The sequence below is a fragment of the Cylas formicarius genome, unplaced genomic scaffold, assembly GCF_029955315.1.
Source record: "Cylas formicarius isolate icCylForm1 unplaced genomic scaffold, icCylForm1.1 PGA_scaffold_3__17_contigs__length_32017465, whole genome shotgun sequence".
Classification (NCBI taxonomy): Eukaryota; Metazoa; Arthropoda; class Insecta; order Coleoptera; family Brentidae; genus Cylas; species Cylas formicarius.
Window position 1 is genome coordinate 11,320,343 of NW_026844326.1, and position 72,089 is coordinate 11,392,431.

The window sequence follows — 72,089 nt, forward strand, 5'->3', positions numbered from 1 at the left end:
GCCAATTGCTATATTTTCTCAATCCTTCTTTTTGGAATGGAGTGGTGGACAACGTATACAGATGTATACAGAGTTTCTTAGACAGAGAGAGTAACAAATTCAGAGATGAGATGGATAAAACAACACACCTAGTGGAGACTGTAAGGACAAGGAAACTTGGTACGACTGTACATTAATAGAATTATTCCAAGCAGCCGAGTCCAAAGTGAAAATCACCAATAGGACTAAACGGAACTACGGAATTATTACATTTGAGAAGTCACCTCGAAATCCCATTTTGTCCTGAAAAATCGGCCCTAAAATCGATTGAAAGTTTTATATTTCGTGTCACCCAAGTTGTACCGTCTATCGTGGGGAACGTTTTATGTGGGAGGCTGAAAATTTGAAGAGACTGCACATGAAGAAGAAAGCAGACACTGAGTCAGCCACGGTGTTTGATTTTTTGTTGTTGTTGTTTTCTTGAACTTGCTTTTCCGGAGCTTGATGCTATCATGTCTTCTTGAAATTAACACGTGCATAATAATTTTTATTACTTATTCTTATTAAAACAAAAGCATTTTCTGAGTTTGGATCGAAAAGGCAATAACTCAAATTATAATTAACAGATAATAAAATAAGCATCACAGAAAATTATTTTAAATATTTAAAATCACAATTTTAACATGTCATAGATTTAGAACAAAGAGGCCATCATTATAAATTGTAAAGAAAGTTCTTTTTCTCTGTTAACGCTATCCTTAAACTAGAAAGTCTTGTTTTTGTATAAAATACAATATTTTTATTGGAATTAAATTTGCCCCTACTTTGAATTAATAGTATCAGTCTTACTGAAAATAAAACGAATATTTTTTTTTCAATCACATTGCCTTTGCCTTTACTTAGTCCATGTATGATATGTATATATATATATATATATATATATATATATATATATATATATATATATATATATATATATATATATATATATATATATATATACTACATTGCTTGTTTGCTTATCAAAAGCTTGGAGACACCGAAGATGCAAACGGCGGTCGCAACCTAACAACACAACAGAGAAGGAGCACGCAGACGGTGATGGCGGCTTTATCCCTTTGCTCTATTGGCTGATAAAAGTCATATGATAGCAGACTTTCTTTTTCGTTTAAAATTTTAAAGAAATCTGTTAAAGGTAACAACCCATTGAAGTACTGTTAAAACCAACCAACCAAACCCAATCCATCAAACCAACCAAACCTCTTTTTTTTTTTAAATATATTAAGGATATCTTTTAGAGCCAACAACCGATCACCCTTAAAATATATACGTTCAAGTTTGATTTATGTAGTCATCTAATTATTAACATTTAACAATGCCTTATCATCGAAATGCCATATTTCGGAGGAGTTTTTCGTATAACGCCGTAAAATATTATAATTCATTGCCTAATAACCTGGTAAATTTAAATTATAATACGTTTAAAATTTAATGTAATAAAGAATTACTGCTTCTACAGAATTTGCTGTAGATATTTTTTCTGTTTTTTTTTAAGTTTTCTCATGCATTTGTTATAACCATGCTTTAAAAATTCGTAGGATGTCATCATCAATTTCTTTTTATAATTTTTTTGTGTACTATTGTGCCACGCACTGGTTCAGAAGAGTAGCTAAGTCTGCGCCAATCGACGGTACTATTAATTGGTCTTTGTATTGTATGTTTGTTGTGCTATTATCTGAAATAAAAGTCGTCCTTTTGTAATAGTAGTATTCCGCTTAAAACAAATACACAATACATTAAACTACATTAAACATAGAAAAAAAGAAAATCGTTGATATTTTAAAGTGACTAAAAGAATAATTTACAAATAAAATGAATTTAAATCGGTTTAGTTTGTAAACAAAGCATAACCCATAACAATATTTGTACTATAATCATGTACCAGATAAACACATATGATGGTATCAAAACAAAACTAAAAAACCAGTAGAACCATTGCCATTATTTCGTTTTATTTATACTACCATTCTATAAATATAAGTATGCGTATAATTAACCTAGCAGCATAATAATTAGTGATGAAAAGAACACAACTTGTGCCACCGAGGCGGTGAAAAAAAACTTTAAAGACTCAATTTTTAACCCGAGTGTGACAAAAACCCACTTTTCGATTGTCGAAAGCGCCAAATTTAAATCGAGGAAGAAAATTTTCCTGTGCTATTTTAAAAAAACATACAATACAAATAATAAACGAATTCGATAGTTGCGCACTGTGAAAATTCTTATGCCTGCAAATTACCATCTAGCTTTCTATGAGCTAATCAGAATAATTAACGCAATTAGAATAAAACGCCTAATAACTTCCTTGTTAGTTTAACGAGATATAATTAGACGCTATTTGATTATAATATTTTAAGTTAGATGATGACATTTGCGTAGGAAACAATATGAATATAGAAAAACCTTTTGGATCAGGAATTTGTTCTGCTTGATTGCTCTTGTCGTTACGTGTAAATTTAATTATGTTTATTTCTCGAGAAACGGAATTATGAGGCCACACGAAATAATGGCGATGGTTCTATTGGTTTGTTAATTTTGGTTTGCTACAGGGTATTACAGCCCACCACAGCTACAGCACTACTGAGCATAATAGACGATATTCTTAATGCAAGCGAAAAGCGACTCATTAGAGTTCTTATATTGCTCGACTACACAATGACTTTAACTACGAGTATATCGGTTTTTCTTATCAGGCTATAGACACGATATCAATTTATCTTAAGAATAGAAGCTGAAGCTGTAAATAAACCTTCAATTTTTTACTTAAAATTTTCCATCCGCTTCTTTGTCATGTTCTTGCACATAGGAAATTGAATGTACATTTATAGGTGGCCAAATATTGGTTACCCTGTACATTTTATCCCAAAGTTGTAATATAACTCTTTGAAGTGGCCGGTATGATTAACTTTTTTTTGAATAACTTTTAATAAGCCAATCTTCAAATAATGAATTAAATATGATGGTAAAATTTGATAGTTTTTATAGTTTAGGTAATAAATCAACCAGTAAAATACAGTTTGACTAAGACAACACGAAAATGCGTGACAGTAACAACATTTTTATTTGTGATTGTAATACGTTATTAAATGCGTTTTAATTAAAGCTAAATATCTGTTATTCAACTGAAGAAAAAGTAACCATAATTAAGCAGTGTCTGAAATGTTTTCAGTTTAATTTCCTGTAAAAATTATACCTTGGATTTCAAACATTAAACTAATTATTTCCCAATTCGAGTCCAAAGGCACCGTAATAAGCAACTGCAAATGTTCAGCTGAAAATGTCGATAATAAAGCAGAAGAAAGGGACAATAGACATTTTAATATTTTCCCTTTAGCTACGTAAAGCACTAAGAGCTCCGAGAAATTGATTAACAAAGAAGAGTAGCATCTTGTTTTGAAATGATGCAATAATGATAGGGATTTAAAAAAAATATTTCATTTGCTAATGAATGTACATTCACACTCAACAACAAACCAAATGTTCAAAACTGTTTTGTTTTGTTCAAACTCCAAGCCCATATCCTCAAAAAATTAATGTTACGTTGAAAATTTGCGGACAGAATCCTATTTGGACTTATTACAAAATCAAATTGAACCCTGTACTACAGAAGTTGTTTGCGAAGATCAGGCGATCTGGTACCAGTTGGATGGTTGTTCCGTCCACAATTCCCTTGTGGTTAGGGAATTTGAGAAATACTTTTAAAGGAAATATTATTGGCCCAAGGTACCGAATCCATTGGCCACCCATGTCACCTGACCTCTCGCCGAACGACTTCTTTTTGTGGTATCACTTTAAAAGTGTTATTCATAAAAATTGAACTGAGATGGCTTTTACGTGATGAAAATCCATTTATCAAAATAAATAAGAACTAAAAGTTCAGATTTTCACGAAATTATATATTTTGACATGACAATTGTTTCGACAACACCGTGTCTTTTGATAATAATTCATAGTACAAGTAAAATTAGTAAAAAGTAAAATTACTAAATATATTTTTTGATACAATCGCTATTTATTTGTTCGTTCCCAATATCAATCAATGCGCTGTTATAAAAGATTTACTTTGTATAAATATTCACATTTCTCATAACTAATTGTTATCCTCCTTTATAAAAAATATAATTTTGGTGTCTAGTGATAATTTTTTTTGATCAACAGTGTCTATTATTATTATTATTATTCCACCAGCTCACACCAAAAGGCTCAAATTTCGCGCCAGTCAACTACTGTGACAACCTGAGAATGACGTAGTTAACTAAACGATCGTTTTCCGTAGCTCAACGCGCAAAAGACGAAGAAGAACTGGAATTCGCTCTTCTGTGCAAATTCTCGTTAAAGTCACTATAGTTGCGTTCAATAAAAATAAGTTAGCAAAATTCTGAGTGACGCCTTAGTTACGACTAAAAGTAGCCACAGTAACGTTACTTGCTGCCATGGTCAATCAGCCAAGTAAAGTGAAAATGGAGACGAGCAGGGAAACACCGCCATCCGAGACCATTGCTGTAAGCATATGTGCGCATGCCCAGATTGATACCGATCGAGAAACATTTGCTTAGATGCTCATTGTACTTATTTTTTCTTTGCAATCAAAAGTTTGTGAGGAAATTTGTTTGATTAGACGACTAAACCTTAGTTGGCGATGTTATTTGCTACTTCTGTCAAAATAATGAATCGGTGACTTAGCGATTTTGTTAAAAATAAAAACCTCCTGGTGAGTCATTTCCTTTTGTAATTTGCATTGGCGAACTAATGGCGTTGAATTTCTGAAATTGTTCCAAAGATGAAGTAAAACGAAAATTCAGCTTATTCCAAATTTGAAAATACTTCGCCATTTTTTATTCTGTGACTAGTAAAAAGGACCGGAACGCATAAATATCTCCAAAACTGCCGAAGCAGTAACGATAAAATCCAATGCCAAGGATTTTTGAATATGCATACACACGTCATAATTTTGTTATTTTAAATGGAAAGCCCAATTTATTTTTATTGCAACGAATTGCGCATGTCCAATGATTTCAAAATTTTGGTGGTATTAATTACTGAGATACGGCAACAGCGCTCTTTCAGTAAAAAGTATTGGAAAGCTTAAATATCTCCAAAACTACCAAAATTGGAACGATAAAATTCAATACCTGGGGTTTTCTAAACATGTATAATTTAAGAAAGTTAACAGCAATGTTGTTGTTGCACGTCAAAAATTTGTTATTTTATATGGAATACCCTATTTAATTTTGTTGCAGTAAAATATGTATGTCGAATTTAGTAAAGCGTCATAATATCAAATTTTTTTTGCTATTATGTACTGAGCTACCTTAAATATCTCCAAAACTGCCAAATCTGGAACGGAGCAGTGTTGTCAGAAAAAGTGTAAATAAAATTTGTTACCTATCTTCTATTCTGCAAAAATAAAAAAATATTAGGAGCACGATTTTATCGTATTAATGCTCACTTTATTTGCTATCCCTGGGTTGTTGCAGAAATTTCTAAAATTGTTTAATTTCTATTATAGAATGCGGCGCACCAATCTTTCAAACTTCATTGAATTGAATCCAGTTAGTGGTTAAAATTTACATGCATAGTTAAAAGTCTAAATATCTTAAAACCAACATCAAAAATACAAGATTTCCCAAACGTAGGAAAAATTTGGAAAATAAGTCGCTTGATAGACCTTTATAATGGTATATATCAAGTATATAGGTAGTGAAACGAACTTTCATTTCTATTGATTTGCACATTTGTAGCAGTTCAACAAAACAATTACTTTCCTATAAACACGGATACCTGTCTATATTACCTATCGTCTTATGATATTAATTCAATGAATTCAATTCGATTTAAGACATTTTAATCCATCTATCTCGATGAGAATATTATCATTAATTATGTCATTAGTGCAGAAAATTTAATTTGAAAAGTTGGGGTTGACTTCATTTAGCGCCAAGCGCGATGAGAGAGGGGCGTGAACTGACTCTTGGGTACATTTTGATTGGGTAATTTTAATTCCCCCAAAGCAGGTGATTAATATCAATTTGGGATAGAATAATTCCGATTTCAACGAAATTTTACATCGCGGCTATCAACATTGAAACTGCCTAAAAGCTAAATTAAATTACTGGAAATTTACAATTTCTCGATTAGCTTTTACGGGCAATAGGATTTTTTAACTAATTTGACTAATCAATTTATGGTGGACTGCGAGAACTTCATTAAATAAAAGCATGAGTTCATTTCTACGTAATGCGAAAAAGAAAGCGCTACAGGCGTAAGTACCACGAGTGTTTTTTTTTAACTTGTCCGCATAAAAAAGGTATACCCAGGTGGGATGGCAAATAATAGACTCCTGTTGCCGGGAAGATAAGAGAAGACGGTTGCTCTGTCACGTTTCTCATTAACGTTATTTTTAATTCTTTTTGTTTTAAGGTCCCCTCAAACCCAAAGCCGAGGAGGTCTTAATTGGGTTTTCGAGATGTTCTTGAAATATGAAAAAAACCGCATACCGAGCGGATTGTTAAGATAGACGTTGGCGAGATTTTTTTTAGTCCATATTTACTTTAGGATACTTTCCGACAAAAGGAATAAAATTCGTTACCAGTTAAGTCATTTGAGGCGTTGCAGAACTAAATATCTAAATCACTTTGCAGTGGTGATGCCAAAATTTATCACTATGACATTTCATCTAGAGCAAGTGTGGGCAAACTTTGCCATGTTGTGGACCAAACTTTAATGTGCAAATATGTTCGCGGACCACGTCTAAAATAGTGTTTTAAAGTAGTTTTGATAATTTTTAACGATAGATATCAAACACGAAGTAATACGACATTGTTATTATAATACAATTTATTAAAATGACAAAATGAAATGAAAAAAATGGGTACATTATAATTAAATTGTAAAATTAAATAGCGACACCGAAATCAATGAGATACTTGAGCTTTGAATTTGGGAAACTAATTCATCGATGTTTTGATTAATTCCACTGATACAAAGATGTAATAATATATTATCACAAACTTTTTAACTCACTCGTTCATTAAACACTCGCTACGCTCGTGCCAAATAAGCTAGTGACTCAAATGCCGTTTACCGCACTTGTTGCATACTATACTTTTTCTACGAGCTTAGTTTTTGTGTGCATTTTTGCAAAACAACACGAACACATTCACTGAAAGACTCGAATCCGTGGAACAAGAAACTCACTTGGTAAAGTGACGCTTCCCGCACGCTAGATAGGTGTGTAATTAGGTATTTTACAGAAGGGAGTAAAAATGGAATTTTCTGAATTATCGTCAGTTAACCTTGTTCGATTGTTGATTTATTAACTATGATTAATCATTGAAAACAACGTTCGCATTTATAAGTACTGTCAACTGCAACAGCCATTTTGTTGCTTCCATTATCATGTAAAGCACAAATACAGACTGGCGTAGATACAAAGGCACTTTACACATGTCAAAAATAAACGTAAATAATATAATTTCACTGTTATTTTTCTGTTGCTTCCATTATCATGTAAAGCACAAATACAGACTGGCGTAGATACAAAGGCACTTTACACATGTCAAAAATAAACGTAAATAATATAATTTCACTGTTATTTTTCTGTTGCTTCCATTATCATGTAAAGCACAAATACAGACTGGCGTAGATACAAAGGCACTTTACACATGTCAAAAATAAACGTAAATAATATAATTTCACTGTTATTTTTCTGTTGCTTCCATTATCATGTAAAGCACAAATACAGACTGGCGTAGATACAAAGGCACTTTACACATGTCAAAAATAAACAATAAATAATATAATTTCACTGTTATTTTTCTGTTGCTTCCATTATCATGTAAAGCACAAATACAGACTGGCGTAGATACAAAGGCACTTTACACATGTCAAAAATAAACGTAAATAATATAATTTCACTGTTACATGTCCCCGTATCGATTGAAAAGCAGCGGTATGACGTCACGACCCACTGGTTTAGTGTCGTTTAAAAGGAATAGCCGGGTGTCACAACTTGATAATTTATTGCAATTTAAATATTGGGTTAAGAGTTTTGATATGTATTATTAGAAGGTGCATCATCTGGGTATACCAATTCATTTGGACCATGGCAATCCAAAATTTGAACTTCGTAAAAAATGTCCTCCTTTTAGCTACTGTAAAACAAGCAATTCCTCTGTAACAGTGAACTCTTTATCAAAACAATAAATATAGCCAATTAAGCTGTTTCGCACAAATCAATGCTCTCGTACAATGGTGCTGAAAATGATTCAAAACCAGCGATACGGTCAGTCAACCTTGTTTATATATCATTATGATTATCGTTATCAGCCATCAGTGTTATATGTCCTACAAATTAATTTTTCTTTTCAGGAAACAAAACACTGGAAACTTCTAGCATACCCTCCTTGATAAATTTTCCTTCGGCAATGTAGCATAGATTTTTCTTATTTTTAATTTATTTTATTTTTATTTTATCCATTCTTGTTTTTGCTATGTCAGGGCTCCCTATTACACCAACTATGAGCAAGTTACATCGGGTATGGTCTGTTCATAGATATAAGAAAGTGACCATTTGCTTTTGAATGGGATTATCCAAGGGTGGTCATTAACATACAATGCAACAAGATTATTACCTAAGTTTCTGAATTTAAATTCAGGTAAAATTGTGGTCCTTAATACAAAATAATTTTATACCTACCTGTGTTTAAAATTCTTTGGTTGGGTATACTACTTAGTTTAAGTTTATGTAGAAAACACTATTCTATTGAGACTAAGGAAATTATAAACAATGTTTATTTGACTCTCATTGAACGTGGTGCCAGCAAGCAAGCATCTTTAGAAGAAACGGCCACATGGACGAAAATTCCAACATCAACTGTATGTAAAATTGTGAATAATCCCATTCCAGCGAGGAAAAGAACCGATGCTGACATTTTCTCGAGTGTAGATGAAAGTGAACAAGATGTAATACGACGTAAAATTTACAAGTTATACGAGGAACAAAGCGTTCCTACATTAGATATCTTAATTAGGAGGCTTGAAAAAGATGAAACCGTTGTTAAATGTCTCAGAACTACCTTATGGAAGTGTATTCAACAATGGGTTTTAGATTTAAAAACATTGACAAAAGGCAAGTTTTAATGGAATCTTTTAGAATTCGGAAATGGCGACTGGAATATCTAGAAAAAATTAGGATTTACAGAGAACAACAAAGGCCAATTATTTACTTGGATGAAACCTGGTTCGACACTTATGATACCCCGGAAAAGAGTTGGGTTGACTCAACTGATAAGTGTAAAACAAACGCGCCATCAAAAAGAGGTAGAAGAATAACTATTTTGATGGATGGTTGGATTCCAAATGGACTTTCTCCGTCTGAGAAAAATATTAAAGATTCTTCTCTGGATTACCATGAAGACACCACCGCTGATTTATTTGAAAATTGGTTTAAAAACAAACTAGTTCCAAACATTCCTCTTAATAGCGTAATTGTAATGGACAATGCAAGTTATCACAGTAGACAGTTGACTAAAACCCCATCCTCATGTGACACAAAAGCAACAATCCAAAACTACATGTATAATAACGACATTTATTTTCACGAAGATTGTACCAAAAAACAATTAATTGAGGTTCTACAAAGCTTGAACCTACAAAAGGAACACGTCTGTGATAATTATGCAAAAATCTAGGGCATACCTTACCACTGTATATTTAATCCCATTGAACATGTTTGGCACCAACCGAAATCTGCCATTCGTCGTAACAATGTTTTTTCACGTGTTAACTCCAATGTCCTCAAACTTGTAGAAACCGAAGTTTTTATCATCCCTCCACAAAGTTGGGCCAATTCTGTTAAACATATAGAAAAAACAGAACAATCGTATATCCATATTGCAAATAATATAGAACAAATAATAATTAGAACAGGCGATGACAGCGATAGTGATACTGATATATTATGTGAATAATTTTAAGTAATTTAAGTAGGTAATAAAAGTAATTTGTAATTTTATTTTAGATTTAAACATAAATATATACATAAATAAATAAATATTGTTTAGTATTTTTCCCAACAAAACCCCAAATAATTAAATTCTAAGCAAAGTACGGACCTGTCCGGCCATATTTCATTCTTACAGCTTGCCCGGGTCTTTTCTTAATTCGTATCAGTTAGTTTACTTTCTTATATCTATGAACAGACTTTAGTACACTACAGTGGTAATATTTATCTGTTTTTCATACCTGCCCCACTTAACCTGACAATTGACATACTTTTTGGAATACTTACTTAACCAACACTTTCATTTAACTCTGAGCGTCCTTCAACAAAAACAGCCTTTTAACAGTAAAAGAAATTCCGAAAAAGCAAAAACTTATAAGGAAATGAAAGCAAGTAAAATTATTCAAAAATACAGAAAACGCTGCCATGGATATTAACACGAAGTTAAGGGATAATTTAACATCCTCGTAGACATCGATAGAAACAGGCAGAAAAACTAAGAAGGTTGCAACTTCATGGCAAAATAATACGCTCACATGGTTCTCACTTGTTTCTCAAAATGTGAGTAGTTTGAGATTATCTCCGTGTTCATTTTAGAGTACTTATAAACAAAAGATTGTTTTCTCAATTGTGAAGTTGAGAATCGGGCACCAGAGCCAAAGTGACTTACAGAGGACTTTGGTAGTTTAGCAAATGAAAATCTCCGATAACTTAAATTTAGCAGTTGGCGTTAGAGGGTCTTCCATAAATGCTGGCGGAAACGGTGGAAATGTTGATACATGTGGTTGTTCAGCAAGACTTTATTTTAATGATACACGCTAAGTCCCATATCTTAGACAGACAATTGATTTATTTTATTTTATTTAAGAATTTTATTTAAGAATCTCACTTTTTTAATTGCTAAGTAAATAAAATTATAAAAATTAAAATTAATTAAATTAAATTAAATTATGAATGTGAAAAAAAAGATTTTAACGATTTTGTAATTTTTTTGTAAATATTAGCGCACTATTAAAGTAGATCTGATTCTATAATGAAATTGATCCCAAGGCTTTCAATTGGTGAAACCGATAGATATACAGTAATAGAAAAAAAAAGTATTGAAACTTTACAAAAAAAAAAAACGCTGGAAATTTGTACAGAAACTTTTATTATTCTATGGATAACTTTTTGACAAAGAAATGATCGCGTGGTATTTTCTTGTCATAGAATTTTTGAACTCTGATTCAAAGATACTAAGCTATACTATTTTATTTTATTTTATTAGATTTTTGTAAAGTTAAAATAATTGAGAACACAAAGAATCGTCCTGTCTAACTAACTATAAGCATCAATATTATAAATATTATTAAAAGTTTTCATAGCTTTTTCCATCACTGTATGCGTTTTCAACAGGAAACGTCCCTTTTGACATAAAATTCAAAATATGGCACCAACGGTAAGACTTAGAAATACGAAAGTTGTTACTTGTTCACAAAAATGCAAGGATCCTGTACCTAATATAACTATATAATATTCTAATGGTATAAGACATGATATGGAGATGAGATTTAATACGTACTCAAAATCAAATAGAAGAGAATCGATGTGTATCTAACAAGAAAGTTTTTCTGAGATAACGCCGTTAGACGGCTACAAATCTTCCTCTCTTCGGATCCAATCTCTATCCGCCATGCCAATGAAAATAGACATAAATCAAAATTAGCCTTGATAGCGGAATCGGCCAATATGATACGTCTAAATTAATACAGTCCTCGGATCTCCGGCGAGCTTATTTCACGAATTTCTCATTTTAATCCCGATAATAAAATTTGATCTGCATAATCCTGACAGGCCTGGATAAATTTCCTCCGGGAGTCCTTGACGTTTCCCTATCAACTTGGCCATCCACCTGCTTCTTTGGGGAGGGATACGAAAAAATGTTTTGCATATGCGTGTGCCGCACATTATCGGGTATTATATATACAGGTTGTTTCAAGACAAATGCGAACAACTTATATTATGTTGTACAAACGTTGTTGGTTTTTATTATATGTTTTAATTCGAAACTTTTGTCTAATGCAATTTTTTCTAACGAAACAAAAAAAATATAAGGCCTTTCTTACCGATTTATTTGACAAGGTAGTTTGGGTATTTATTATATCGCATTTCTATAATTTTTATAAAAATTGTATTTTTCTTTTACCTTGGGTATCTTGCTTATTTGTTGTGCTTTTATTTGACTTACACATTTAAAAAAAAATGCTTTCAAAAAAACATTTATTTATAGTTTACGCTTTAACAGATTAATTCGTTTCAGAAATATTTATTAATAAATTATTTTTAAAACGTAATTGTTTACAAGATAATTGATGATTGCTGGTACAAAATATAACTATTTGGCAGCACCCAACTTAATAATTTTTTTTAATAATTTCTTTTTAGAAATGCAATGCTTTACTTTTATTTCTTTATTTGGAGATTGTAAGTTTTATGAAAAAATTAAAAAAAATATTTTTTCCATGAATTAACTAACTAGACCGTGGTTGGTCGGTTGATTTTGAAAAAATAACTTTATTTTCGAATTACAAGTTACAAGATTACAACATAAAATATTTCCAACAGACTGCCCGCTGCGCATCTTTCCTATTGTTAGGTGTCTTGCACACTCAGTAGGTTCTCAGGGTCTATAGAAACATAATTCCATTGCAATCCCCCCCCCCCGCTCATTTTTACAAAAATAAAAAAATTGATACAAAGTTTTTAATCATACCATAATATTTTATTGTTCTATCTATTTTCGTTTTAAAAATAAAAAACAAAAAAATATTTTCCGCTGTATTTGCGCCACGATTTACCTTTACTGGCTTAACTTTTACCAAATGTTTATATAACACATTACCCTTTATTTTAAACAAGGAATCACCCCCACATTAATTTTGAAACACCCTGTATATTTGCTAACTCCTTATTCTAACTAAAATTAAATTCGATTAAAAAATTAAGTTAAAAACATTGTCTTAATAAGCTTCGGGTTTTATTTAGATATTTTATAAAACTACTTCCAATTTCCATAATATCAGATAATACGAAAGCGGGTATTGGAGATACGATATTTTATAAGTTTTCTGGGTTTCAGACAAACAGCCAACTCTTAGGAAATATTTCTTTTTAAAACACCCTTCTATTATCCAACAGGCAGAATCCATTGGTAAGACACATTTAGCTCGGAGTTACATATAAAATAATTTTATAACTACTAACCAATAACTGACCGCATGATTAATACCGCCACTAGCGTTTTAAACACCATCGGGGTATTGTAAATTGCTCTTATTCGGTAGATGTTGACAAATTACAAGGTCATAACAGATTGACATCAATTTATATTCTAACATTCATAAACTATAGCTATTAACTATATTCTTTCCAGTAAAATCATAGTAAAAGGTTTATACTGCCTGTCTGTAAGGATAACCGCCCTGTGTAGTGGACATTTCTTATGTTTTTGGAAGATAAAACCTTTCCACCTGATGTGTTGAGGTCATTGAGTTCCTTTCTGGTCTAGGAGATAATCCCGAAGCATATATTGCAAATACGTTTAAAGCCATTTTTTGGAGGTCTTGTCCTTATAACTCTATAGTGAAGGTATCCCGATACCTATTATTATTATTATTATTCTGTCTTCTCACAACTTTTGTTGGGTCCTTTTTCACCACGGAACAATCGGGACTTTACTCGTGAACGACTCCTCCATGCGCCATCACCCTTGGGACTATATTGCACCTGCCCAGTATTGTCGCCTTCTACACCAGCGTGGTAATTTTCTTGTGGTATTCTATGCCCAAAAGTTGTAAACATTTGGGCAGGTTTTTTTCCACAATTCCGTTTGCAGAGATTATGATTGGAATTATGGATACTTTTCGAAGGTGAAACATGCTCTATTTTCGAGCATACATAAAATTTAACAATTTTGAAGTATGTTTTAGTTTTTAATTTTTAATTTTAGTGCACCTCCACGGGCTTGACCAATGTGATTTTTAAAGAACAGTTTTATGTCAAACAGTTTTACTTGGAAACGACACTGCGAAGCGTTTATCTGTATTTAGAGGTAGGTTATTGGAAGCATATCAACAACCAATAGCCTCCAAATCGTTTTGCAGAGATACACAGTCAGGCAGACAGTGTAATATTCTTAACAATTTCACATCATCAGCAAGGAGCAAAATTTAATTCTCGATATTAGCAACTATATAACTATGGAACGGCGCTACTAGCCAAAACTTAAGGGATGACAGACCGCTGATTTCTACATACTGTATTCTGTTACAGAGATATGATTTCATTAATGCCACAGGGTTTAGTTGTTAGTTTAGTTAGTTAGTGTGGCCTTTGAGAAGTCTGTGTATACTGCGTATATTCTGCAATAATGGTGCTTCGACCTTTGTTTGTGACTTATCATGTGTTTTGCTTTGTTGGAAACACATCTGGAAAGCTCTCGCAACGATGGTATTATCTACACAGGCCTATAATTGGAGATGTGAGATACTTTTCCTACTTTAGGAATGTGCTAGTTCTGTAGTCCTTCTAGACATCTGGAAGAGTGTTTGTTGTTAGGACGAAGTTAGAAATAAAGGTCAAGGGTTTAAAAAAGGGTAAAATAAATGCATCATTGAAGGATAGGAAACTTAATAGCGTGTGATTGTCGTCAAATGTAAAGCCCAGAGTTTTTGCTTCCTCGAGCCAATATTGGCGATTTAAGAGACGAAATTGATAACCAACTCATTGCGAGAGTCTCGAAACGTTTTACACTTAGAAAAAGCTACAAGTTAGTTGCGAAAACCCATTTCACCCATCTTCCTTAGAAAATGGTGTCGTCTGCGTAAATTATGTTAGTGCTTCTATGCCGAATTTATTTAGTGGGGTGCTCAACTTCATGAAAGACCCTTTCATATACTGACGACTCAAAGATCTAGGCGAAAGTTAAAATAATTGTTTGTGTGATCTTTATTCTTTTATTCGTTATTCCTAGGTCTTCCATGACTTGAAGAAAAGTTTACAAGAGATAGATTAGATAGATAGAGTGGCATTGTTCTTTAATTTCCTTCAAAAGAAATAACTTTATCAGAAAGATTACGACTGGAATATTTTATTGTTCTAAAAAATGACCAAAACATTTTAGGATCGGTGGCTATAGACTATTCCTTCCCTTACATAGAAATTAAGGGTTTTATTGACTTCTTTTTCTTTAGGTGCCATGCAGACTCCTGCTTAGGAGTCCTCTGTTTTCCCTATCATACCAGCCTATTTACTGCAGCTTCCTGGAGCGATCGAAAGTCGCTTATACCCGTGCACTGGCGGATATTTCAGAGTCAAGACAACTTTTTCCTTCCGATACCTCTTCTTCCACATTCAATCTTTCCCCGTAATATTAGGCGTTGAAAGTCATGTCGCTCTCTCCGTATAATGTGCCCCAGGTAAGAGATCTGTCGTTCTTTAAATATGTTCCAAGAGTTCTCAGTCTTCCAATCCAGCCATCCTCAGTACATCCTCATTCCTGACCCGTTCCGTACGTTACAGGAGAACCGATCAGACATAACACTTAACCATTCTCTACATGAGTTTGAAATTTAGATTCCGGTTGGTGACGATTTTTTTTAGTTTTAGAAAAGGTGTTCTTGCTTGTTCTATCCTGCATCTAATTCAAGTTCTGGGTTTCACTGGGACCCGCTTTATTTGCTCTCCATTGGGTTGAAGATATAGGTTTGGCAAGACATCCCAAGATATAACCATAAACTTCGTTTTGTTGGTGTTAATCTTTACGCCCCTCTGTTGGCTTGCCTCATTGACAATATTTAATAGGGTTGGCAGATCGTTGGCATTATCGGCTATTATTGACTAGAATACGGCAAATCCGTTTTCAGTACTACGTTATAGTTCTGAAGGTGAAGTGACCATACACGTTCCGCGTGTTACGTAAGCACGAAGAAAAAATCAACCTGTTCCATTATTATGATATTTTGCGTATCGTGCTAGAACAAATAGCAAACTGATTGACCCAGTGACAAATGGATGGCAGAAAAGATCGGTCTAAGGCGACGTTGTCGTCGTAAATTACACTGCAGCGCGGGTATACGTGGAGCGCCGATGTCGGCAAATTAATTGCACCGTTTGCAAATTTTATTCACGAGCCGCTTATTGAAAAACAAACGTGTCGCTGTTAAAATGTCAGGGAGAACTCGGGCGTTACTTACGCTAATATATTTCTTTGAGCTTTCTTTCGTTCGTGAGCAACAACTTTGTTTCGCATTGAAATGCGACTGACTGCATTTGTAATTTACTGTAAATAAACACAACGGACTCTTATTCCTACGCGGCGTTGCCGGAATGAAGGGGTTTGTTTACGCTATTCGGCAAGGCATATCAGGGGTCAGACGAAGACATTGTAGTGCTCAATATTTAATTGGACAATTATTAAGGATAAAGAGGTCAAACATAATCGAAAATGTACTGTCGAACGTACAAATACTTTACTATTATACGTTTATAAAAATCAATCACGACTATATACACAATAAATGTTTAAATAGTAGTTTTACCTATTTTTTAAAAATTATTTGAACTCGTTTAGATAATAATAATCAATTCTTTTTTAAATTTCGTTGGTCAGGCGATATCCATTATTCCAAACCCGGTCTGTAATTATATTTAGTGTAATAAATTTCAAACGGACTATATCAGATCATGCTTTGTCGAACAAGCGCCTAGGCACCTGGATTTGCCGAATTCTGTTCAATAAAACCCTAAATGTTTATCTAGGGGAAGCAATATTCTTCAGCGTGTTTTCTAATTGAATGTCAATAATTAAGGACACGATTTTTGGGTCCGTTTTCAAAAGAAAACTTCATATGATGGCCTAAACTTATAAGTTGCAACAGCGACTTAATTTATATAAAACAATGGTTTCACTTCTACAGAGTGCTTCTCAGCATAGAAAAGACTACATACATAAATGTTAGTTCAAGGATTTTCACTAAGCCTATTGACGAACTCAAATATAATACTTCTAACTGCGACTCTTAAATTATAGAGCTAAAAACAGATAGCAAGTAATAAGAAAGACACTTTGCTCGAAATATGAATTGGAAAAATCAGGTTGCTGAAAACTGAATACCCCAAAAACTATTCAGAAAACTTTTGTTGGGAGTAATTTATTTTAAACCCCAGCCTTTTCACAATCACAAACTCTTGTATTCTAATAACGTATTAAACATTTCTGAGCTATAACTAAAAGATAAGAACAAAAAACTAAGTAAAAAATGTAATTCTAACTCAAACGAATGACTCCATCAACAGTATTGTACAATAATATTAAGCTATTTGTTTACAATGTATTTAGTAGTTAGTTCTACTTGTGATAATTGTGTAATTTACAAAAGCATTCAAAAACCAACGTAAATGAAAATGATCCCTTAGATAAACTAAAACTTAAACTTAATAGGTACCTATAATACAGGTTGTTTTCTTTGTTTTCTGATTGAATGCCAATAATTAATTTTTGTGTCCATTTCAAAAAGAAAACTTCATATGAACGTATGTCCTAAACGTCTTAACTTTTCATATACAGGGTGGTAAAGTTTTCCAACATAAAATATATTTTTTTAATATCTGTAATACCACTTTAGATATTTTAATGAAATTTGCCACACATGTAGTATGTATGAAGAGGCATTATTTAGTGTACCATTTTTTTTTAATATACACCGGTGGCGGGCGTACGGAATTTCATTAAAATTATACGTACAATCTTCAATCATTCTAATTTTCTTCTATTTTTTTTTCTGAAAGACACTAGTTGGTAACTAAAAACTAGATATTCTGTTTTAGATAGATATTTTATTTTTTACACAAATAAATTCTCGCTTTAACCAGTGTTCATAGACAGTCAGTGGCACGCCACTGATTTCTTAAAAACAAATAATTAAAAATAACAACTAATTTATCTGCATGCTGTCATGTTAACGATATTGTTATGACCATGCACAGAAGGGGTTTTTTATTTTTTAAGCGAAAACCATACATCGAATTAAAAAGAAAAACAATAAATTAAATCTTTTTAGAAATGATTGGAAACTGTAAGAATAATTTTTATTCTAAGGGAAATCAGTGGCTGCCAAAATGGACCGGTGAAATTCCGTACGCCCGCCACTGGTGTATTTTACACTAATTAAAATCTCTTGATGTACCGGGTGACACAAGAAAGTGGGACGGCTTGAGATAGCGATTTGAAATTTTGAAGGATTAATATAGACTGAATGTCCAATTTTTCGACAATATGTAGTCGATGTATCTATATTTTTTGCATTTTTGGATTCAGATCATTCTACGTAGGATAGGACGGTTTTTCCCCTTTTTTTGTTTTTTTAAATTTTTATTTAATTTTTGAAATTTTTGTTTAGGAGGCTGTGACCATCATAAATACTATTTACCAGGTCACCTTATCATTTTTTTCCTTCCTGTGAGCTTATTTTTTAACGCAATTTAAAAATTTTGGTGTCAAAATGTTTCAAAAAAGTATCGGTTTAAAGAAGTTTTTGTTTCCACTAGGGTGCTATTTGAAAAAAGAAGGTTATCTTAAGAAATTAATAGTTCATCACATTAAATGCTATTTGCCATTAGACAATAAAAGTTTCATTTACAATTTTTCATATGATCAGGTGACCCGGTAAATAATATTGATGATGGTCACAGCTAGACACAACTTTCAAAAATGAAATAAAAATTTAAAAAAACAAAAAAAAAAAGAGAAAAACCCTTCTATTCTACGTAGAATGATCTCCTGAATTCAAAAATTCAAAAAAAATATAGGTTGTGCCTTTTAAAATTCGAAAGTTAATGTCGTTCCCGCTCAAACCGGAAGTGTAACCATTGACAACATATTGTCAAAAAATTGGACACTCAGCCTATATTAACCGTTCCAAATTTAAAATCGCCCTGTCAAGCCTTTTAAAAGTTATAGAGCGTTCTCACTTTCTTGTGTCCCCTGGTATAGTACATGCTCGCCAAATTCTATTAAAATATCTAAAGTGGTATTACAGATATCAAAAAAACGTAATTTATTTTTGAAAACTTTACCACCTTTTATCTCAAATTTAAGACGTTTAGTACATATGTTCATATGAAGTTTTCTTATTAACATGGACCCAAAAATCGCCTAATTAATTATTGATATTCTAATAGAAAACACTTTGTATAGCCACCAATCCTAAAATGTTTTGGTCATTTTTTATAATAATAAAATATTTCAGTCGTAAGTTATTTTTATTTGAAAAGAAAATTAAAGAACTAGAAAACTTAGGATGTAGACCTTCCTTGCTGGTTGACAATTTCATTTTGTCTTCGAACCCACAGCAAAAACCTTATGAGATGAGGTTTTCACCAAACTTAGATAATAACTGTCTCTCTCTTTTCAACTAGCCATTTTTATTGTAATGTTTACATCGTACCCGTAATCGATTTTTATGGTAATCGCTCATTTCTATTTGCATGTTTTTTAATAATGATTGCGTATTGTGTATATTTATTGTTTTTTTAAATATTTTTATTAAACTTTAACCTGTTAGAGCTAATAAATTAATATTCCATTATAACTTTAATTTCAAATTATCAAAAGTGGATAGTGGAAGTCATACCCTTGACATTTTATATTAAAATACAAAAAAAATTTGAAGACAAGTAAATTTACAATTTTCGTTTTTTTAAGTGAGTTATTCTGGGATGCTTTTAAATGTTAAGAATGATATGAATTTCGCCTAATACTTCTCCTAAGCTTGAGTCAAAAATGTTACATCTCCTTAGAGCGTAAATCACTTCTTAACATTTTTTCTACAGCGAATTTTAGCCAATAACCAAAAGTAATCAAAATATTAGCTATAGAATTATACCACAATCAAAATTTGCCTTTTTGGTTTTATTTGCTAATTCCTAGCTTTAAGTAGTCTGATATGGAGATGGCATTAGCTAGACCTCGCCTGTTAATTAAGTTAATTGGGCTGTAATTTTATGTTTTTTTCGAAAAATGTTTATGATTTATTGTTATTATTACTATTATTATGGAATTTGTGACGGTTTAGAGAAATTATCCTATTCTCCCTTAATTTCATTATTACAGAGCACTCCGGCAACTCTGTAAAGTTTTTTACGCCGTCTCGTCATGTTTTTCCTATTCGCAGGTGGAATTATGTTTACATTTAATTAAAATAATTATTGATCTAAAAGGTTGGCGCACTATAAGTCAATAAAATGGCGATAGGTCTCGGCAACAATTACGAATATGTTATTAAATAATTGTAAGACACGCACTCGTCTCGTTTAGGAAATCGGGATCCACCCCTCCGCCAGCGGTTGCGCAACGAAAGTTCGCAACTTGCCTAGAGGATTTTATGGTTTTTACTTTTGGACATTTTATACAATAATTACAAGCAAGCATGAAGTTATTAATTTATTCTTTCAGTCAACAACAAGCACACGACTAATTTGTAAGTTGATAGCCGGTTATCTTTTTTATTTACATCTTGGTCGGTTTACATTTTTCCTAACTAAAAGAAAGGAATAATGCTGGTGCTTTCAATGCACTCCATTAATTAAAATTATTGTTAAATTAATAAATGTACTGCACTAAATTGCATTAGAAACCAAAATTTTCCAATTTTAATTTTGGTAACATTTTCATAAATAATATATATATATATATATATATATATATATATATATATATATATATATATATGATATATATATATATATATATATATATATATATATATATATATATATATATATATATATATATATATATATATATATATATATATATATATATATATATATATATATATATATATATATATATATATATATATATATATATATATATATATATATATATATATATATATATATATATATATATATATATATATATATATATATATATATATATATATATATATATATATATATATATCTGTAGCTACTGTAAGTTTTGGTTAGTAAAAACGTTAAACGTCGACAGAGAAGCCAGCAGACCTAAATTTGTTTATAATAAATTATATACAGGGTGAGCAATTTAGGCTGTTTTTCTTAACAGCAAAAATGATTATTTTCAAAAATGTCCAATGTATATAATTGTTCAACGCATGTTATATATCTAAACTAATAATAATAATAATAATAATAATAATAATAATAATAATAATAATAATATTTGGAAACGACTGTGGGTCACACATGCGTACCTAGCCGAGCATTTCTCCAAAATAGTGTCTGATCCAGAGTTACTACCGTCATTCTTTACAACAGCCATAACTCATCTTATCCCTAAGGACACAACGAAAATCAATGATCCGTCCAAGTACAGACCAATAGCATGCCTCCCCACTATATACAAAATACTCACGGCATGCATCTCTAACAAAATCTACAACCACCTAGACAGAAATAGTTTGATCGCTGAAGAACAGAAAGGGTGCATTAGAAAAGCGTATGGCTGTAAAGAACAACTAGTCATCGACTCAGTCATATCAAACCAGGCAATAAAAAGCAATAGAATTATTCACATGGCTTACATCGACTATCAAAAAGCATTTGACTCTGTGCCACATTCCTGGTTGAAATATGTACTGAAACTCTATGGTATCCACCCCCAAATACTGACGTTTCTTGGTCTTTGCATGAAAAAGTGGAATACTGACCTAACACCCCACCATCAAGGGAAGTCGCTGATTGTACCGAGGATGAGGATTAAAAAAGGAATTTTCCAGGGCGACAGTCTGAGCGCTTTATGGTTCGTCATGTCAATAAACCCTCTCAGCCTGCTTCTGAATAACAGCCGATACGGCTTCGAATTAAAGACTCCTAATAGATCCCATAGGTTAAGCCACTTGCTCTATATGGATGATCTCAAACTTTACGCATCTTCAAAACAACAACTTTCAAGTATGATCCGGATAGTGGAAATGTTTAGCACGGATATCCGAATGAAGTTTGGTTTGGATAAATGTAGAACTATCCATATAAACAAGGGAAAGTTTTCTAACGTGGTGAACATACAAGAATCAGAGATTCAAAACATGCAAGAGACGGATCTTTACAAGTATCTTGGAATTGAGCAGGCGCGAAATATTGATCATGTTGGCACTCGAGAAAAACTCGAGTAGATAGTGTACGAAAGAACGCGCAAAATAGCCAACAGTTGTATAAATGGTCGAAATATGAGCAAGGCACTTAATACCTTTGTTATTCCAGTACTGACCTACTCTTTCGGCATTATAAAATGGTCAAAAACCAGCATCAAGCTAATAGAAAGCAAAATGCGTTCAATATATAGAAAACACGGTCACCTCCATCCCAACTCGTGCCGTGAGAGATGGACTCTTCCAAGAAGTGAAGGGGGAAGAGGAGTAATACACCTACTCAATATGCACAATAAACATGTGAACAAGCTACGAGAGTATTTCTACAATAAAGATGCTGCACTACATAAAACCGTAATAGAGGCAGATAAAAAATACACTCCATTAAACATGGCAGATAGAAACGCAGTATTTCAAATTGAAATAAACGATGAAATCTTGCATCAATGGGCTCAGAAGGCGGTCCACGGCGGGCATTTTTCCGACCTGCATCAGGAAGATGTTGACATTAAAGCGTCAAACAAATGGCTGAGCAACGGAGACTTGTACGCCGAGACCGAAGGCTACCTGCTGGCTATTCAGGATAGAGTACTACCAACAAGAAATTATAAAAAATATATCCTTAATACCCCTCACACAGAAGATAAGTGCAGAAGATGTGGCCAAAATGGAGAAACTATTGAACACATACTAAACGTTTGTTCAACTTTAGCACCCACAAAATACACAATAAGGCACGATAATGTAGCAAAAATAGTTCACCAAAACCTTGCAGTTAAACATCACCTTCTTGAACAAAAGTGTCCTTACTTTAAATATTCACCTGAAGCTGTTCTGGAGTCAAATACCCATAAACTGATGTGGAACAGATCTATCATAACAGACAAAGCAATTCAACATAATAGGCCAGATATAATACTCACTATTAAAAATGAAATGATAACCTACTTAATCGATATCGCAGTACCTTGGAACAGAAATCTTTCAAATACTCACAACCGTAAAATACAAAAATACTCTGAGCTTGCTAGCGAGATCAAAAGAGTTTGGCGCCAACGGGAGGTTCATACAATACCAGTGGTCCTATCTTCTACAGGACTAATACCCAAAAAACTTCATAAGTCACTTCAGTCTCTCGGCCTTCAACAATATCTCTATATGGAACTACAAAAAGCCAGCATACTACAGACTTGCCACCTGGTCAGAAATTTCTTACAGTAGGAGGAGTATTTGTCTCAGACCGTACCTTCTTACTAAAAATAAAAACCGACAAAGTCGAGCTAAGGAATATAATAATAATAATAATAATAATAATAATAATAATAATAATAATAATAATAATAATAATAATAATAATAATAATGATAATAATAATAATAATAATAACAATAATAAATCCTGTTATTACCAATTATTGTGAATAATAATAATCAAATAACTATGTAAAAAGTATTTTTTCATAACCCTTACAGTTTAGCAACATCTCTTACAGACAGCGCATTAGGTAGAAATGGAAACCATAAACACTTTAAACATATTAATAATCAAATGAACTTACGGAGGCAAATTGCAACAAAGGTTGAAAAAATTATATGCTAACGACGAAGAATGAACCGGTATTAGAAAGTTAAACATAAATATAAAAATAAAAAAAATAATAAATTAGAATTAAAATTAAAAGTGGATTACTAAAATTATAAAGGTAATTCAAATCAATGAACTTAGATGCAGGCAATGTAGCTTTAAATTTTCTAGAAAAATAAATAAATACAAAACAACTGATCCACAAAGCAACTTGTACGAAGTATTATCTTTTATGTTTTAGTCATTCTCAAGAGGCAGAAGAGTTTTGGAAAACAACAATCTCCAATTCCAAATTTAAGGTTCGGTAAGCTATGGCACCATTTCATTAAGGTATCGAATAAGATAAATAAAATATATTTATTTTAAATTACTAATAACAATAATTCTAAACCAAAAATTTAGTTTTTATTGCTATTGGTAACAACTGCCAGGGTCATACGACCAATACATTTATGTTAGGGTTTCTAAAACTTTTTCCTTGTTTAATTACAAATGTAAGGGACCACTTTCCGTGAACCTGGTTAATTTTGATATACTGATACTTCGATCAAAAGTTAAGGAATTTTAATACAGAATATTTGAAACTGAAAGAATGTGGGTGGAGAGACGAAATTTTTAAAGGAATTGATACCCGGGCATTAACGATTGCGTTAACCTATTTTCGCTACGGTTTATCCCGTTTTGTCAAAGCTCTAAATCATTTAATCCCTCTTTTTCGCGACCCCTTTGTTTTTAAAACTCGAAAAATATGTCACCGCGTAATAAATCGCCGCTATTTATCGGGAAGAACCCGGGTAACGAAAAAATACGTCGAAAAACAATATTTTTCCGAATCTCTGCACTGACGGAACGTCATAAACAAAAAAACACAATAACCCGCCGCCGGGGGTGTAAAAAAACATCCTAAGTGAGCTTTATCGATCTATGAGGATCTTTATTTACTTAGGGGAAGTTGTTTTCAATATAGCCTTTAGTTGTTGGTACGTAAACAAAACAATAAAACTGGTGCCTGTGTCGTCTGTCCCTTTTACACGCCCATCAAGACCATTTCTCTTGTTTCATAACACAATTCTGATATGGCGTCTAGCAGCGGGACGTTTCGCTCAAAATGAATGGTTTGTGCTCGAAAAATTTATTGAACATATGTACGGGGTGTTCCGCATTAGTATGTCAATACTGAATCATTTCAATGAAATAATTTTTTTTTATTATTCCGGATATCCTTGTAAAATTTGGTAAGTACACTCTGTGAGATATTTTCGACATGTTTTTTTAGCTGAATAATGCCCTTATTTCGTTTATTGATAGCGGCGTTCCGACAGTTTTGTTGGAACAATAAATAAAATAATAATTATATAAGTTATAATAATTATAAAAATATTCAGATAATTGAGACATTATTCTAAGATCAAATAAATAAAAACCTATTAGAAATGACAATAATATGAAAATAGAAACATTGTAGTAAATATTATTATTTATAAAAGACTATTACTCATAACACAACTTCCTTTGCAAAATTTAGTCATGTTCTCAGCTTTACATATTCTTCAATTCCTTTCACATATTCTTAACATTTACTCCATTTTTCACTGTATACTCTCTTTATTCCCCGTTGCAACAGGGTTTCAAAGTCCTGCCCTGCTACGAACCATTTTACTTACTGCCATACCACTTCTGTGGCGTTTAATTCACAGTGAATATGATGCGATTTCGTCGACAACAAATTTCGTACAAAGTGCAAAGTACAAATTAGTAGTAGCAGTAGCTCCTCAGAAATTGCTTTTAATTTAAGGTAAGTCAATGAATGATGCCATTTTTTCCCAAGAAATAGGTAGTAATTTGGTTACCCTTGACTACACTGACATTATTTTTTAAGGCCTATGGTGCGTAATAAAAAAAAACCGAAATGGGACTTCGCACCTTTAACAGACGCCATTGTTACTCCTTTATACCGTAATCGTTTGACTACCGGTAAGCAGAAACCAAACTATTGCATCCATTCGCGTTTGCAATCATCAGAAAATATCAAAGTCACGTTTCAAATGAAAATTGCCTATTAGGAATAACAATATACAAAAATGACACAAAAGTAAAGTAGGAGTGAGTGGAGCAATGAACTCGGCAGTAAGTAGGCGCAGCTGTCATTAGATGTTGCAAATCTTATTTAGCTATACTCGGCGCGACGAATCTCTCGCTGCTCGCATGAGATCGCTAGTTACGTAATATACTCTAAAATCGTCGAACAGAAACTTTTCTGGTGATCCATTTTTTTTTTATTAACAAAGTTTTTTTTTAATTATTGATTTTTATTTTACTGATTTTGCTTTTGTTTTTATAGAGAATTGATCCCAAAATGGCAGACATTTTCAAACTTCACCCAACTTTAAAGCGATCTAATAGTTTTACTTTTCAGTCAAATCTGTTAAAACTGTGTAAGGTGTGTTGTTAAGGTGTACTTTTAAAATATATATTTTTAATAATGCGCAAATATCACATTTTATTGTGAGTGTCAAACGAGCGGCGGTAAAATATCTGTTAAAATGGTCAACTAAAACGTTTTCGTAGACATTTAAAATACTCAACCAAAACAGTGGTGCTTAATTGAGAATGATTTTTTTGGAAGAAAATTGTATAAAAACGAAAACTTAATATACTCAATAAACTTACCAAAATCCACCTATCAAAAATTAGTAGATAAATCTTAACCTATTTATCTCACTTAACTTAAATCAACTGCAAGTAAAGCATCTAATTGATGCCGTTGTTCCTTAATAGCCTAAATATCTCAATCTAGACCAGATTATTATTGAAGACCATTTTGGCTTCCGCATAATTCACTCAAAATTGATAAGAAACCTTTATAATAATAATACGTAGTAATAGAACGAAGAAGAAACAGTTTCTATAAAAAAAACTACACGGATTGTCAATTGGTAGAATCTTAGTATAACTCTCTCTCACACTGTCATACTTCTTCATCCATTGTGTCCTATATGCGCATTGGCTGACATTGATCACGTGATACACAATGGACAACCGTAATAATTGGAGTTAATTTATTTATTGAGATTCCCATATGTTGGACATTTTCGATTTCCTAAATTATAGCTAATTCAAGGATTTAATGGTTTTGTTCTCATTTCGTAGAAAGACATTTGAGATATTTGATATATTCAGAAGTGCCCCAGAGGTTCGATTAGGAAATCTCTGTCTTCCCCATTGCCACACATTACCACCCTTTAGTTGTCTCATTTTTGTCTCAAGTTTTATTATTGTGTTTTAACCTACGGAAAGTAGAAATATCTATAGTTTTTTCGGTATTGTATCCTGTATAATTTACTTGCAGAATTTTGCAAAGAAGCTGTAGCTAAAACCAGATTTTTTTTATTAACAATTTGTTTTTAATTATTGATTTTGCTTTTGTTTTATAGAGAATTGATCCCAAAATGGCAGACACTTTCAAACTTTACCAAACTTTGAAACGATGTAATAGTTTTACTTTTCTGTCAAAACTGTCAAAAACTTTGTAAAGTATCGATATCGATGGATATTTTTACCTCGAGCGTCTTATTATTAGTCATTGCTAGTCGCAATTGTTGACACTTGTTAAAGTGAACCTTTCCATAAAATATGTATTTTTAAGAATGCGCAAATATCACATTGTATTGTGAGTGTCAAAGCTGCGGTAAAATATCTGTTAAAATGGTCAGCTTTTGTAGACATTTAAAAGCTCAACCAAATCAGTGGTGCTTAATTTCAAATATATTATTTATATAAATAAGTTGAGCCAAATATAGACAAGTAGCTGTAATTTTTTGGTTGTCGTATCTAGCAATATATGTTCCACATTAAAGTAGACTAAAAATTGAGAAATAACGTCAACCATTATGCGATTAGACATGATGCATTAATTAGTTTGTTGCACGAGTAATTTTGTATACAGCTCAAAACGCTTTTCCTACATATGAGCTGTATTGAGCATTTTTAATCTTCCGTATAACCGCATGGTCGTTAATTCATCAAAAATTTTAATGGCAATTGTACTCTAGAAGGTCAACCGGTGCCCCAGAAAATTATATTGCGAAATTGAAGACTCGATGTGCCGAGTATAGACACTTTTTGTCCTACGAGAGCTAATAAGTTGCGTCTAATGAGACAGTCTCTGTCCCTCTCTCCATTGCAGATGTTTAAATTGTGCATAAATTCGTGAAAACAATGCCAAAGGAAAAGTTCACCGAGCTGGAATCGAACAAATTGGCTTTTCTTTTAGGTTCTACATCCGAGAGGGATACGTACTTGGCTAATTGCTTGTTGGCGAGATTTTTTTTCGCCTAACCACTTCCGACAGCTCGTCACTTTCGGAGGAAGTGGAACGAGATTATTTGTTAAAGGTCATTTTAACAAAAAATCGCCATTAAACGCTGGTCGTTGTCATACGCTTTGTAATAAACAAAATCAAAATAAACAACAACCTCCAACAAAATGAACACTTACAAAAAATCCAAACAATTTGCGGGCGCTTTTATTAAGGAATTTGACTTAGTCGGCGCGACCTTGTAATTGGATATAGGTTAATGTCAAATCAACTATAAATAAGCAAAGAAAAGTGATAAATAACTTTTTTCTCAAGTTAAATAACATTTTGAAATAACCAATATGTTTACACAATAATAGAAAATTATTAACTTCAGTGACTCTGAAGATTGTGCAAAAAATAAATGACGTTTCATATGAACAGAAGTCTAGATTTAAAGTTCTAAACAAATATGTGTGATAATGATATAACTTCAATACGCTCCTAGAAGTAGAGCATTAAAGTGAAGTACCTGGAATGTTTGTATACTTTGCTGAACTTGTGTTCTATTACATTGATAGTGGAAACTCCAAATGCTTACAGCTCGATCTATATTTCATTCTGTGAGATTTATTTGCAAAATATTACATATTTTAAACAAAAATTCCATATAAAACCTCGTTGTAATAGGTTTAACCAAATACCGACAAGCTGATAAACCTGTTCGTTTTAGTTCTAGTATATTAAATAAGAGGAAGGATCCCCATCTATCTGTTCAAAACTCCCGCTTAGAACTTATTTTCAGAAATTTTATTCTTATTTAAAATTGTCTGCGCCAGTAGCCAACAACACAGCCCAAAATTAAAATCTTACCACATAGAGAGTAAAAATTAAAATAGAACCCGGAGAGACTATGCGCGTAGTTATTTTTCAATGACCTAAGCGTCTCTCTCTTTTGATGGGCGTGTCTGGTTAATTTACCCCCAAATATTATAATCGCGTTTAATTTTCTAATCGTTGTAATTTTACACAGGACTACACCCTCTACAAACTCGAGAAGTCAACACGCACGTGGAATAAGAAACCAGTTTCGAGTTGTTTAAATCGTAAAATGGACCTGTCAACCTTTCTTCCATGTTACCGTCTTCGCGTAAATAAAACGACTGACTTGCATAGGCGTGCAAAGATTATCTTTAAAATCTGGGAAAATGTTAACATTTTATCGATGTAAATTAACCAGCACACATAACCCTTATCATTTAATATGCATCATTTCCGACACAAAAGTGTATCTTTAAGAATCACGCCAAAAAATAAATTATTGTCTTACCTAAATAACAATAAATTATTTAAAAGTAGCATTTTTGCTTGCCAGCCATAAAATGAAAAGTTGCGAATATCCCCCGGCATTGAGGCTTTAGCAAATAATACTCGTGGTATAACATTACCTCTACCCTTTTGATGTTGAATTAAAGTTGCTTTACGACAGGAATGCCTATATCGATTACGCATTGTTTAGTAATTTTTACGATTTGTTTTGTGGCATCATACATTACAGTGAAAACTCATCCTCGAATGATGTAAACCTCAGTATCTGTACCACCAACGCCACAAAAGGATTATAGTTTTAGCGGATTTAACACGTTTTATATCCCCCGTTTGGTCTTAACGTGCTACGCCTATGAGCCCGTCGTGTGTACGTGCCTCTTCTATAAGTTGTATAAGTTGGATACCCGGGTCCAGGTAGTTCCATTTCCCTTATAAGTCACTAGAAACATGACACTTTTTCTTAGAACCTGTCGATCTTTTCTGGTTAGGGCAGACATTTTTAAAACTGCCTTCGGGCTCGGGGGGTTTCCTTCCATCATAAATCATGGAATCGGTCACCGGGCACGGAAAAAAGGTAAATTGAAAAAGTGAATTTAATATTGCAGTATAAATATACGACTCTTGAATTTCCTTTCAATTTCAGGACATGTATAATGAATCAAATCGGTGGATCGAAACACTCAAAAGTTGTTCATAAGATTTCAAAAATATTATGGTAAACTCCTATAAATGGATTTAATTTACAACATATTTTACAACGCTTAAAAATTTGATTAGCTTTTAATTACTTTTTGAGGTTTAATCGTTTAGAATATACGAATCCTTGAAACTTTATAATCTATATAAATTTTTTGTGCTAGATCCTAAAACATTTTTCATATCATAGAAATAAATGTCTGGTCTGTATGTAGTCCGTCACCATGTCTGAATTGATAAGGGTTTGAATCACAATCCAATGAAACTTCTTCTGGTTGGTCGATGAAAAGTGAGAATGATAATAGTAATAATAACAGGAATAATAATAATGTCAATGATAGTAATAATAATATTAATAATAATAATAACAAAACGTTTAATAATCCCTTTAGAGGAAATCACACCATTGTGTTAAACGGCGTTGGTCGCCTCAGCTTCCTGCAAGAAGACATGTATACAGGTGGTTGGAACCTCAAAAAAATATTTAACAATTTATGCTTTATTTACGATGGCCTATCGAAAACGTACCTTATAGCTTCACTCTCTGATATTTCAACATATTTTACAAAGCTTAAAAATTTGTATAGCTTTTAATTACTTTTTGAGGTTTAATCGTTTAGAAAATACGAATCCTTGAAACTTATAATCTATATAAATTTATTATACTAGATCCTAAAATATTTTTCATATCATAGAAGTAAATGTCTGATCTGTATGTAGTCCGTCACCATATCTGAATTCATAAGGATTTAAATCACAATCCAATGAAACTTCTTTTGGTTGGTCGATGAAACGTGAGAATGATAATAGTAATAATAATAATAATAATAATAATAATAATAATAATAATAATAATAATAATAATAATAATAATAATAATAACAAGACGTGTAATAATCCCGTTAGAGGAAATCACACCATTGTGTTAAATGCAATGCAAGAAGGTGGTTGGAACCTCAAAAACATATTTTAGCAACTTATTCTGCTTTAAAAATATAAAATAAGTGCTATAAGGCATGTAAATATGCAGAAGAAAATGGCGAAAATGAATAAGCGAATAAGGACAAAGTACAAGATATAATATGAACATTAAAATATTAAAATAATTATATTAATGTTATTATTGATAATACTGAAATAAACTAGCCTTCAGCTTACAATGTGCAGCAAGATGATGTAAAGTCGATAAGATTAAATATATTTAAATTAGCGACAACACAGTCTGAAAAACAAGGCTATGTATCTGGGACCGACCAATAACCTTATACATCTTTTAGAAGAGACATATTAAGTTTCTTCGTTGAATTCAGAAGATTAATATCAGACACGAGAGTTGGAGCTCCTAAATATGATTATATATATATATATATATATATATATATATATATATATATATATATATATATATATATATATATATATATATATATATATATATATATATATATATATATATATATATATATATATATATATATATATATATTCTCACGTATTGATTCACGGATGGAAAAATATGATGACACTATATTCCGGGATATCATCCGTTCGCTCGTTGAACTCCGACTGGAATCCTGCAAATCCTGCATCCGACTGGAATCCTGCAGACGTTTCGCCAAAATCTCACTTGGCATCTTCAATGCTCGCGCTCCGAAAACACTCTATATATATATATATATATATATATATATATATATATATATATATATATATATATATATATATATATATATATATATATATATATATATATATATATATATATATATATATATATATATATTATGTTCTCTGATATAATTTTGAGAGGTGAATGTGCCATCTTTTTTTCTGATCTAATGTTATCCAATATCACAAAAGAAAGTTTCGTCAGAGAAAAATAGCAATTTGCCTAAATCTTTTCAAAAATTATAAACATAAAAATATTATATAAAACATACAATTAAAAAAATACGTTACGTGAAAATACCAACAAAGTGTCAAAGTATGTCAGAGAATACAAACTTTTTTATTTTTAACTATTGTTCATATGATTTTCGTACTCAGACAGCCTATAAAGATTTAAAATATGTTTTGAATTTCTTTTGGTTTACGCCTATGGTTTCTGCAGGAAGCATACGTATGTTTGCCCGGAATGAGAAGGTGATGTTTTATAGCAATATTAATTAAATTTTTTTAACTCGAAGTTTTTTTATTTCTTGTCAAGTAAGAATGAATTTCAGATCTTTTCCTATTTCTTTTTATTTTCATGTGTATAAATTAATGGTTTAAATTAATAAATGTCTGCCAATGTTAATTTTTTTTAGTTCTTAGTTTCAAACTAAGTCCAACTAAATTTGTAAATTGCTTAAAAGAAGCAACACGCATGGAACAGATAGAAAATGAATCTCCCAGAAGGTAATGCTTAAAATAAAAAAACGTAAATTATATCTTTATTGTCGTTCAATGGGATCGTCTCGCTCGATTTATTTCGAGCTACGCGAATGAAAGAAAGTATCTCGTTCACGAGGACTACCCAAATCCGAAAAACCGCTTTTGCGGTTAAAGGGACCCTTTGTTTCGCCATTTATTATTTTTTTCAATTTAAACGAAAGCAATTCTTCCAAAACGTATATGGTTTATTATATCAGAATAAAGTAATCCCGAACCCCTATTCCTACCCGAACCGAGTCGGAGCTTATCAAATGCAAAAAAGTATATTTGTCCTTAATGCTGACTGTTACCTTATATATGTATATCCCTTTTTCTGTTCTTTGTGTCGATCTCCACCTGTCCGTTCCGTCTTAGGGGCGGTTTTTCGGTCGTGCCGCAACAAAGGCCGCAGAAATTTAGGGTTGCCGTAAGTTTCGCCCTTATTATGCGCATATATACAGGTGAAATAAATCAGTGGCGTTACATACTCTTGATGGTAAAGTAGCGGTCTTCGTAGCCACACATTGCCTAGAAGTATATTTTAGTTGGTGAACTAAATGCAGTCTAGAAAGTAAATTTAAACATTTTATTACATACTAACTATAACAATTGCAACATATCGGTATTTTTAAGGACTACATAAATTTTGGAAAACGCAGAAATGACTAGTATGAACAGCGCAATAAATATTACTTATACTGTCATTACCTTCAACTTTTTCGTGAAAATTTTGAACTAATTTAAAAAACATTCGATTAATACTTAATTAATACTGCAGCACTACAGTCATTTGTTCGAAAGCAATTGTGTATTGGGAAGTGCGTGGTATATACTATTAATTCCTAAGAAAAGGGTAGTAGTTGAATTCACAAGCCAACCTCAGATGGGTTGTATCAAAATAGACCGAGATAATATAAGCAAAAATTGTCACACAAAATTTCTAGGTACAGAACTTGACCGTCAACTAAGGTGGTTCAGTCAAACAGGTTATGTCCCAAAAAAAAACTAATAGTTCATATTTTGCTATATGAACAATGGTCATTGTCCTTAAATGCCCCTTCTCATGAGTAGTATACTGGAAAAATAGCTCTTGCAATAAAAAATCACTTCCTGCTGAGAATATTTTTTTACGTCTTTACTGACAACAAATATTTTTTAAAACCCGTGTGAATACCAAGATCATATGAACAACCAAAAAATTGTATTCTGTGGCACATTTAGGCGTTTTATTTGTTGGTCTTTTCATGTAATATTTTTTTATTACTTTGTTTCGTATAATGTTTTTGCAATTTATTATATTACTAAATTACTATTTTCTCTGGGGGGCGTAAATGTCTGCTCTTCTCTACTTTTCGTGAAAAAAAAAAAAACTAAAGAGAAACCAAACTTTGAATTTCTTTCAAACAACATATCATTTATTTGCTCTTTAATAAACCAGCATGTTGATGTACAGAGTGGCCCAATGCTAAGAATAATAAACATATGTCTTAACTTGATTGGTTTGCGAGATACAGGGGGTCAAATTTTTATAAAAAGTCTCTTTTGATTATTTATTCGAAAACCTTTGTTCTGATTGTAATAAAATTTGATATTTTCATTTAATTTTCATTTAATATAATTTTAAAAAGTATTAATTCACAGACGGTAAAATAATTGATAATCAGGAAAAATTGTACACCACTACTACTTGTATTTTTAATAGTTGTTTAAGATTATGCAATTAAAAGTACATTTTTTGTTTCTTCAATTTATTTCGTAACATGCTTTGTTTTTGCTTGGACGCCGTTCTTATTTATTTTTTTAAAAAACGAAACGCCTTACGAAAAAACTAGAAAATGCATAAAAGTGTATTTTAAATAGCTTAATTTAAAAATGTATATACAAACAGTACCGTTCAACGAATTTTCCATTAAATATCAATTAGATGACGCGACTGGGATTGATGCTTTTATTCTAATTGCCTTAAAAGAAGTCCTTTATTGCCGCAAATTAGCATACCAATTTTTTTTTTAAATAATTAATTAAAAAATATATATAAAAACGTTGACACCCTTTATTTAAAAAAAAAACAATTTAGAACATATGCTTATGGGAAAAAAGTCTTTTTTACCTGAAAAAACCCGATCTTAGACGTTTGGCGGTTTAAACCTGGGCCACCCTGTATATAGTATCATCACCATCAGCAACAATAGAATAGAAAAAAAAGATTTATAATTTGATTTTTACTGAAGACCCTGATGATGATATATTATAGATTCAATAAACCGTTAATTAAATTTGTGGTGACCTTTTTTAACAAAAAACAGAGTTTTGACGAAATTTATTATTAAATATATGGTTTTTTATTTATATGAAATTGGTCACTTAACTTAGGCTGTCATTTTTATGCAGTATTAAGGTGAGGAATCTATAGACCACACACACTGCGGATAAACAGTGTATGTACCGGGTGTTTATGGCCAAATCTGCATCGAATATCTACAAAAGCAAATCGTCCGAAAATAAATTATCGACGGCGCCCTTAAAAGCCTTAAACGGAAAGAGTCGTCTAGCGATACAAAAGGTAGTTTTAACGCACTAATTTACACATTCTGTATTTATAAAATATATCAATTTACCAACAACACTAAAAATGCTAAAATTAAAATGAAACATGACGGGTGAATCTGATGCTGCGGCGCGGCGGGAACGTTTTCAATTACTTCCCCGTAGTACCCTCTGCCCCATTTTAATCAAGAAGATCGGAATGGGAGAAACGATAGAAACGAGATAAGGTAACCCGAAACTTGTTTTACAGTAATATAACTTCCCTGCGCCCCGCCACAAGCATCCACCCTATTGCTTTCTTTACCTACGAACTTAAAAGGTCTTTGTGTGCTGAGAAGGTTCGAGGACGCAAGCAAATTCAGCTTGTTTCATTTTAAGGGAAACCGAACTGGAAAATGTTTTGTAGAACTTTCTTTTACATTCTGAGCCCATTTGATTAGTATTCAGTCATAGAACATTTTCCATTTGTTAATTACCAAATAATATCCCTACATAGATATCATCTCTTTCTTGAACCACTATTAGAGTACTTAGTGTTACCCCTTTTCCTTAATTTACATTTTAGAAAAAAAAATCAAAAAGTTGTAGGGTTTAATATTACATTTAATAGTACAATACTTAATTTTATAGAAGGTGTGAAAAAAAAATGTTATAACAAAGTTATAAATTTTTTAAATTGGGAGCCCTGTATATTATTTCATTAAAAGAAAGGTCCTTTACATCACTTAGATGATCTATTACGTAATTATTTTAACATTATGAACATTGGTGGGAGTATACATGAGTTGCTAGTGCACTTTTGAAAAATATTTTCAAATATATAGGGTGAGTCATGTAATCATGTCAAATAAAACACTTTGTATATCATTGCATTTTCGATTCAAAATAAAATTCTAAACAATTACGATATAACGATATAAAGCGAACAACAGTTTCTCAGATATTTCATTATTTTCCTTTTTTCGCTTATTTCAAAAAAACGCAAATATAAACCTTAAGTTATTGATTAGATATATTGTCGTAAATGCATTTTCCTAATCACACACTTGATACCATGTTTTTAACTTATTTAAAGCTACAGTGTATACAAATCTATATTATTGATTTTATTCCTAATTGTTTCTTTCTTGTCATCTATTTTTAAAATAAATGTGATTTTTAAATATCCGATCTGAGCTTACACAGTTGTATATGTTGGATAAGTATTATTTAAATATTCTGTCACTCTTGGAAAGCGCGCCATTAATTTCCGCTAATTTTCGATATCTTCCCTTAACATTCGTAAATAGAGTTCTCAAATCTCCATCGAGTTATAAAAAGTGGGTCCGATAATTTGCTTAACTCGCAAATATTTTTCCGAATTTTGTACCGACCCGTGTTAGTTTTTTTATTGAACCTTCTTGCTGTGGTGAAAGTGGATTTGTCCATTCATAAAAGCCGTGAATCATTATCCAAGATTTGGTAAATTTAAAATGTAAATCGATAACACCTTCACGTATTTGGCTAAACAGGCTGTTGAAGAACCCTGCATAAATAATACAAAAGGATATTTAATTCCTCATGAAGATTTAAAACGCAATGCCTAGTTTTACTCTTTAAAGTCTCGTTTCTTTGGATAAATTTCCTTGAGTCTCATTTTACATGGCATGTGCCCTCTTTCTTAGTGTATTTTTATCATTTTTTATACGACGATCATTCGAATTTTTCGTCAAGTGAAAACATTGTTATAATTATTCTGGCCTTAATGTAAAACGTAACTGTAAAATCTTATATATTTTTGAAATCAGCGTGAAGCATAAAAATTAAAAAAAATATATTGATTTATTATGCTTTTTTAGTACATCTTGTATATAAAAAGGCAAGGAGACCCCGTATCATCTGCTCACCGGGTGCCCTGCTTTGACATGGGCAAGATTGGGAGTCTTCGGAACGGCCCTGATCGATCCGGACTCAGTGCACGGTATTGGGCTAAAGGAGTTGCTGACCTTCTATAGGAGGGGCGGCATTCTGGACGCCCTCTAGAGCGGCCTGGGGGCACAACGGGCCCATCTGGTGGCCTAAGTGCTTGGTCGCCCGCGAGGGCGCCCCCCTTTAATACCAATACCAATACCAATATAAAAAGGCACGTAATATTAAATACAAACATTAAACCCTACAACCTTTGTATGTTTTTTTGTCTAAAATGTATAATTAAAAAGTTAGTTATTATTTACAATTACTTCAAGTTGCTAATTTAAGAAAAAATATGCGAGGTAAAACTGGTCCTTACTGGTTCAAAATGTTTTTTTTTTATTTTGCTTGTTATGTTATCATTACTTATTAAATATTATATCTTAATGCTTACATTTTAAATACTTAATTGTTAACAGCTTACAATTTCAGCAATGTTCAGTAGTTCTAAACAAAATGGCTAGTGAAAAAAATAGCTGACAACCATAAACACACCGTAATAGGCAATTTTATTACACTCCATGTGATTTATTCAAGTGACTTATATCTTGGTACTCTGTGTAGTGCCGTTAATAAATCATTAAAAAAAAGAGGCTATGTAGGCAGGCTAAGTACTTAATTGACTACAATTTAGAAAAGAAACAGATATTTATCGTTACACGTATAATGGCGCTAATAACAAATCTAAATGAAACTTCTGCGGTCAAGATAATTGTCTGCCTGTACCAGATAGAATCTTGTGGTTATTTTCCACTGCGGGTTTTGAGCGGTCTATTTTTAAACGGTGTAAACCGAGTGAATAAACAGATCGTCTTTATGGTGGACCGATTAAGTTTAAATAAGAAATTTGTGGTTGTTATACAACTACCGATATATCGATAAGTATAATATTTACTCCTCCGTGCGTAGCACAGGAATGAACTGTCTACTAAAACGTTTGCAAGCATGGAGGAGGAGATATATTAAATTATGAATGAAGGCAATTTTAATTTGTATTAATAAATAATTTAGAATGATATTACTTAATGTTTGTTTGAATGTCATTGACCAGAGGTGGCCAGGTTCCTTGATAGAGTCATTAAATAAAAGTACACAATTTGTATATTGAATTTATATATTTAAAAAAATTAATTTATTTTATTTCTCTTAATAATTCTTCAAAATTCGTTGAATAATTTGGTTACAGCGCTTCTCAGTAATTCCTTGAGATGGTGGTTACTTAATACTGATCGGTGTTGGAATTCACAGACTTTAAAGTACGTTGTTTCGAATATTGAAATTATTCGACAAACAACCTTGTTCAGTAATCGGCGTCAATTGTAGAGCTTCATCTTCTTGCATCTCTATTAAATTCTGATTTTCCAGATGTAATTTATGGTATTTATGGTCATAATTATATCGGAAATAAAAAATTCACCCCAAATTATGTTGAATCAGAAAAAAATCAAGGGACTATTTAAAATATTTTGCTTCTAGAAATTCATTTTGCAATTCCGTCAATACTCCTTCTGGCTTTTTCATACCCTAAGTTTTTCTTGTTTGACATTCAAAAAAAGTTTTGTTCAAGGAAAATGAAAAAATATTTTATTTTTAATGTTCTTTTGAAAAAGTCGTAATTTAGTTTGAAATTGTCTTCCTCGTTTTCATCACAGCAGTCAAATAAATTATTTTCGTCTTCGTCTAATTATAAACACTTTTTAAATGGTGGTGAACCAAACACCTCATGTATTAAGATTTAAAAATAAATTTTTTGCGTTTTTTAATATATTTATCAGTTTCCTTTGTTAAGAATATTATTTTTTTGCAGATAAACAAACACACAATGCAGAAAAATCTAAGACTCACAGTCATACATTTTACTATTAATATTGAACAGATTCGAGCTGTCCTCATCCTCAGACTAATGACTAGAAAGAAACGTTACTTTTGGTCAGTTTTCGTACACCTACTCAAAACAAAAAAAATACATATCCTTATCTTCAGAGTAATAAACTACAAAAATGAAATTAAGAACTTTTCATACTTATTTCTTTTGGTTATCGCTGTCACCACTAATTGTCATTACAGTAAAATTTGCGACTGCGGGTGTTCGAAGCGTTATCTGCATCCTGTTTGATCTATACCTATATCACGAATAGATTCTTAAGTTTAATTCCGTTAAAACAAAATCCAATAGAATGCAGAATAGATTTACCAACCTGTCATATTCAAACCTTCTCCATTTAACTAAAACTTTACAAAAAAGCAGCTCAAGCTGATCAAATAAACCTTTTTACATGACCAGACATTTTTCGGTTTTGTAGACCTGGCTCTAAAAATCTGTTTACTCCAATGAAAACCTTTTTTCTGATTTATCGAGAGTTTTTTTTCATTTTTATGAAAAATCAAGGAAAATAATTATTACAATTTCGCGTGGGTTTAAAATCAACACCACCATGGCCAAGATGTTTCTCGCAATTCAGGTACTTTAATTTAATCTAATAATTTTAAACAAGTCGTCTTTGTTCATTTCCGATACATAAAATACCAAAAACTATATTTAGACACCCAATCGTTTTACAGCTCTTACGACGTACCTACAATATATGTTTACCACTTTAAATTTAGTTGTCATAACTTGATCTGTTTTATTTGTTAACTTTACCCAACGGGGCATATGTTAACTATCATAATGAGCAGTTCAAATAAATCTAATCTAATGGTGTTTGTGCTCCAGTTCGTCGAGTTTAGTTTAGATGGATGCCCCCTCGCATACCCTTAATCGCATTTTATACTTATCCCAAGCAAAAAGGTACAAAGAAAACTGATTTTAAATCCGAAAAATATGTATAACCAAACAATACCTTGATTTAACAAGATTAGTTTATAGTGCTTGGTTTTATGTTTTTTTTTTTGGTTGGCTGTTTAAAAATAAGCTTTTTATTATATCCTCGATAAATTTTTGAAACCTTTCAGGAAGTCTTACTTCACACATATTTTTAATGTGCTTAATTTTTTATATTATGCTTTCTCCCGTTTATTTATTTATTTTTTATTTAAGTGGTATTTAGTGGTACCTTCTGATGCTAGCGGTAATTAAATGTACTCAGATCTAGTGCTGAAATCCTCCATCGTGTTAAACGGTTTTGCGCATCCAGTCAAATTGTAGCCCATGAAAATGGCCTTCAACTACCACGGAGAGTAGTGGTTTCGTAAAAAGATTTCAAGGTTAAAACCAGATCTTCATTCGCCTACTGAAAACCCTATTTGGACGACTGACGCAAGCCCGCGACGGCTTCGCAATGAATTCTCCATTAGTGCTATATTATCTGTTATATAATAAACCAATCTAGGAAATAAATTAATCAAATGAAAAGATGTCTGCACAATTTCTCATTTGGTTGTGCTAGTTCGATCCCCTGATAACTTTTTATTAGAAATGAAAATATGTCTTTTTCTATAACAGCAAGGACAACGAACGTCGTATTGTTTATCGCACAATCACAAAATTGAACAAACATGACTTTGTTAGTGCCCGAAGGAGAGATAAATAAGGGCTGGTGTATCAGATTCTAACCCAAGTTTTACTTACACGACGAAAATAATTACTTACAATTTAATATGCTTTAATACGAGTTTAAATTGATTATTTTTCGAGATTGGGTACGAAGTCTAGCTCAAATTCTCCGTTTTAGCTCACCCCACAAATGTTCGATCGGATTGAGATCGGAACTGCATGCTGGTCACTCCATGACTCGAAAACCGACTTAATGTAATCTTGCACGATCCTTGCTAGTATTGTCATGCATAAAAATGAATTCTTTTCCAATGTAGTCGACGTATGGTACCACGTGATATGATAAAATATCTTCGCACCTGTTAAACTTCCTGCCTCTTGACCACGGCCGCCCCTACGGATGAAAACAGGATCGGTTCTTGCGTACGTAGAAATTGCACACCATATCATACAGGAACCGCCTCCATAAGGGGTCCGCTCTTCATTGCAGCATTAGGCAAATCGCCCTCCCGGTCCTGTTTTTTTTCGTCGGTTACTACCAAAAAGGCATATTCTGATCTCATATGAGAACAGAACAGACCCCTATTGGTCCAATGTCAAACTTCATGGATCTCTTGTTGCACTTGAACCGCATTAAGGTGATGATTTCTTGTTATTGATAACACCATATAGCGGTCATGACGAGTCGTTGTATTTCGCTTTCTGCCTGTTGCAGGGCGCCGAGAGAAGCATCCAGTTTCATCATGCAGTTAGAACTGCTGCGCGTGTCATATCCAATTGTCGAGCAACAGCTCGCTGGCGAAGTCCACTTTCGATTAAAGCGATAACTTCAGAGGCTTTCTGTGATACTATCCAAATGGTTGAAAAACGAATAATGTTAAAATTCCAGTTGCAAGGGTGATTGATTCAAGTCTATAACAAGTTTGTTACTATCACTGTAGCTACTTGAACTTGAACTGAACACGTTCCATTTGATTAACCGTAGCTATAAACCCGTAGCATTTAAAAAATCAACACTCTTGACAAATTTAAACTCGTACTAAAGAATATTAAATTGTCTTCCGAATAGCATGTTTCTTTTTTGGATCAGATTAATAGTTTAAAGAAAAAAAAATTAAAAAATTAAAAAAAAATTACAGTGGGACGATTTCTACGCCCCCAAGTTTATAACTAATTTGATATGATTTATATATCTGAGCATCTTCTACCATAATGCCGAAAAAAAATTATATATTACACAAACAATCACTGCGCTATTGCGCATATTAAGCTTAACCAAAGGATGAGCGGAAATGCCTATAGCATCATTACTTTTCCAAAGCAATTTTTATTCGCTAACCAAAATGAAAAACTGTTGACCGTCTTCAACTTTATATACGTGACATTCTATTCGAACTGAATATTTCGAACCGCAGCCGCTGTAAAATTCATCAAGGAATTAATCTTAAAAAAAACCAACAACCGCCATACATTTTTTATTCATTTTTTTTTTCTGTTTCTGGTCGTTTACTTGTTTACACGGGTTAAGTGTGACGCCCTGCCAAGATAAATTTCCGGTCTTTAATTAGACCAGATTTAACCTATTTATTCGAAACATATAATAATGTACATAATTTATTTTGACAAAGTACTGAAATCCGCACACGGTGAAATTTCTGATTTATTTTTCAGATTTTAATATTAAACAGCGTTCCTTTTCTTGATTTCGTTTACTTTCGTTGAAGTTTTTATTATACGACCTGTTCCATTAACAAATATGTAAAATGCCTCGCTGGAGAATTCTAGTCTGGAAAGGTGTATTTTACGAGATCGATTAAAACCAATAATCAATCAATGGTTGTAACCGTTTAATGTACAAGCTGACTCGTTTATCGTGGATCTTATTTTACCTCAGAAAATATACGAGATAACGGAAAACTTTAATACAACACAATATACGGGTCTGGTATATTTTAAAAATGGTGTCAGGTATATAGGTTTTCGAGTTTGGCTCTATTGAACTAAAATATTTCGACAAAACAAAACATCGTTATCTTAAATTGCATTCACTAAATTTCGTGTCTATTATTTTTGCTTAATACTTTCTATACTCTATCTAGTGCAGTTTTCGAACATGGTAAACAGGGTAAATTGTAGAGTGCGAGAACTTCGTAAATTAGACATAAAGAACGCGGGGTAGTTTAAAATTTGCGATCCTGACCTAACACAAAAACGCTAACTTATTTTCTGAAATCTGAAAGAAAATCTCTTCTAAAATAGAATAGAATACTTTATAGACAAGTAGTAAGGTTTTAGCAATAATTCTAAAAATCAGTGGTGATTTTTAGGCAATTTTGAAGTTTTCAAAATGACACTTCTCACTCAATTTTTACTTAAAATAAGGCAAATCGCGGTTTTAATGCAATTTTTAATTATCTTTTGATAAAATATTGTTATGTAGCGATTCAATTTTTTAATTGTTTCCCATCGCAACCGTGGAAAATGCCAAATGAACTCTTACGTCAAATACGACGATGATATCCCGCAATATTTTTTTACTTATATCACAAAATTTTCACGTGAATGTTTTGGCGTATTTATTTGCTCTTGTAGTCCTAACCGTCCGTGTGAACTTCTGCAACTCATAAAACTAGACAGCATGGCGTCCCATGGCTAAATCGTACAAACATGTCAAGATAACATGGTTTTTGGAATTATCGCAGTTAAATACCACTTCAAAAAAGTATGCTTAGATCAATTTTGTGTATTATTTTTTATTATTTGTAGATTTATTCATTTATTTCACGGCAATAATCAATTTAAAACAATCTAGTTTCTATGCGTCTCCAAGCAAGCACACATTTTTTATTTCAGCAGCTGAAATGTTAATAACGAGATGAAATTAAAAAAATAACAAATTGTTAATTATCAGTATCATTAATTTTAAACGTCCCTATATACTATGTGTTCAAGTAAGTAAATCCAATAAATGGGCATTCGTAAACGGCAACCAAAATTTCAAAAATGTAACGAAATCCATATTTAGTTATATTTTTTAGATAAGGATCTTGAGATATTAATAAAAGGTAATGGAAGCTTTCTTGTAGGGAAAAAATATGTCTTTTAGAGTTAATAATCATAATAATAATCGCTATATATTAAAAAAGAAATATGGTTAAACACAAAATATACGATTTGTTTTTACTACACACCCTCTTTTATATATTTTCATATGCTCTGACAACTTTTGCGACAAGCAAGCCATCCTGTACATTGCTTTGCTAATCAATCAACCAAACTTCGAAGCGCGTTTTAAAATATTTTAATTGGAAATCGTGTCGGTTGACTAACAAATATCGAATATGGATATAAACAACTATTTTGTTGTCCTCTTCGAGATCTAATCCAGCGCAGCCGCCATGTCTGAAAACTACGCAAGTATGCCGGCACAGTGATCAATAAATTTTGCTAAAACGTAATAGTTTCAATGGGATAATAAAATGGAAATTATGTGAATAGTAAAAACCGGATGTTATCGCCAAACGTTAAACAAAATTTTAAAGTAGCGTTGTCCTCGTTTTGTTTTGCTCACTAAGGCGACATACAGGGTGTTTCACGACGGGTAATTATTAATTAACGCTAACGCTAACGGTTAACGCTTCTGTCTCACACAAAAAAGTAAACGTGCAACTTGGCTGAAAATGTGAACATATGTTAGGGGCATGTGTACGAACACAACAACAAAAATATGCACCGCAAGGGCTCTGAAGCTCGGAAAAGTTGGCCATTTAAATCACCCGGTACATCTGACTACTTTTTTCGTTACTTTCGAAAATCGGTGAACTCGAATTTTTCTAAAGTGTACGCGCTTGGCAACCAAACTGATATCTAGGGTTGGTACAGAAAAATAATTTTGTCTGTTCTCCGTTCTCTCTTCTCTTACGACGCTTCATAAAAACGCGAATAATTTGTCACCTTTTAAACAGACACATTAGCCTGTAGGAAATGGCCGCGATCAAAAATTGGCGTTTATCGTTTTTTCGCGATTTTGATCGATTTTGATCTGTTTATCGTACATTGCTATGAAACACGATAAGTGTCCGAAATTTGCAGCCATCGACTTCAAATTTGACTGACAAATAACAATTTTTTAAGAGGGGGGGGGGGGAGTCGGGAAGTATTTAAAAAAAAATAAAAAACGAATTCGCATGGTTTCGAGAAATGTGATTTTCTTTCACACGTATTTTAGGTTTTCCCATATTGTATCAAAACTTGCCAAGCATTTTTTAAAAATTTTTGAAAATTTTGTTTTTGTTATTTTAGCTTCCACAAAAGAACAAATTTTCTGGAAAACTATTTACTTGATCGGCAAAATTATTTTACCATGAGACGCCGAAGATCCGGTACTATAACTTTTATTTAAAGCATTTTATCGATTATGTACAGTGTTTTTCAATAAAATACCAAAATCTAAAAGATCCTGATAATTGTTCTTTCGCAGAGTAAATTATTAGCTGTAAATCAAAATTCCTAAAAAATATGACCAATTGGTTTAGACGGCATTGCAGACCGCATCAATAGCTATAATAATTTTGGTTTTTATCTATCACATATGCTGGTCGAAATATTTGAAAAAATCCATAGGAAAATCGCAATTTCTGGCACTCAATCTAGACGCGATGACGAAATTTTCTATTACGGTGTAATGCATGGTTTCAGAAAACAAGTTTTTTCTCGAAAACCAAAAAATTCATAGACCAGGAAAACTGGGAGATTCAGGGTTATAACATCAATATCGAACAATGTTTGCATTATATACAAGGTGTGTCGCTTATGGGCAAAAAATCTACAAGTTCCTAAAAATTTCCGTTTTTGTGGGTAAATTATTTGTGATAAATGAAAAACTATTGAAGATGGGATAATTTTATTCGAACAGTATCGTAAACTATGTAGAGAGACAGTTTTAGTTTTCGTCTATCATACAAGGTACACGAGATATTTAAAAAAATATCATTTGACATTGCAATTAACAGTATAAATTTTATATCAACCAAAGTTTGTCGTAATTTTGATGTTCCGAGAAATTATTACTATTAAAGTTAAATCAATTTTGCCAAAGTTGCGTTGTGGTCGGCAGGATCACGATAAAAAAACAATGCGTCCCTCCATCTAGGACAAAATAAAAAATAGGAAATACGAAGTATCGTAGTCACTTTGTAGACTGCGTTGCGCATAATACGGAACAGACGATTCGCACAGCCGCGATTTTTTGAAATCAATCTTGTAAAATTTTTGATTTATAAAGGAAAAATGAGAGCACCACTTAAAAATAATAGTATATTATGCAACAAATGTGGTAGTAGCATTTTATGCATTTTATGCATTAGTGCGGCAAACGGCAGTTGAGTCACGAGTTTATTTGGCACCACTGTTTTTCATAATTTTAACCTATAAAAGCTACTGCTAATTTATACAGAATTCGATAAAATATCATTCGGAATTTGAAGCTACGACATTGTCATTTGAAGCAGTGTCCCATTCAGTAGTTCTTCCAGTCTTTTGCCATTGTTGGATATAAGCTGGTGGTTTCTATATACAACTTTTATTTTTGCTTTGACAGCGTCACTTGATACCTGTAGAAAATGGAGCGGACCTACTTCAATCAGACAAGGTCAAGTCAACTTCATAAAGTATGCAGAAAGGGCGATAAGATATATCACGTCGATTCGGAACATATAACGGATCTGAGCAAAACTGCCAAGACAACAACGAAAAAAGTCCCGAGGAAGCCGTCAGATGAACCTTCCGAAACCGTGTGCAAAGTGATTTCCTTCGAACCTGCCGACGACGATATAGATAAATGCGTTGCTTTTTGGAAATCCATCGTCGAGAGAAACTTGGAACCTGTTAAATGCGTCATAATAGAAAGTTTAAACCAAAAGGACGCGGATAGTCTGCGACACGAACCGATTTCTAAACCAAAAACGAAAACAAAAAAGAATTCAAAACCGAAAAAGAGAACGGTAGATTCTTCGAAAGGCTACTGGGTTGGGATCCTCGAGGAACTGCAGAAGAAGCGATTGGACGAGGTCAAACTACTAGCGCGACACGGGTGCAAATTTTGCGAAGCTTTGAGTACCGACGTAACCGACGACTCTATAAAATCGAAGAAAGAAGAAATTGAAGAGGACCTGAAGGACTTGGAATCGTGGGTTCCAGCTCCCGAAAATCCACGATCTAAGTTTGCAAAACAATCGTATTGGAAAACCGACCAGGGTGACGATACTGTTAAAAAGGAAAGCGATGGAATCGACGCAAGCGAATCCAAAGTGAAAGATGTTAAATTGAAATCTGAAAAGTACGAGTTTATCGACGTTATCAATCAGAAGAAAAGCATCGGCGGGTACTCTAAATGGAGGAAACCAGAATTTCATGAAATGTGCGCCTGCGAGCACACCAATTGTTATTGCAAAAACCACGATACTTCGTAAAATATATTGCCATTGCATATGAAAGTTGTATATCGTGGACTTAGCGATTATATCATTTATTTATTTTTACTGCACGAGCCGGTAATTAATATACAATAATCAAGAGAAAACCGTCAACCCCAATTTTTTCCAAAGGAACTAAAACTGCTAAAGGTGTATTTTGAATTTGACATTTATCAATGGTGTTAGTACATTTATAATTGTATATATGCTGGCTCAGTTAACTTTCTTCTTTGGAGATAATATCATTACAATCTCTAGGAGCCTTAATATAATTCTAAAAGCTCTATCATCGTCAAAGGTTTTGCAACCTGATTTGCAACAAGGACATCATCGCTTCTTACTTAGTCCTTCATCTTTTATATAAATTGATCTTTGGATATAATCCCATTGCAATTGCATTAATGAAATACCAGCTTAACTCACAATTATTAATAAAAATACCAGAAAGAGTTAGTATAGCCAAGTTTACTATTTACTATTTTAAATATGTTTTGCAAATCTTTAGATCTTAACCGAAACTGAGTTGCAGTCAGGTTAAGAAGCCGCCTATGGGAGTTTCTTTGAAAAATTAAGTTTCTCAGTCTAACCGATTTGCAAAAAGGATATCAAAGTACATACATGCTTCTTGCTAGGCTCTCCATCTTTTGGAATTGCTAATATACAGGAAAATCATCTACTGGTGATTCTTAACAGCATCTATGGAACTATGCAAATTGTTGTCCAGGAATGAAGTGGGAAAAAAATTTTTTTTTAGATGTATTTTGCTATTTTGATTGGAACTATCAGTGTAAAGAATGAACTTTAGTTAATGCTTTGCCATAGAAGAGTTTCGCAGAATACATGTAAATTGAAGAATGGAAAACGCATTTTTTTTAATAGTGCGAATTCCCTTCCAGAGCAGTGTTTTCTTACATTTAATTTTTCCCCTTTTATTTATCTAAGTACGCCAAAGGACACCCTTGCTTCCCGTTGTGCTCTCCTCCTGGAATTCCTAAGTACATTTACCTGGCTATACAAATATTTTATTTTAAGTTGGATGTTTATGACCAACAAAAGTTTGAAAATAAGTCGGTAATTATTTTTTCTACACCCGTCTGTAAAATACCTAATTACTCACCGATCTAGCGTCACTTTACCACGTCAGTTTCGTTTCCTATGAATCCGTGAATCGTTTACTAAACACTCGCTCCGCTGCGCTCCGCTCGTGTCAAATAAACTCGTGAGTCAAATGCCGTTTACCGCACTTGTTGTATAATATGCTATTACCGCACTTGTTGCATGGTATACTACAGTCTATGTCTATGTTTTATTACCAATTTCAATCTTTTAGCTAATGGATTGCTGCGGAAGTGTTTTGCAAATTGGCAATTCGACTGTCTGTCAGAAATGGGAAATGCTTTTTTTATTGTGCGGATACGCTTCCAAAATATTATTTTTTTTATTAACCTTAACCTCTACAGAAACAGTAAAAATGATGCTGAAAATAGAAAATGCCTATCATTTAAACTTAGAAATAAATTAAAAAAAACACAAAAAAATGTTGAAAAATATTTATTAAATAAAAATCCTTTCTTTATTTTACCATAAATGTCAAAATATAATCGCTTTCATCAATGTTAAAGTTTTGTATTATATTGGGTTTTTAGAAATATTTACATATGCCTGAAACAATTTTTAATTTGCGAATGGTGTAAGTGCATTCAGAATGGGATTTGTATGATTACTCATTCAATATTATTCGGCTCTTCTTTAGATATCATTGCAATCTGTATAAGCATTAATGAAATGTCGGCTTCTTATAGCTCTTACGCGCCTGTAAACAAAAGTTAATGGTTTTCAATAAACCCTATTTCCAATAGAAGGACATCCTTACATCTTAGTGTACTTTCCTCCTTCTAGTATTGCTAACAATCAAAAAAATTGTCTTTGAACAAATAAGTAATATATCCATCTAAATACCAGACTATACAAATTCCAATCAAAATGAGTTGATAATTGTTAGATAAGTTTTAGATTTGCAGGCAGATAAATGTGTCTTGTAATTTTGGTTGAAAATATTTTTATAATATTATTATTTTTATATATTACTTGCTGCAGAATGATTGTCACAAATGTATATGTAACATTGATTCCAGAACTTTAATTTTTATTTATTAATTTTGTCCTTTTAATGATACTAACATCTCAGAAACAGTTAATATGATTTAATGCGGAAAATCGCAAATGGCGGCTATCAGGCTAAGTAAGAAACTTCAAAACAAATAAGAAAACGCAAACAAAAAATTATTTTGTGATTTATTAATTTCAAAAAATATTCATTTTGTCAATGCTAAATGTTTTAATTATTTATTATTTTAATAATCGATAACTATTTATTATTTTCGGTGAAAATTTCCACAGTAATACCAAAAAAGTGGGCAATTTACGGCGACGACACTCGGATCCCATTAAAAACACTCGATTCTACGTCACTGGTCTTTTCATTAGCGTTAGTGCTGTTACGTTTCGGACAATTAAGTTTTATGATACTTCAGTTTTGCGGGTACATCCATATAAGAAGCTCTTTATGTCGTTTTGGTGCATTGTCTGGGGCCATATCTTGAATGTAAATTAGCTCCCGAGATGATAATTAGGTCATAAAAATTTTGTATACAATGGCTTTTATTTTGTGTGCTTGTTCGCGCATAACGCTGAAAACAACAGATTTTTTTCCGTGTATAATCTTCGGACGACTTTGCATCGTCATTTCGACGATATTGCACGGGGTGTGGCGAACCAGGGAAGCTGCTTTATTATATCGGGTCTCTCCCAACCGGAAACGGAAATTTAGACAGTTAAGTGTAATGTCTATTTGGATATGGTTTAAATGTTTACCGAAATTTATTAGAGAAGGATGGGCACGCGAGGTTTTTCAACCCGAAGGGTTTCTTACCGAAAACAAAGGACCCACGTGGATAAGAAATAAGACCTTTATTTTCATTCATACTTTGAAATTACTACTATATTTACTATATTTTACGAAAGGAACATTCATTAAGCACGCAATTCAGACGTCAGCCCAAAGCACAGCAAATTGTGGTTTTATAACAAAACAAGAATTTAGAAAATTATGTATGATAAAAGCCATGTGACTAGCAGGAGAAAATATAAGTGAAAAGAAAAAAAAAGCAGTTGTTGACTCGAAAAACAAAAATGTGAAGAGAACCTTTCAACTAAAAGTGAATATGAGTTTACAATATCAAAATATTGGTCCTTCAGCCAAGACAGGCAATTGGTATAGGTAATGGTATATTTTACAATAAATTTGACAAACTATACTTTAGTCCATTAAGGGTTGCCATGTTGTAGGTATTCCAACGCTCGGATTGCAAAAGATGTTTCCATTGTTTTTAATGAATACAGCTTCCTTTCTTGCGATTTTTGCGGTTCCTAGTGGACACTCTGGGCTTCGATTTGATGTGATATTTAGTTCATACACCTTCCGCGATTCCTGATCTTTGCATTTCACCTCTAATTGCGGGGTTTCTATGTTCTTCAATTCTAACGTTGAAAGGTAACGGTGAAGAGTGTTTGGATGATTCCTAGTTTGGTTGCTGTCCGACATGTGTGGGTTTCCTATATACGCAAGTGTTGATAGTCATTATGTATACTTACAAGGACCTTTAGAAACGATAGGTAATCGCTCTTCTCTTTCTCGATGGTAAATTTCATGGAAAGAATTCCATTCCAGATGATGAATGTGTCGTCGAAGCTAGACCCTTTATCGTGAGTTTCGGGTAAACGCGTTAGTCTAATATATAAGCCTCATAGAGTTACCAGTCTGCAATTGATAAAAATTTATATATATATATATATATATATATATATATATATATATATATATATATATATATATATATATATATATATATATATATATATATATATATATATATATATATATATATATATATATATATATATATATATATATATGTATGATGACACTATATTCCGGGATATCATCCGTTCGCTCGTTGAACTCCGACTGGAATCCTGCATCCGACTGGAATCCTGCAAATCTTGCATCCGACTGGAATCCTGCAGACGTTTCGCCAAAATCTCACTTGGCATCTTCAATGCTCGCGCTCCGAAAACACTTCGAGTGTAATATAGTGTCATCACATTTTTCCATCCGTGAATCAATACGTGAGAATATATATATATATATATATATATATATATATATATATATATATATATATATATATATATATATATATATATATATATATATATATATATATATATATATATATATATATATATATATATATATATCTACTCGAAACGTTGCGTAAACAAAAATTAAAGACCATAGAAGCTCGACAATATCTTAGTATTTCCATTGAATCAGTGTCTATCACCTTCAAGCAAATAATATACAATTTTGGTTATTGTGGCGGATCTCGCGGTAATGAGCTAGTTGTAGAGCGACATATAAAATATTGAGGAGTACCATTCTCAAGCAATTGGTATTGTCTGTCCTCCATATTAAGCCACCAAGCTACCAAATACACAATATCTCAAAAAAACCTATGAATAAGTTTTAATTTTCTGTGACCTACATTTCAACCAAACATCAAGAAATGGGATATAGGATATCAGGGTAATTATAGTGTGAGAGAATCAAAGAATCATATAGCTGTTATTTATTTTTATAGCCGTACATAACTAGTTGAAACGCAATAGAAGAACAATAGGAAAACCAGTAATGAAAATCATACAATACTTCTTTAATGTTAGCGATATTGTAATTCTAGCAGATTCGATCCAACGGGAATCTACCCAATAAATCAGATTGGGAAATCTTGAAGCCGAATAACTTGTCTCAATATATTCAAGAAATCGAATAGGCCAGCAAATTGAAGCTTAGACCTAACCAACCGTCTTTTGAGCAGCAACACTAAAAAAAATTACATAATATCATTGCTTTGCACACGCAAATCTCTAATGGGAGCTGCATCTTAGCCAAGTAATAGAAAAATAACGAAGTTATAAACATTTCTCTGGCAATTTGAGATGTTGAGGTAACAGTGTTTTATCCACACCATATGTGAATATTTTGGGAGCTGGTCTTGAACCGTAATAGAAGACTTATCAATGTGATTTTCTGTTACCAGAATTATTTGGGTAGACCAAAACTCGTGACTCAAAAGTAGAATAGAAAAAATATGTTTCGTTTATATGTTCCGTAAACAATCCGCTCCAAAGTTATTAATTCTTATGTAGTGCTTATTAGTATCTTACATTTAAAACAGGTGGCGTTATTAGATAATGAATTTGCTTCTTCCAGGTTAAGATTCTATACAATTTTAATGGAGTTCCATTTGCTTAGTTAGTGTGATTTCAAGTACCTGTGGGAAAATATTCTGAAAATTTTAGTTGTTAACCACATCCGATTAATTTTCAATTGTGCTAATAACTCTTTATCATTACTATGAACAAATATGTACTCCAAAAAAGTACAGTTGATAAACTTCTTCAGTCACTGCTTCTTAAACACTCAGCTGAAATCATATTCGCGAATAAAATGACGTTTATCAAACATGTTGCAGAATATACCATAAAGAATCCTCCCAGCCAATTATAAACATTTTATTCTTATAAAAAAATGAAAATACATTTTTAAATAAATTTTAGTTTTAGACATATACAAAATGTTTATAGAAAAACCAGTTGTATACTCAATATTTGACACATTCTCTGGGAATTCCTGTCAATATTATTACATACATATCCCCATTTTTTCTCAGCATCTTGTTTTTATCCAAGAAATGGTCCTTATTTAAATGAGGTGAATATTGAGAGCTTGAACTCGCCTCCACGCAGTCCAGACCTTAGCCCAATTGATCAAAAGGGTAGGCAGCTTAGAGATCAGCAAGCCCCACCTGCTTCCATGGGTGATGTAGAACATATTATCAGGAAATATGGACTAATATCCATCCAGCCCACATTAAAGGTCATCAGTCATAAGTAGTAATGGAGGAAATACCAGAAATTGACTTTTTATTTGTTTAATGTTTTTGACTTTGTTTCAATTTGTGTTGTAATAAACTGTAATTGTTACGTTTGACATTAAATTCCATATTTTGTTTAATAAGTTATAGATTTTGTAGCATATGCTTTTACCAATTTAATTTTTTATTAATACGGTATGAATCTGATCCTGAGATCAAACCAAATCGAAAACAAGGAACTTAAGAAGGGGTTTTTAATTGCGATTCGACGAGTATTCGCTTGTCAAAAGGAAATCCGAAAACAACGCGATTGAAAATATTAAGCAAAGAATACATCTAATTAATTCCCCAATGAAAAAGGAAAAAAATCCAACGTCGAAGCCCCTGCGTTACGAAAAAGACCCGAGATGGATTCGAAAAATTTCCACCCACGAAATTTTCCTTTATTAAACATTTGCTCCACGGTTCATTAACTGTTACACAAGACGCCTGACAAATAGCAATTATGTGATCTGCTTTATCGCAAACAAAAACATAAAAAGCAATCAACAAAATAGGCACGTAGAGGTGGAGTGCATACGAAAATTCGAATTAGGGTGTTGCCGTAAATGGAAGTCTAATTTGTATTCAAACGCCACATTGTATATTATTTAGTCTATAATTACGGGTTCCTATTTTTAGGAGCGGGTGATTTAGGGAGCCTGACGAAACGTCAATTGTATTATGACCCATTAAAAATGTTAATAACAGGTTTGCCTTAGCTTTCGTTATAATAATGGCATGAATAAAACATCGGGAAATTTAATCTTTTTCACCAATTTTGGGTCAGCCGAGACGCCCGTTATAACATATAGAATGCGTTAACATGCGTATTTAAATTTAAAATAAATTTAATTAAGGCGTTGATTGCTCACGTGATTACGGCGCTTTGCCGCTTTCGCTTTAGAAGATTTATTCAGCTACTTTATAAAGAAAGACAACGATTTCATTGAATATATAAATATAACGTACTTCACGGCTGAAAACATGTTTTTTACTTAAATACAGAACGCCGTACGGGTTACTGCAGGACAAAACCAGCCTCTTCTTTTTTCGTCGATGATCGCTTACAATATCGTCCATCACTTTTTTAAGTGTTTCAAGAAGACATGTAAATATACAGGGTGTTTCAACAAACGCTCCGCTAATTTCTAGAGCAAATAGTTTAGTTAATAAACAACTGTATATGAACTTGTAAGTGGGATTTGAAGGTCCTGCCTGTCATACGCCATCGTATGTTGGGGAATCTGTGTCAGGAATGTAGAGGGGTTCAGAGTACAAAATTGAATAGTGAAAATTTTTCTATTTAAGCCATATACAGATTCTTGCAAAATATTATTTCCTAAACTAAATTCATTAACGTTCCCATCTCTCTATATTCCCGCTTCGAGCATCAGATTACTTTGAGTACAGAAACGGTCAACACGATTTTAGGGTCAATTTAAATTTGATTTTCCCTAAGCAAGAGCTAAGGTAGCAAATATCCCGCTAGTTCTGCCAGTTAAACTCTATGATAAATACTATATAAATATATATAGTAACCTTAGTGGTTAAGGTTACTATATATATATATATATATATATATATATATATATATATATATATATATATATATATATATATATATATATATATATATATATATATATATATATATATATATATATATATATATATATATATATATATATATATATATATATATATATATATATATATATATATATATATATATATATATATATATATATATATATATACATTCAGGAAGGACAACACTGTGTGAGAGCGCGTCCATTTTTACGTTCTTAACAATTGTAATAGGTATACAGGCCCCTTTTTCAATTAGTAACTTTTAACCTATTAAACCCACGGTTTCGGTTAAATGGCCTAATGGTTGTGTATTTTACATAATGGCCTGACGCTACCAAAATTAAGCTCTAATTTTGCGATGCTAACCGCAGCAGACAAAAAAAAACAGGGGAATTGAAAAAGAAAATAGTAAAATTCTAAAATTGTTTTTTCTAAAATTTTTCCTAGTCGACCTCTGGATAATTAAATTTTGTTAGATCAAGGCTTTACATATCTAATTGCAAAACTTTTGTTCTATTTAACCAACTGCGTACCTCTAATTATTTGAAAGTTAGCCATTCCAGTGTGACTAAAAATAGACTTTTTTAAAAATATGTTTTTCCATACCTTCTTTTCCTAAATTAACAAAAAAAAAGATTACCAAAAAATTCAAAAATAAGTTTTTTTGTTATATTTTTGTTAAACAGGCTAAATTTGGTTGGTTGGTTTGGCAGGTTAAGGCCTCAGCGCTTGTATTGTGTGTAACTAAAATTTTCTAGCAGAAAACTCGATAGAAAAAAAATGTACATATTTTGAGAAATCAATGATTTAATTTACAAAGTAATTTTTAATTAATAAAAATGGTAACTAGTTGTTGGTTAATATAGGAATTTCGAAATTCCTGTTACTTCTTTCTTTGTGTCGCTTCTTGTCTCTGCGGCAAATATTTTGGATATTTTGAAAGGTTTTATCTGGTGATAAGGAAAACAGCGGCAAAAAGGGTGTAAAAAAAAGTAAAAGAAGTTCAACAGGTTAGAAGAAATAGGCGGTAAAACATATAACTATTAGATAAATATTGATGATATTTTCATAGAGAAGGAAATAACTTAACCTGCATTTTGCGCCATTTTGTTTGTAAACGGCGATTTTCACATACTTAACTCGATTTTCCAAAACTTTTAACGAGATCTAGGCATATTTTGACTTATCAACGATTTGGCACCGGCCATATTGGTTGTTGAATGTCGCAAGCTCATCGGTTTAAAGCGATATTTGAAATCTAGCACATGCGCATGTTAAATGGACTTTCTCAAAATTGTTTTCTCATTAGGCAGAGCCCAATATCTAAATATTTCCAGTAGCTATAGTTATATATTATTTTCAACCAAAGCTTCCCGTCAAATCTAAAATAAAGGTCATTAACACCAATGTCAAACTATTTTTATAGGGAATAAAAACCTAACCCACTGAGCACGTAGATCATAAAATTTGGAAGAATATCGAAAGAAAGAAAATTGAAATCTACAAAACGGAAACAGGAACATTAAACAAATTAAAAATGTATCATCCAATAAATCGGGGAAAACCGATGTAGAGACAAAACTCCCGAAGGAAAGCCATTAGCGCTTTTTGCTTACAACGGGGGATTAAAACCCGGAATCCAGAAACTCCATTTACGCAAAACGCTTGCTTTTAAAAATATATAATCCCGCTTCCCGTTTCGCTGAGTGACGTACGAAAGTACTTGAAGTTTTAAGGTTAAGCCGCCAGAAGGTTTTTGAGAAAAATGTAATTTGTCATCATTTTACTACCAACCCAAAAGCGGATATTATATTATCCAATATTGTCAAAAAATGTAGATGTTCTGATTCGGAGTTATGCAGAAGGATAGAAAAATAATTAATTTCACGCAAACCGCTATAGATATATGAGCATTTTACAAAAATAACCAGAATTTTATCGTGGAATGGAAATCCAATAATCCATTTAAAGGTCATTATTGATGCTCGGTTTTCGATTAGTTAAATGAAGAGCATAGCACTCCTATTGTACTACAAACTAATACCACTCTTCCCCCACAAAATAAAATATCTCTCACTGGCTGCACTACCTCGCCCATTTCAGATTAGATCGACTTCACACTCCCACTCCAAATTTTTTGAAAATAAAATATATTAAAATAAAATAATTAAATATTAATGAAACTAAAAGAACTTCGAACTTCCATTATCTCTATTTGACTTAATTCTAGTTTTAGACAGATAAATAAGAGTATGAAATTCTGACTTCCATTTTTTTCCCTAAACTTTTCCCTAAACTTCCAAAGGATTCACAAGGATTCTGAACTATAGTTCTCAATTTTCAACTATATTATATAAGTAAGTGAAACTAAGATATTAAGTGAAATATATTTCAATAAAACAACACTCAGTTTATAAAGCAAAGCAAATTTTTTTTTCGAGTTAAAATCAGTAACTTAGCAAGAATATATTACCGATGTTGTGTGCCATTCTTTGATTGTGATACTGTATCAGCCAGCCATAGCAGAAAAGTCTACTAGTAAGACTAATTCAACAGGTCACACTCACTTGCAAATTATTGTGCTCCAAAGTTTTTGAAATGAAAACCTACGAAAACATACTGACGATCACATCACCCAGTACAACAATTTAATCAATCTACTACCCAAATGACTTTCACGTCTCTTGTATATATAGCAAGAATACTCCAATATTTTTGAAAAAACTCACAATGTCAATTAAAATAAATACTCACACATTCAAATCATTCAATACTTTTAGAAATTGTCTGTTTTGGATTTTCAAAACAATTGAATTTGTACTTTTCTGCATTTTTTCCCTCCTAATGCAGCTTTTAAGAAATGCCTATTTAAAATCAAACAAATTGAATGATTCCTATATATCAATAGCCATAGAAACAAAGAAATTGGTTTCCTGGTCTTATTTGACCCCTGCCAATAAATATTCGCCAACTTAAAATTAATATTTCTGTAACGATCATTCATAATTTATCGTAATATTTTTTCGATGATCGCAAATCAAACAAGCGGTACAATAACGAAGCGTTATTCATTAGAGCTGGAAATATCTAATGAACGCACATAAATTTTATACAAGAAAAAAGTGAATTGCCTCGCCAACTTTTGGGGTTCCAGGAGGCACGGAAGGGGAGCCGAGAACATTAAAAGTTTGTTAAAAAGTTTTACGAGATGCCTCTGCGTGTTTTTCTCCAAACTCTCCAAATAAACGAATACAGAAACGCCGAACTGGCAAAGATGCCGGAAGTACATTAACAACTTCTCTGAGGCAGGTCTTTTTTCATTCAGAATTTCGATGAAGTTTTCAGACCCGCTTCAACATGCAGGTACGCCCTCTGTGGAAACTAATAACGACTAAAGCTTAACATGATCAAGAGTGAGGTATAACCCTAAATTTGGATGCTTTTCTTACCATTGTCAATTTATTAGGGATTCCTCCTTAAATAGTCTTGTACAGGGTGAGTCAATAATAGTCAATGATAGTTAGTATTCAGAGTGGCCCGAAAAGCGTGACGAATAAAACAAACATTTTTTTAAATGGAACATCCCATTTTTAAACTATATTTTGAATTCGTTTTGAAATTCTACAACTTTTTTTATTAATAATAATACATACCTAAGGCTAATTGTTTGTGTGGGAACACTTTATAACATTTAAACGGCTTATGATAGCGATTTTTTTTTTATGTTTTACATTTTGGCGTCATGAGATTATTCTATATAGGACTGTTTTTCTGTTTTTTTATATATTTTTTTTAATTTTTGAAAATTGTGTCTAGGAGGCTGTGACCATCATAAATACTATTTACCGGGTCATCTGATCATGGGAAAAATTGTAGATGAAACTTTTCTTTACTTGCCTAATGGGAAATAGCATTTAATGTAGTTAACCAATTTTTTAGGATAACCTAGTTTTTTCAAATTGCACTCTAGTGGAAACAAACAACAACTTTTTAAAACCGGTACATTTTTTGAAACATTTTGACACCAACATTTTTTTAAAACCGGTTTACGTATGCATTAAGTTGAAGAATTTCAAATGGAATTCAAAACAATATTTTCAAATAGGGTGCTCCATCTAAACAAATCTATGTTTTATTCGATGCCCTTTTTTGGGCCACCCTGTACACTTTAAAATAATTTTAAATTGCGCGTCCTAACAATATTTACAACTTTTTTATTCACCATTTTCTCATTACTTTTAAAATTAATTACTCTTCTAGTTCTTGATGCAACCAGATTCTTGTTGTTTATTGTGGCACTGTGTTTTGCTCTCTAGAGGAAGGAGTGTACATCGTATTTCTTTTGCGCCTATAATTCCTTGGAATCATTTCAGAATATGTTCAAAAAGCTTTTAAAAAATGTTTCCAAAATTTGTTCCAGAAAGAAGGAAGAAATACACCAGAAACCTTATTCCGAAAGTGGTGTTTAGAAAAATGGGGGAAAGCTGAATGAATTTCACGCAATTTTTAGATTTTTTTTTAAACTTGAAAATTTGGCTACCCATAGTTATGCAAGTTCCTAATTGCTTTTATTTGTTGTTAATTTAGAACAGGATTGACGTTTTCCAAGGCATGCGAAAATGTTTTATCTTTAAATTGTAAACAATAATAGTGAGCTCATATGCTTGGAACGGCGTCAAATTAATAATAACGTATACCTAAATTACAATTTGTCGATAAAATAGCCGCCGTGAACTATGAGTCACGCAATTACTGCAGTTTTTCTGTCCTTTGTAAACTGGCGATGGAAAATTGCGTACACAGTGAAATTATGGGCTAGGAATATGTTATCAATGGATAAGAGTTTTGCAGAGGCGGCGCCAAGGACCGTATTTTCAAAGATAATAGATCGAAATTCGGGTATGTTCGCTACAATTGTTTTATAACGAATCTCTCTGGAAAGTAAGCAAAAAAAAACTTCAAATTCCATAGGCACTTCAATATTAAGGTAACCTGCAGAGAGGATCTCAATATATGGTGGCCGATTGGTCATGTTTTCATTTCATGACCTGCGAAATATAATTTATAGCATTTTCTGAGTGGTCGCAATATTTCCATATTTTCACGGGCAATGTTGCAATTGGCAAAATGCGGTGGTGCGCTACTGCGAAGTGAATCAGGTGATTTAGCGAAATGCGAAATAGTCGTACGATGAGTCAGTCAAACCCTTGTTTACTGCTGCTAAACTGCTTTTTTGTTATGCAAATTGGCATTTTACATTAGGCTTTGTAATCAATAGGAAATTATACATTCTGATAAGAATACAATGAAATATAAGTATAGATATCTATGATGCTTACGTTTTCTAGATGGAAAGAAAGGAAAATATCTTTAAGTTATTGTTAACTCCAATTTGTAACGCAATCTGTATCGTAGGTCGTGAACATTTATGGTTAGGTAGATGTAGCGGATACTTTCGATAAAATGAAAAGAAAAAAAAAGAAGGAAGAAGCATTCCTTTATTTGTCTTAAATTATCCATGATTATAGATTCCTGTTATGATCTCTATAAAAGTATATTACATAAATATCTGTAAAACTCTTGTAAAAGTAACGTAGGAACTTGGAAATATTCTGTTTGTTCGTCTAATGCTAAATTCATTCTTCTTTTATACTAATTATAAAATTTAAAAAGTTTTTGATTTTGATCAAATTACTCCAACATATAATGTTTTCTTCTTTCGGCTTTCCTCTGCTAGCAGTCGGTCTATTGCGATGTAACTCAAAATTTTTTACACCACTCCCGTTAAGTTCAGTCAATCGTATGAAGACCATTATTTTATGTGCGAAATGTCCTTCCGGTTTTCAGGTTTCAAGATGTCAGTGCCCATTTTGCAGTATCTGAATGGAATTAAGCGAAAATACAACAGCTATGCCCTGATATTTTAGTTAATTCCTGGTAATTTTTATGTTTCTGCTTTCCTGAACGCTGTTGTCGTGGTTTAGTTGTACCAAGAATTGCCCGATCGGGTTTTCATAAATATATGGTCCGATGTAGTATATCTCCGACGTCATATATACGTGTCAGCGCCACATGCAACGATGACAAAAACTCAAATTTCAAACAAGTGATTTATACGATTCGCCGTGGCGAATATGAGTTCCATAAATTATTGCTCACTGTATGTAGCTGGTATATTTGTCAGTCACATCCACGCGGTGTCCAATTGCGCTGCAAGAGGCATTTTTTGCCGGTGTGATGTTTTTGGTATTACGATCTAGCGTTTTTTAAACAATTTTGTCATCAAAACACGCAACTGATCGAAAAATTGATGATCTACCATTGCCAATGGGGATTCGTATTTGGAGCACCTTGGGTAACCGAAAAAATTTAAATTAATTAGATCTAAAAAAAGCATACATTAGAAGTTTTCCGAAAGTCTTGAGAATGGGAAAATTTATTGATTTCGATGTGCTCCGTTCGAGTTCCAACTTTGCCACTTCGCATCCTTGCCGCTCGCGCCGCCATATTGCAAAGATGGCACCCAGAAAGACTAATTCACATACATTATCCCAAAATTGGCTAATGTGCATCTATAGTACCGATCATCTTGCATTTGCTCGAAAACAGCATAATAAAAATTGTACAATTTTAAATACCTCACTCACAGAGGAACAACATGATTTATGCATGTCCTTTTAAAAACACAAATGTTTAGCTGCTTCGAGTGTCTAGCAGTGTAATTACGTCATATTATCGAAATTTTTTTATACAAAAATTTGATTACTCAAAAAAACGAAAAGATTTTACATATTATACTACTTTTCGAAATATGAAAATCGTTCTTTTTGTACGAGGTTATTTGCAATGCAACACGTCATTCATCGACAAAAGGCCTTTCATCATCTAGGTAAGTCTTCATATGCATTTAAGATTCGTTAATGCAAATAACAACATAATTGGAGTGTTATAGATTTGTTTTACGTCAGTTCTATTCCCATTATGATTGGACGCATAGATTGTACCAGAATGATCATTTGGATAAGCTTACGTCTCCGATGAAGTTTAACGTGAAATGCCACAAAAAGGTTATTTACTATTCGATTACCTTTAGTATTTGAATAAATAAATAAATCGTCGAATGAGGAAATACATTTTCTTTGATCGCACGAGGTCAAAACCCACGGTATGAATTAAATATACGCTCCACACTTATTTGATATGCTTGAAAAATATTGATACTGACTGTTAAGAAAAATAAAAATTTAAACAGATTTTAAAGGTTGATTTAAATTAAAGATACCCTTAACTTAAAAAAATAAAATCGTTATGTTCAATGCAGAAGAATCATTTTGTGTGCCACACATAATTGATATATAAATTTACAAAAATACCTGAGACATTCAATATGCGGATTAGCGAGTGATTTCAACATTCGCTATCAACCATTAAGACCTGTGATTTTGAATCTTCTCCAATAAGACTATTGTAGTACTGAACATGACAGCTGACAGTTCCTTCGATGGTATTTTAGCAATACGCCATTAAATTTTCAAAAAAAAAGCGAGTTGCAGTTGTGAAGTTCGCTGTTTAGAAAGAAAATAGCTAAATTTATGGGCATGCGCATTTTTCCTATTTATGAAAATCTCATTTTTAGGTTATTTACGGCCTCCTACAGTGCTATATATCTACATTACTTTATATATTTTATAGGAATTTAAGACATCATTGACGGGTTTAGTATCAAAAAGAGATCTTAAAAATACGAGACAAACATTTCTTACATGTCTTATAGAGTGAAGCTACGAGAAAAGAGATTAAAAATAGTTTTAATAATTACCATACAATTATAATACATAACAAAAAAGTGGCAGCAATTTTTAAAAATTGGTATCAATATTTTAAAAGGTAAATGTGAGTTTTTTTTCTATAAAAATATAATCGCAAACGTTTGATCTAGAGTGTCGAAGTGTCAAAATAATACTGTTTATTTCCATTTCAATGTTAAACAAATTAAAACAAAATTAACATAAAAAAATATAAGCCTACATGTAAGATGACTTCAAAAGAATGTTACTAATAACTAGTGAAAATGAAAACAAAAAGTCAGAATGCTGCCAAAAACAACTTTTTTCGTTATACTACATTATGCAGCAAGTTTTATAAACGACACGTTAGTTACGCGTTTGTTTAGAGACGATCAAAGCGTAGCGGAGCGAGGGAGAAACTAATGTTTAAAGAAGTTTATAAATATGTTGCACACTATAACTTTTCTACATCCCTTAAATTTTGAATACACTTTTTCAAAACAGCTGTTGCCGTTTTAAAGTAAACTTTAAAGTTTTTTGCAAATTTCTGTGAAAAGTGTGCAATAAAGATTAATGACTAAATTAATCAAAGTATCGCTATATAAAGATTTTGACAGTGCGTTCGAAAATATTTCGCGTAATCAAGTTTTGTCCTGTACACTTTGTACACTCGTTTGCAAAGAGACTTCTTGAAAACCTGTAGCAGAGTAAACTCTTACGTATTCCTAATGCACTTTTGAGTGAACTTTATTAACCCGAAGACATTTGAAACACATTCTTTTTTTGTTATAAAAAAAGTTTCTTTAGTATTTTAGTAACATGTGTATGGAAAAAATTCGAAAAGTTACTTTTCTCAAAATTTTTTGAGACCTACGCAAACTAATCAAAACTTATTGAGATGAGTGATTAACTTTTTAGACTTTAAGCAATGATGGAAAACTAATAAAAATTATTTTTTTTACTCAATATGGAACTTATGTTTATTTGGAAAGAAATTCACCTATTTTGTGACTTGGATGGATAATCAATACGAAATTGTCAAAAATATAGGTAGTTGTAATTAACATGGTTATTTTTTTCACGCGACCAATATTATTGAGGTTGGATGCCATTAAATTAAGTTCCGGGTCACTTTAATTTACCATAAAAATAGTCCAAGACTATAAAATGGACCGTTAAGGGTTAATTATTCACCATCGCGTGAACAGGCATTTAGATAAATTGATGAGATACGATAAAACTCCGAAAACCAAAATCGTAAATTACGACAGAGGGACGCGTTTAATCGAAACGAAATTGAATGCATGTTAATACCAGTCAGCCGTTGGTATTCTGGTAGTTTTGGTAACGGCCGTAATACGAAGCGACCTTCGTCGACGAAACAAGAGAAAACAGGTTATTAGGGAAAGAACGTTGATATCCCGTTTTCTCGACGGGGATATTAAATTGGGGAACTAACAACTTTTCGAGAAGTTTTCCTCGGGTACGCAAAAATTGCTGTTTGGTCCCCTGTTCGGGTTTCTTTGCCAGAGCTGGACTTCCACATCAGTTTTGTTTTTTGCACAACTAGTTAAGTTCTTAAGAGATTTAAATGTTTTATCTAATGTCCACAATAGCTTCACTAAAATATATGAATAAATAAGGGGAACGTGTCATGGAAGGGGAGGGGACCCCGTATCATCTGCTCACCGAGTGCATTGCTTTGATATGGGCAAGATTAGGAGTCTTCGGAACGGCCCTGATCGATCCGGACTCGGTGTACGGTATTGGGCTAAAGGAGTTGCTGACCTTCTATAGGAGGGGCGGCATTCTGGACGCCCTCTAGAGCGACCTGGGGGCACAACGGGCCCATCTGGTGGCCTAAGTGCTTGGACGCCCGCGAAGGCGCCCCCCTTTAATACCAATACCAATACTAATAAGGGGAACGTGAGGGACATAGTTGCTCCAGAAGAAATGGGCATTAATCTAAGAATTGACGAGTATATGGATAAACTATAGTTGAACTGAGGTGGCTTTTACTAAAATAAATTAGGACTAAAAGTTCAGATTTTCACGAAATTATATATATTCACATGACAATTGTTTCTGCAACACCGTGTCTTTATCAAATGTAATATTTACAAACTACCTTCTACTATATATACCGAAAAATGACAATAAAACCTCAATTAATGTTGTGAGAATTTAAGTTTAATACTGAAGAGGTATTTAAATCTAACTGATCATTGAGCAATACATTTGAATGTCTCATTTTCTTAATCTCCATGGCTTCCAATAAATTTAATTTTCTACTTTTTGTGGTTGCATGTAAAATATCAAAATTGTTGTCAAAAATGTGTTTTTCTGCCTTTAAGTATGTAGCATAATTAGAATCTAGACTATTGTTTTTCAACCCTCTTTTATGTTCTCTAATGCGTTTCTTGAAGGATCTACTGTTTGTCCAATATAAATTTTAGGACAAGATCCACATTTCAACCTGTAGACACCTGATTTTTGAGATTTTGGACATTTTCTGAAAGCCATTTTTAAACAACATTTTGGCAAATGTTTTGAAACTTTTTCACTGAGTTCTCCTATGTATGTAATTATTTTAAATTTTTCGTGTTCTGTATTAGGTTCCGGATAAATAGAGTTTACTCTTGTCTGCATTTCTTTTTTATATATAATTTTATCGATAATGGAAGTATTATAGCCCTTGTTAAGTGCAATTTGTTTAATAATTTCAAGTTCTTTGTTGTAATTTTCTGTTGAGTGTTGCGTATTAAGAAGTATGTGTATAAAAGAGTGAAATGCAGCCATTTTGTGGGTGATTGGAGCTGTTATGTATGACTGTGTCCGTGCATGAAGGTTTATGATAAACGGAAAAATCTAATTTGTTTTGCGCTTTCGTAATAGTTAAATTTAAAAAATTAGTAGAGTTATCCTGTTCGATCTCGATAGTGAATTTTGTACAATTATGTAATGAGTCAATGTAATTTAAAAAAGAATTCAATTGCCTGTCCCTTCCAACAAAACAAGCAAAGACATCATCCACGAATCTATATCAACTTTTCCTTAAAAGATGTTCTAGTATGATATTTTTCAAATTATCCATAAAAATCTCGGCAAACAGTCAAGTTCAATTTTCCGACCTTAGTGGGGAAGTGGTTATAGCCATAGCTCCGTTGAGGGTAAATATAAAATTGAGTATTCTCGTCGCCACACTGGTTATGGCAGTTCCAAATAGGATGGAACCAAAATTCAACTTAGAACAATTTTAAACAAAACAAAACCGAGGTTCTAGAAGCGCTGCTTAATATGAAGGATAAACATGAACCTCTCATCAAACGGAACGCCAAGACCCCTTACTGTGGTGAATCTGTTCACGTTGCTATTATTTGAGTATATTATACATTTATATTTTTGCTTGCTTGCTGCATAAGTGCAGTGACAGTATATATATGCATACTTAGTAACCATAAGTTTGCTACTGAAAAGAACAAAAAAATTACTCGGTATTACAGTGAGCAATGACATGTCAAAGTTATCTAGTTCGTTATTTGTCATGCGCAACGTTGTCTACTGAGAATAATTTAATTTTCTTTTCTATACCCACAGACCTACGGGAATGTGATTACAGCAGTTGCTATTGGGTTGGTTGGTCTATGTTTCGCCATTCCATAATATAGACTTTTTCGACTTTCTTTATCTAACTCATTTTGACGGACACTCATAACAGGAGCGATTTATCAACTCCACAATCTGATATACCTTGATGCTTGCGGTCGGTTAAAGGTTTAAATGATAAATTTATCGAATCGCAAAATTAAAATAAATACAAATCAATTAAAATTTTGCATTGATTCAAAAGAATAAAGAAAATGAAAGATATAAGATAATAAGAATTAAAAATTTTGACGGCATTTTGTCTGCATTGATATTTTCTTAGAAAAATGAATGAGTTCCCGCGCATTCGCGCGATTTTCACACACTGATTTTCACAGAATACTTAGCGAGATCTAGTCATATTTCAATACGGTTTAGTTTGTCCACCTTAATTGTAAAGACACTTAACCATAATAAGAGATGGTTTACCTTTATGTTGGCAATCCTTTGTGAAGTCATTTCTATCGTGTATCCTTGTTTGAATAAAGTGTAATTGATAAATATTTTATAAAATGATAAATTCTTGTCTTGCGCATCTTTCCGTTTACGTACCAATAATCGCCAAAAAAGTTTTACGGTTTTTTTTGCATTTCACTTATTGCAAATAATTAATAGCTCATCGAGTTATTATACAGTAATGATTTTATTAATAACGTACTTCTGTATAAATAAGGAAAATTGTTAGTTTGGTATTTTAACATTTTACCTATTTTAGAAAATTTATTTTCTTACTATTTTAAAAAATTTAAAATTGATTAAATGTGGTGAATACATGTGCATTTAAAAACGTTTTCCAAATAATATTCATGCTATTGTGTGATCAATAAGCCATTTTTTAAAGGATAATTTGCCTGACTTTTCTATCACGTCGTTTTCGATCCGGTTTAGATCAAGTTGACTGATTGGCACTAACCCAAAACTAACCTGCGATATCCTAACGATATGCGCAATAGAAATAAAAATACCATTGTTCTCTTAAAGAAAAAGCTGTCCTAGTTACAGAGCTAGTCCGGTCACGTCCACCTTATTCCCGCTCATCATCTTTATTTGACGGGTTAGCCGTTTACTTTCTTACTAATTGGATGTCAGATGCCGGAAAATTATCCTTATTTTTTCTGCTTCATCTTTCCATGTTTTCGTCCCAAAACTGTGGCGCTCCCTTTTTTCGTATTTTGTTTGGGGTATTTCTGACAAATTACTTTTCTTATGAGTTCTAGCAGAAGTTTGCAAACACTGAATGATTTTTTTTCGGCAACAGAGAAATTAATTAAACTCGCCGGCTTTCGTGGCATACATATTTGTCGATAGGTACGACTTTCTCGAATTAAAGGGCCGAAGTTTCTGTAAGTTGGCTTTTGTAATTGTTAGATTACTATCTTTTCTCTACGCAGATTGCAACTGGTAGAACCCGGATTTTCAATTGAAACTTTTAAATTTGCTTCGATTGCAAATTCGGTGGCACTTCAAAATTGACAATTTAAAAGGAACAACTAACTTCATAATGATTTATTTTTAGCTGTTTTTAGTACAACTTTAAATTGTTGAACTTTACCACAACTGAAACAAATAAACAGACCACTGGTTAATTTCTTCAATTGAATTTTAATCAACCTTGTAAACGATAGCGAGAAAATTATAATTTTGAATGGGGCTTGGTTATTGATGAAGGTCGATAAACTTTTTCAGTATAGGTGTAACTTTGCATATCAGATGTTTCAATTCATCAATTTGCTATTATATATCTAATTATATATATATATATATATATATATATATATATATATATATATATATATATATATATATATATATATATATATTGATAAACATAGGTATTTAACTTGCCTTTTCATAATAAATTCAAGGGTAGTTTGTTATATAACTGTTCTGTCCTTTAGGGATATATCGCCCTATAAATATGGCATTAAAATAATGTTTTAATTTGTTTTCACAAACACGAAAATAGATAGAGCAAAAAAATATTACTAAAGTTTTACTATTATAAAAACACATTTTCTGTATATTTATTATCCTGTTTAATGAGTGGAATGGATTGGTTTATATTAAATTAGAGAAGATCATTCTATTTAACTAAATTTAAGGAAAAATTTATTTTATTTTTTTAATTTTATGTTTTATTTGTGAAATTTTTGTTTCCTGCATAATACTTACCGATACCACATAAAGAGTTAAATGTAAATATATTTTTTGTTTGGAAGCTGCAGGTTTTATAAAAAAAATGCAGGATGCAAAAGGGTTTAAAAAGTAATAAATGCGTCTTTCAAGGCCTATTGCTTTCCAACTCATTGAGTAAGTCTCTCTTAAAATTTAGTTAACAGGAATAATAGGGGTAGTCTAATTCAATCCTCTAAAGTCGTTAAAAAAAGCGCCCGCAATGGGTTTTTATCATAGTACCACTTCAGTAATATTTTAATTTCCTATCTGTTTTCATTTTTAAGATTTTTAAGATTTTAGCTTTTGGCCCAAAGTTTATTTATCAGACTACCCTTTATGTTAAACAAGGTATCAGCCCCCTCCCCCCAAATTTCTCGCATTAATTTTGAAACACTCTATACAGTTATACAGAGTATAATATTTAATACCCTCCGATACTCAATACTCTTTAAGTAAATATAATATTTTCGTAGCTTTATGAAATTTATATGAAGATCGTTTCACTAAAATATATTTAGTCATTCATTTTATGTACACCGGGTGACAAAAGAAAGTGGGAACACTCTATAGCTTTTAAATGGCTTGAGATAGCGATTTTAAATTTGGAAGGGTTAATATAGGCTGAATGTCCAATTTTTTGAGAATATGTAGTCAATGGTTGCGCTTCCGGTTTGAGCGGAAATAACAGTAATTGTCGAATTTTAAATGGCACAACCTATATTTTTTGAAAAAATTATTAAGAACTAAGAGTTCAGATTTTCACGAAATTATATATTTTGACATGATAATTGTTTCTACAACACCGTGTCTTTATCAAATTTGATAAAGACATTGATAAAGACACGGTGTTGTCGAAACAATTGTCATGTCAAAATATATAATTTCGTGAAAATCTGAACTTTTAGTTCTTATTTATTTTGATAAATGGATTTTCATCAAGTAAAAGCCACCTCAGTTCAACTATATTTTTTGCATTCTACGTAGGATATGACGGTTTTTCTCTTTTTTTTTATTTTTTAAATTTTTATTTAATTTTTGAAAATTGTGTCTCCTATGACGGTTTTTCTCTTTTTTTTTTTGATTTTTAAAATTTTTATTTAATTTTTGAAAATTGTGTCTCTTTGATCATCATAAGTACTATCTACCGGGTTACCTGAACATGGTAAAAATTGTAAATGAAACTTTTCTTTACTTGTCTAATGGCAAATAGCATTTAATGTAATAAACTAATTTTTTAGGATAACCAAGTTTTTTCAAATAGCACTCTAGTGGGGGTAAAAACTTTTTACGACCAGTACTTTTTTGCAACTTTTTGGCACAAAAATTTTCAAAATCCGTTAAAAAATAAGCTCACAGGAAGGAAAAAACCAGATAAATAAATACATTTCTATAAAAACAAAATATTGCTTACGTGGCTTTGCTTCTATTCATCATCAAGGCATGATGAACATTCTGACAATTTGTACAGTTTTATTTGATTATCGATTTTGTCGTGTTTTCTATTTGGATTATCATGGAAAACAAAAAAAGTTGATGTTTCTGTATGCCGCCCGCTATCCGGGACGTCGCCTTCCTGCACATTCTTTATAAGGCTGGATTTGAAAATGAGAAATCCACAAAATAATGGACATGATAATTTTATTATAAGTGAAGAAATAGAAATCAATGTTGTGGGATATGTCAACGTAAATCCAGCGGCCAGAGCAAGAGAATCTGTGAGGAGAATTTAAAAAAAACACGGCTATCATTTGGCTGTTAGATAAACATGACGAGAATAATAATTTCGTTAACTGATGAGTCACAATTCTCAAATAATGCTATGTTTAACCAACAGAACAACAGATTCTGATCTTAAAATAATCAAAGAATTATTCGTCCCGGACACTTTCAAGAACGGTTCGGAATCAATGTTTGCGCAGGAGTGTAGGAAGGCGCGTTACTGGACCTGTTTTTTTTTATGATGCCTTAATTGCTGCACGATATTTACAATTCCTAAGAAATGAAATTGAAGACTAGTTGGATGATTTACCTCTTGCCGTGACATTAAATCTGTATTTTCAGCTGAGAATATCGACTGCGTTTGATAGTATAACTCCAGAAACGTTAGGAAGGGTTACAGCGAATGAAAAGGAGGACATTTTGAAAACATTCTATGCAAGTTTCATATTAAAATAAATTGGTTATTAAGTAAATGTTTATCGCACTTCTTTAACTCAAATAAATACAAAACTCGTGTTCCAAAATAAATAAATGTTATGTTTTGTGTCAACGTAAAACTTGTCTTACAGTAACACACATTGATATACCTCTTTCAAATCAATTGTACAGACATTGTTGGGGTTTTATTTCTAACAGATTTTCAAAATATTGTATTGAATTATCTCAAAAAGAATTTGATTTGAAAAGAAAAAAAAATCTATTCTCTTGTTCTTCTTTTCCTTCTTTTTTTGGAGTTGGCGCTGCTACTAGGCAATTTGACAGCACTATTTAGAACTGCCCCAGATAATCGAGACTGTTCTCCTGGGGAAGTTTAATTTTCAGACTTCTGTTTCTATTTAAGAGGCATAAAAAGCTGCTGAGGAGATAGGGTCCGTTAGGAGGCGGGCTCAGAGCACACAAAAACTAAAGACAAACAGATTTTCAAAATATTTTGTTGAATTATCCCCAAAAGTTAGAGATTTGAAAAGGAAAAAAATATATTTCTATTCTCTTGTTCTTCTGAGTTTCCGGTAAAAAGTGCTTGTAGCTCATGACGTATGTATACATACGATACTTACGTTAGTTTTTGACGGCACCCCTGTATTCCAAAAGCATATCAACTTTTTACCATAATAGAACACTTTCAACAAAAAATTCTAACAGAATCTCAGAAGAAACTCTCCCTTGAGTTTTATTTTTTTTTTAGATACTAATCTGGTTTTTTTCTTTCCACTGCATGAGCTTGTCGAGAGTTTCTTCTGAATTTTAAATCTCACCGACTTGAAAATTAATATTGAATAAAAGCAAAGCCACCTAAGTAATATTTTATTTTTATAAAAATGTATTTACTTATCTGGTTTTTTCCTTCCTGTGAGCCTATTTTTTAACGGATTTTGAAATTTCTCTTGTTAAAGAAAAGTACTGGTTTTAAAATGTTTTTGTTGTGCTATTTGAAAAAACTAGGTTATCCTAAAAAATTAATAGTTCATTACATTAAATGCGATTTGCTATTAGACAAGTAAAGTTTCATTTACAATTTCTCTCATAGTCAGGTGACCCGGTAAATAGTATTTATGATGGTCACGGCCTATCAGAAACAATTTTCAAAAATTAAATAAATATTTAAATCAAAAAGAGAAAAACCATCCTATCCTGCGCATAATGATCTCCTGAATCCAAAAATCGAAAACATATAGGCTGTGCCATTTAAAATTCTACTATTACTATCGTTTCCTCTCAAAACCGGATTGACTACATATTGTCAAAAAATTTGTCATTTCACTTTCTTGTGTCACCCGGTACAGCTTATTAGCTATATCACAAATTTCGCACATTATTAATCACATAAATTAAAAAAAAAAAAAAACTAAAATAAATTTATATCTGAAAGGGCGGTATGGTATACATAAATTAACTAACTTAATTGGATTGTTTCGCCGCTAATGCTCAATAGGCTTTAAGTCATCGATCACAACGTCATCCATTTTTATGTTTTCCTTCGGGCTCTCGATCCCCTACTGAAATTGGAAACTCGAGAGTCACTTTAAAACATATTAGCATATAATACGAAATTATGGTCGAGATAATTGACGGAAAATAGGGCTCGGTGTCTGTGACTAGAGCTTTTTCAGTCAGTTTTCTATTATAGTATCA

General features: G+C 32.2%; 1 protein-coding gene across 1 annotated transcript; it reads left to right on the forward strand.

Moving 5' to 3' along the window:
- The first annotated feature begins 22,500 nt into the window (after positions 1 to 22,500).
- On the forward strand, positions 22,501 to 41,353 carry LOC132699669 (uncharacterized). Its single transcript, XM_060666513.1, has 3 exons — positions 22,501 to 23,432; positions 24,041 to 24,103; positions 41,242 to 41,353. The coding sequence occupies exons 1-3, from the start codon at positions 22,501 to 22,503 to the stop codon at positions 41,351 to 41,353; spliced, it is 1,107 nt and encodes a 368-aa protein (XP_060522496.1).
- The last annotated feature ends 30,736 nt before the right edge of the window (positions 41,354 to 72,089 follow it).

What these genes read in the sequence shown, in the direction of transcription:
- LOC132699669 (XM_060666513.1), top strand. Translation starts at nt 22,501, where the DNA reads ATGCACAATAAACATGTGAACAAGCTACGAGAGTATTTCTACAATAAA. An exon ending in CTGGTCAGAAATTTCTTACA is followed by an intron (nt 23,433 to 24,040) that starts GTAGGAGGAGTA and finishes TTTATGTTTTAG; the next exon opens with TCATTCTCAAGAGGCAGAAG. An exon ending in AATTCCAAATTTAAGGTTCG is followed by an intron (nt 24,104 to 41,241) that starts GTAAGCTATGGC and finishes TGCCTGTTGCAG; the next exon opens with GGCGCCGAGAGAAGCATCCA.